Here is a 60,948-nt window from a genome sequence, read left to right as displayed (position 1 = left end):
TGTGAGTGCCTAGTTCACTAGTGTCACCGACATGTTCTTTCCTTGGTAGAGTTATTAGAGCAAACAAACATTAAACATCGTACTAAGAAAGTGGTGTCTAGGCTCTAAGGCCTCCACAAGATTAGTCTAGAGGGTTCCTTACCAATGACAATGAGCTGAGCCAAGCGGGTTCACAGCGGCTACAAAGTGTCAGGGTGCCTGATGGCCGGAGACGTGGAGTTATGCATCGATGCCTAGATGGATTCATGCATCAGGGTGCCGGATAGCCGAAGACATGGAGTTGTCCGTGGATGCCTAGATGGAGTCATGCATGGCGACGACTGTGAATGGAAGGACCAAAGTCACCTACAGTGATCTCAGATTAGGGAATGGTCGATTGGAGATTGTTGCACTGCATGCCTGCGTGAAGGCAACGGAGGCAAATGGAAGGACTGAAGGGTGAAGGAGATTACTCAGATTAGGGATTGGAAGTTTAGAACATAGATGGAGATTGGGGAATTGGGATTGGAAGTTGAGCTAGACGGATTGGCCAATGAGATGGCCAAATGGGCTAAGCGCATTGGAGATTGATCAAAGGCTTCTCGGGCACCCAACCCGACCCGCGAGTGAATTCAAAAACCCACACCCTTTTTATGTACCCAACCCGGCAGACTCGTGGGCATGATTTCATACCTGAACCCACGCCCGTCGGGAGCAAAACATGTGGGTACCCAAACCCACGAGCTCAAAATATGTAGTTCTAATAATTGGTCTTAAAATTAGGATAAATTTATTACCAATGTTGATTAGGGGATAGCCAACTTCTAGTTAGAATGATTATGCATGGCATTGCATAAAAAGTCCAGTACACTGCATTGGTATACCCTACGTGTAGTGTGTGGTATATTTCTCACTAAAACTACCACCACAGTGTAACATGATGGGGATTTTGATACATTGTATGATTGAAGATCTAATCTCAGCATTAGGGGGACGATTGGCCCGTAATTGGAATGTCGTGATACTTCAAAAATGAAAGTTTCTTCAATCACTTAACTATCATGAGCAAAGGCTATGAGAAGATACTAACGCAATAGATAAGTTGAACCCATTTCAACTAATACTCACACACGTAGTGTGTTGGGAGTTCATCGGATATCAAATGAGTTATTGTGCATAAAGTGGATATCGTAGGGTACATGCACACCCACTGATGCAAAGGGACTTATAATGTTTGAAGAATCTTTGGGGACACCTGCAGATTTGAGATCTATGATATATGGGGACGCATGTGGAACTATGATCTACTAAGACAAAATCATGTGATTAAGAGATCACTAGACAAAACTTCGAATGATAGGATTGACCTACCAGGTGAAAGAATCCATCAATTCATCCTATGGATGAATATCTAAGCTCAAAAGCACACACACTATATAAGACTTGGATTGTAGAATAACTAAGTATCTCTTATCTTGGGAAATGATGAAAGATCAGGTTAACAACCAAACATATATATGGATGTGGAAGATTATGTCAACAATCAACCTTTATAATTGCTTATGATTGTAGTGACGTCTATATAGTACGAGTACTCAATAGCAAAAGGTCAACTGAATAAAAGCAATAGATGATAAACCAATATCGCTTATTCGAAAATAAAATGCGATGGTTTATAGGTCTTACAAAGACTAAATGATTCTCTCAAATAAGATGAGATGAAATTTTGCTACACTATATCTCTGGCAAATGGAACAAAATATTGAATGTCATGAATGGAGCATTGACAGAGCTCTAAATCCTTGTTGAGATAAGGATATTAAAAAATCAACATGTAGATGTCCTTGAAAGATATGTGTAAAGTTGTTTCTTGTGGGTCAGTTTGTGGAATCATTGATTGATATCCACATGAACCTGACACTTATGTAAGTTAGACCCATGGATAATGCAAAGGTATATGATTACCTACATAATATAATACCATATTGAGTGGGTACTAGGGAATCACTCTACATCTAGTCATTACATCTGAAAGAGATTGCGAAAGGGGCTTAATGAAATTAAGCTTATGTGCTTGATACACCGATGGCCCGATAATCCTTAAGTGGATTATGATCCATCCAAACCCAAAAAGTATTGGACTAAAGTCCTATACTTATATCTTGCAAGCTGGCATAAGAAAATGTAAGATATGATGCAAACCATAGTATGGTTTTTAGCATGTCCCCAAAGAAGGGATAAAGATCGTATGTGCATTGCGGCATAAAGAGAACTAGTATGTCTCATGACTTGATTTAAGATGCATTCTTATGTTTGTGAAATCCGGTGACATATATTATACCAACATATCTATAAGTATGATGGTCATTGTATCCTACAAAATTCTTTGAAGGAATTGGACATTGGTGGTCATACAGGAATTTAGTAAAATAGTATAATCTCCACTATTCAAAATCTTAGACTGGTTATGCTCTACGATTGTACATCCGTTATATAGATGAGTCCATGGAAGAACCATCTATAGATATATTACAAAGACTATACCTACCATCTAGTAATATTGTGTATTACAACCAATATCTCCTATAACCGTTGTGGAGGATTATATGAGCTTGTATTGCACAAAATCAATAAGTGGTAAAAGAATAGGGTAAAAATAAGAAATGATATCTCTCATGGATTCTGCAATCTCACATATCCTATAAAGAAAGTGAGTTGTGAAAGCAGAATATCACTTGTAGTAGGCTACATGATCGTCATGATCCACAAGCTCAAGGTTGAAAGATTGTGAGAGTCACAATAAAATCTAAAAGGGTTAAATGTTATACTCTTTTCCCCCTTGGTTGAGTTTTGTTCTGCTTGGTTTTTTCAACGTGAGATTTTTAATGAGCCAACATGTGTAATGACAAGATACACAAGCTATACACTCTTTTCTCCTTATTGTTCTTTTCCACTAGATTTTCGGAAGAAGTTTTTGACGAAGCATGAGTGTAATGTTGGTAAAGTGTCTAAGGAAAATGTTATAATATAGACCCATCTAATGAGCTACATGTATGGATAATTAACTAAACTAGGCCCATAGTGGCATGGGCTTTCAATTCCATTAGTATTAGGAAATAGTGTCGTGCCCGTACGTTGCAGCGGGGTTCAATATTTTAACACTGCAACATGTGTTGCCATCAGCTTAATTAGGACAACAACGATTAGAAATTTAGATGTAGAATATTCATAAACAATTATGAATCAACCTTAAATAAAAATAAATGAAGAGGATTAATTGACGGTGCATATTTGTATTTTTCATAGAAGATAGATTGAAAGGGTTTCTAAAGACTATAAAAGGTCAATGAAAATTATAACTTCCTTGTTTTTGAGTACACAAAACGGAATGATTAATATATGCATATTGTGACCAAGTGCTAAATAGAAACATTTCCTTATAACTCAAAAAAGCATTATGTCAGTGTAGTTTGATCCTATTTAGCAATCATCTGTTATCCGCTGATGACGTTTGGATGATACTGAAGGAGAAGAAGAACCTCAAGCTAGGGAGGAACGACAAAGATGAGTGGATAACCCAAACAGGCCAACCAAGTCAAGAATTTTTCAGCTGCTGGAATCCCTATGTGCTATACCGTGCTACCAACAATGATCAAGGGGAGGCATCATGGTGTTTTCCAAAAGGTCTCTAAGAACCGGTTTAAAATCCTCCTAAATCCATGAATAATTATGAAACATTGATTAGAAAAGGACAACAAAATGCTTGGCTGCAATAATCCATTTCTGAAGTCTTTCACTGTATAATTTTCTGGTAAACAAGAGATACCTTTGTGAGGTAATTCCGATTCTGTTGCTTCAGAATTGTGAATACTTGGGTTGCACTATCCATGCTCATCAAATTGCTATTCACCTAGAAATCAATGAAGGCTCTCCTAAAATAGTTAACATAATGCAAAGTCTATCATACAATAATTTGGCACTCTGAGGACACTAAATTTTCCCAACTACCTTGTGATGAATCCCATGCTCTCCTTATCAATCTTTTCAAACATAACAGTGGTAAAGAATGTCAGTAGTTTGCAGAGTTCCCTGGTAACCATTCGAAATTCTATTGTAGAACCAAAAGAGACAAAAAAAGAAAGGTATTAGGCGACAGCCTCACAAACTAACTAATATGATTATTGTCAGTTTCATGCTAATTTCTAACTGTGCTTGCGTGCCATTACATGTAACAAAATTGAGCACAACAAATTTGTGGGGAAGTATTGAACTGTCTTAGCATGAACCCCTTTATCTGGTTAACAGTTGCTTCAACAAGTTCAGTTCATTTTAATTCAAAAACAAATCAAAGGCACGTCCAATTTGACGCACCTTGAGCCCAAAAACCAGTCGATTGGCCAGCGAAGAGCTGATCGACTATAGATATACATGGCTCCTTCATATAAGGAGATGAGAGGCTTCCATATTGTATATATAATTATCAATAAAATGGAGCGATGCCAAATGACATCTTATGTCTTTTGTGTGCTGTTACTTTACCTCTGTGTGTGAGGTTGACCACAGTTTTTTTTTTCTTTTGGGGGAAGTCTGAAACCGCTGGCCCTCTGTGAAGGAATCTCGTAGGAAATGAAGCTTCCAATTCTCCGACGGTCCGACGGGAATCCGAAGTTTTCGTTTCCAATTTACACAGGCCGTTCCTTCGGTTTCTTCTGAATCGGATTGTTGTTTCTGGACCGTGCCAAGTTCCGGGCCGCTGTCAAATGGACACCGAGACGAGAGGCCCTTCGCGGCGCAAGGCGGAGGCGGCTCGCGACGGCCGCTTTGCTTCTTTCCTCGTGGGCCACCAGCCAGCGAAGCGACACATCCCGCACGCCGCGCTCTCCAGAATGCTCCGCGGCGGCCGCCGGGCGGCGCTCCTCCTCGCCGCCGCCGTCGCCACAGGATCCGGAGTCCTCGCCGATCGCGGCAGCGGCTCCGCCACGGCCGTCTACGCCTCGGCCTCCCCGCCGCTCCGCCAGGTCCTCTCCGCCGCCGCCGCCGAGGGGCTCCGCTCCAGCGCACGCCTCTTCTCGCCGTGGCAGCTTCCTGCCTATCAAGGTCCCGTTTTTTTCTTCTTCTCTAGCCTGGTGTGCGAGAGAACCCCCCCCCCCCCTCTTGCTGCGTACCCATTGCTCGTCATTGCTCAGGGAAAGGGTTCAGGGTTCTTGGAATGGAGCACGATTTGGACTGCGGTTGTGTATCGGTGCTCGATCTAATTGCCTGGAATAGTTTGGATTTGCAACTGTTGCCAGATGCGTAGAGACATGATGATGCTGAGTTACAATTTTCTTATAGTCATGTGCATCCGGTGTCCAGGGTATTGTAGGACTGCATGATATGATGATCTTAGTTGCATTGTCGTATAGAGTTACCGGATTGCAGTACACTATGCGAATGAACGGCATTTTTCCTAAACTTTTAATTCAATTCAATTGAAACATGTGCCTGGTCTCTGAATTCTTCTGTGCTATACTGATATACCAATGTATGCTAAGAAAAAACACAAAATGCAGAAATCCATACATCACAAAAACTTGCATGTGTTGGATAATGAAGATAGGTGGCATATTTCCATTATCATCTACCTTCTGCTTGCAGCAGCCTTAATCTGAGTCAGGGCCTCAAAGCTATTTTGAAAATCTGATGACCTCTTCATTCACGAAAGCCTTGTGATCATTGCTGTTGAAACTTAAGTGATGGTTAAGAAGATGCTGGGGAATGTTTACAGTTAATATCTTGAAGATGTCCTAAGTACCTATGAGAAGTGAAGTGGATTTTTTTTTTTTTACTTGAACCAGAAATTGCCACCTTAACTTCTCTTTACTGATATGGAGCTCTCTGTGCTGATGAGCTTTGTCAAATGTGTTTGTACTTTGTAGGGTTCCCAATACCGAATTCATTTGCTTCTGCATCGGTTTCACCTGCTAACTTGAGTGACCAAGGTTCTGGTGGAAGCCCAGATGATTCAAGATATTGCCCAGGGTGTCTAGGCAGGAATTCTATTGCCAATGCGGCATCTGCAGTCGGTCCTGCTGTTGTAAACATTTCTTCTATGCAAGGTGACAACATAATTATCTAATAAAATTGCCAAACCTGTCACCAATTTACTAGCTATGAGTACTGAACTTTTGGGGTTACTTTTGTAGGTACTCATGGATGGGTGCTAGCGAAGAGCATTGGATCAGGAACTATAATAGATCCAGATGGGACAATATTGACATGTGCGCATGTTGTTGCAGATTTTCAAAGCACAAAAGCGGTTGTGAGAAGAAAGGTTATCAACTTGGCACTATCTTATCTGTTCATTTTGAGTTATCCATTAACAGGCTGACTGTGTAAATACTGTCAAAAACTTATCATTGACACATGGGGACAATATGAAGCATGAATTTGGATTGCTGAATATCTTGAACAGCCATTTCTCTAAATTTTTGTAGCTCGTACACTTCAATGGTGCTTGCTAAAGTTCGAATGCTAGTACTGAAGGGTTCCTTAATCTCGCAGAGGCGAAAGTTAATAGATAAATTATAGTATTTTTAATTTATCCTTGGGGAGAAAACTTTGGCAATAGTGAGTTCTTTTAGGCCTCACTTTTACTATTTCGTTTATTACCTAATTAGGACAGTTGTGGTCAGGATTATAAAATTGCATCTTGACTTTATACTTGCACTAACTTGGTGTCCTTAGTCTTTTACCTTTCATTTAAGCAGAGAATGGACTACAGTAGTCTATCTACTAAGGGATAAATGCAAAACCCCCCCCCCAAAAGTCACTTGGATTTTGACTTTCCCCCCCAAAAGTTGTTTTGTTGCAAAAAAACCCCCCAAAGGTTTGATTTTGTTGCAAAAACATCCCCAACAATTCAAAAAAAATTTAAAAAAATCACAAAAAATTCTAAAAACAACTATAAGACCTTTTGTGAAAATTGTTTTCAAAAATAATATCCTTTGCATCATATTTCATGGAGAGTAAGTTTGAAAAAAAAGAAAAACATGCAACTCATTTATTAATTCGAGTTAAATGCATAGTTAATTATTTACTAATCCAAAAATCACGAAACAAAATTTTTTAGTCTTATTACATGATCCTCTATCTTGTAAAAATACATGAAATCTTGAAATAGTTATTGTAACGTGCAGGATTGAGTAAATGTGTTGCAGATAGATTAATTCATAACTAATCCATAACACCCCCAAAATTAGTGAAACCACTTTTATTAGTTTACTTAAACAATTATTTGTGTAGGACAAATGTCACGGCCTTGCGGCAGCGATCTGATCGGATAGGAGTGGGAGGTAGCCGGCCTGTCTTTGGCCGGTTTTCTACCCGTGATGTTGATGGAGGAAACGCCTAGGGCGTCAACTGGATGGAGATGATAACAGCAATGGAGATGAGAGTACAGAGAATTGGAGATGAGATAATAGAACTGTTTATTGCTTGCCTTTGGATACATGCGTGCTGCTCTTTATTTATAGAGCTGCAGCCAAAACTCTCCTCAACCGAATACAACTCAATATCTAAACCGAATTGGACTCTATCCTTTATTGTTAACCGAGCAAGCCTACTTTAAATTACCTAATTTATATAACTCTTCTAATGGAAACTCAGCTGCCAACTTGATTGCCTTCCTTGGTTGCCTTCCTCCTTCTATATGTAGTGCCGATCATAACATCTCTCCCCTCCTCCGGAAACAGCTCGTCCTCGAGCTGAAAATCAGGATATTGCTGTTTGAATGTTGGCACATCCTCCCAAGTTGCATCTTCTGCAGGCAATCCTTCCCACCGAACTAAAATCTGCCAAACACCTCTAGCAATTCTGCTGCGAATCACTTCAGATGGCTTCGGTATGGCACGGCCATTAAATACTGGAGGCAAGCGAGGTTGCTCTGTAGGTGGTTGCCCATAAAATTTCTTCAGAACACCGACATGGAATACATCATGTATCTTTGTTCCGGCTGGAAGGCGCAAACGGTACGCAACATCTCCAATTCTTTCCAACACCTGAAAAGGACCATAAAATTTTGGGGACAACTTCCCTTTGGTATGCGAAGGCAAGGAAGCTGCTGGCCTATTAAGCAATTTAAGCCAAACCCAATCTCCGACGCCAAATGCTACATCTGTGTGCTTAGCATCATAATAAAGCTTAGCATACTCCTGAGCTTGAAGCAATCGTTCACGCATGTCTTGAATAAATTCATCCCTGTCAGATAAAGACTGATCTACTGCCGCCACTTTAGCTTCACCTGGTTCATATGTCCGCAATGACGGAGGTTCCCGACCATAAACTACCTTGAAAGGTGTATCTTTTAAGGCAGAGTGATGCCGTATTGTAACAATATTCAGCCCATGGAAGCCAACGCAACCATTGCTTAGGCCGATCACCAGTTAGGCAACGAAGGTACATAATGATTACCTTATTAGCAGCTTCGGATTGGCCATCACTTTGTGGATGAAAAGCAGAGCTCATGTGTAGTCTTGTTCCTGACAATCGAAACAAGTCTTTCCACAAATTGCTAGTAAAAACGACATCACGATCACTGACAATAGAAGCTGGTAAGCCATGAAGCCGAACTATTTCATCAAAGAATGCTTGTGCCACGGAGGTTGCTGTGTAAGGATGTCCCAAGGGAATAAAATGAGCAAATTTGGAGAGACGATCGACCACGGTAAGAATTACTGACTTGTTGTGTACTCGAGGAAGGCCTTCAATAAAATCCATTGATATATCACTCCAAATTTGGGTCGGAATTGGCAAAGACTGTAGCAGTCCAGCCGGCTGCAAATGAGTAACCTTATTTTGTTGACATACTGAACACTCCCGCACATAAGTTTGTACTAAAGATTTGTCACCAGGGATTCGAAAATCCGCTCGCAATCGCTGCAGTGTACGTTGAACACCTTCGTGACCCATATCATGTGCTTGCGCAAGGAGCCGTGGTACTGATGGGGATGAAGATGGCACATAGACTCGGCGATCCCTCATAATTAAGCCATCCAGAACTGTCCAAGCCGGTCCCTTTCGGCCGTCAGAAATTTCCTTGATCAATTGTTGGAGTTTAGGATCTGAAGCTATCTCTTTGCGCAAGTTGTTGAACACATCAAACACCGGAGAAGACAAAGCACAGGCTGTGGCCTCCTCAGCATTGCGTCTAGAAAGGGCATCGGCCACCACATTCGTATGACCGGGCTTGTACTGGACCTCGAAATCAAATCCCATAAGTTTGCTAATCCAGCGATGCTGAGGGATGGTAGAAAGCCGTTGATCCAGAAGAAATTTGAGACTAAAGTGATCGGTCCTGACGATAAAATGTCGTCCCCATAGATATGGACGCCAGTGCTTGATGGCCTGAGCTAACCCAATAAGCTCTCGTTCATAGGTTGCCAAACCCGCGTGACGAGGTGCCATGGTACGACTGAAAAATGCCAAAGGGCCGTGGCCCTGGTGCAGCACGGCGCCCATGCCAGAGCCCGAAGCATCACACTCCACGATAAACATTTGCCTGAAATCTGGTAGTTGTAGAACCGGGGCTGAAGATAATGCTTGTTTGAGGGCGTGGAATGCTTGAGTCGCCTCTGTAGTCCAGGAAAACGCCTCTTTCTTGAGGAGGCGAGTTAAAGGAGCTGCAAGAGCGCCATATCCGGCAATAAATCTGCGATAATACCCTGCGAGGCCGAGGAAACCACGTACTGCACGAACTGAACGGGGCTCGGGCCAATCGGAAACAGCTTGCACTTTCTGTTGGTCCATTGCGACGCCCATGGCTGACACAACATGGCCGAGATAGGACACTGATGATGTGCCGAATGTGCATTTTGAGCGTTTGACGAAAAGCTTATGTTGACGAAGCAGCTCGAACACCATACGTACATGTCGCAAGTGATCGGCCCATGACGCACTGTAGATTAAGATATCATCAAAAAAAAAACGAGCACAAAGCGGCGTAGATACCTGTGGAGTACATCGTTCATGAGTGCTTGAAAAGTGGCCGGGGCGTTTGTCAAGCCAAACGGCATGACCAAAAATTCATAGTGGCCGTGATGAGTTCGGAACGCCGTCTTCTCAATGTCGGCCATATTCATGCGAACCTAATGATAGCCCGATCGAAGATCAAGTTTTGTAAAATATCGTGCACCATACAGCTCATCAAGCAACTCCTCGACCACGGGAATTGGAAATTTATCTTTGATAGTTTGAGCGTTGAGAGCCCGGTAATCAACGCAAAATCTCCAGGAGCCATCTCGCTTTTTGACCAACAATACCGGCGAAGAGAATGCCGATGTACTTAGTCGGATGATGCCTTGCGCTAACATATCTGCACATTGCTTTTCCAATTCATCTTTCTGCAATTGGGGGTATCGATATGGTCGCACTGCTACTGGCTGAGCGTCCTGCAGCAAGTGAATACGATGGTCTTGAGCTCGGGATGGAGGAAGACCTCGCGGATCAGCAAATACATCCTTGAATTCGTGCAGCAAACGTTGCATCAGATCATCTTGTTCATCCAGTGAGTTAAGCTGATTGGTGCTCAAGCCCGGCACTCCGTGCCAGGTAACCTTCCGTCCATTGCGATGGCAGGTCATCGTCAAGCGATCAAAGTCCCACAGAATTGGTCCCAACGTTCGGAGCCATTGGGTACCCAGAATCACATCATAGCCACACAGTGGAACGGCGTAGCAATCAACCGCGAATTCCTCACGATCAACAAGGATGCACAGGTCCTTGCAGAGGCCTAGTGCAGTCAAGTGATCACCATTGGCCACCATAACTCGCAGGCTGATCTGACCAGGCTGACAACAAATGCCTAGGTGGTGTGTGAGGTCTTCCCTGATAAAATTGTGCGATGAGCCAGAATCAACCAAAGCGAGCACAGTTGTGCCACTAATTTGGATCTTCAGTCGCACGGTGTTGACCTGGTGCACGCCGGCAACTGCGTATAAAGAGATATGCGGCGCAGTCTGATCTTCGTCACGCGCACACCAGTCATCCGTGTCCGGCGCCGAATCGTCATACTCGATGAAGAAAAGATGAGCACACCTATGGCCGCGGACAAATCTTTCGTCACAATTGAAGCAAAGACCCTGCCGGCGACGCTCCGCCATCTCAGATGGAGTGAGGCGCCGAATTTGGCGCGGTCCCGTGGTGTCGGTTGACGCAGCAGCAGAGGCACCAGCAGTTGTAGCATGTGTTGGAGCAGCCGTGCCGGAAGAGGCGGCGTGCATGGACGCTGGGCGCTGCCCTGACAGTGACCGCAAGCCGCCATAACGCGGTAAACGAGCGGCCTTCTTCTCATAAGCACGGGCCAAGCTCATGGCCTTCTCGAGGTCACTCGGATCTTGCAATTCGACATCAATCTGCAGCTCATCCGCGAGGCCCGAAGTGAATAGCTGACGCTCTTGTGTTCCCGTCAAAGGATCTGCACGGCTAAGGAGCGCCAAAAATCGGCTCTGGTAATCTTCCACTGTTCCATTCTGGCGAAGATGACGAAGTTCACCCAAGGGGTTGCTACGGATTGGAGGCCCGAAGCGTGTGTTGCATAAGGTCTTGAACTCGTGCCAGGGCGGCTCGCCATGGCTGCGTTCTAGGTGGAAGTACCAATGGTGTGCATTGTCGTCCATGTGATATGACGCAAGCCATACCTTGTGTTGTTCTTCAGTCTTTTGTCCGCGGAAAAACTGCTCACATCGAGTAAGCCAGGGAAGAGGGTCGGTTTTGCCATCGTACCGTGGAAACTCGAGCTTGAAGAAGCGAGGCACTGCACCAGTACCGATGCTGCTTGCATCAGCCTTGAAGTCCTTTACGCTGGTGTCATGGACTTGCTGGTTACCGCCGAGCGACGGTCCTGTCATGAAGCTCTGCGGCGGACGCATGTTGCCGTCCGGTTGCAGAATTTCAGCGCCGCCCAACACCGGAAAAGAAGCTGGTGGTGGCGTCCGATTTGCAGCCGACAACGCGAAATCCCCTGTGATCGGAGCATCTTCCAGATTCTTGCCTTTCTCCAATACCGTCATCCGATCCATAAGACTGGACAAGAGGGTTTTGATTTCACCGAAAGAGTTGTTGATGTCCATGAAACGCGCTTGAAAGCGTTCTTCCTGCGCCGCGATCAGAGCTTGAACATTGTCGTTCTCCGATCCGGAAGACATGGTCTCTGATACCAAGTTGTCACGGCCTTGCGGCAGCGATCTGATCGGATAGGAGTGGGAGGTAGCCGGCCTGTCTTTGGCCGGTTTTCTACCCGTGATGTTGATGGAGGAAACGCCTAGGGCGTCAACTGGATGGAGATGATAACAGCAATGGAGATGAGAGTACAGAGAATTGGAGATGAGATAATAGAACTGTTTATTGCTTGCCTTTGGATACATGCGTGCTGCTCTTTATTTATAGAGCTGCAGCCAAAACTCTCCTCAACCGAATACAACTCAATATCTAAACCGAATTGGACTCTATCCTTTATTGTTAACCGAGCAAGCCTACTTTAAATTACCTAATTTATATAACTCTTCTAATGGAAACTCAGCTGCCAACTTGATTGCCTTCCTTGGTTGCCTTCCTCCTTCTATATGTAGTGCCGATCATAACAACAAATAATGGTAGACATGACAAAGTTAAAATAACATGAGTTAATAAATGAGCTGCACATTTTTCTTTTTTTTCCAAACTTCCTCTCCATGAAATATGATGCAAAGGATATTATTTTTGAAAACAAATTTCACAGAAGGTCTTAGAATTGTCTCTAGTTTTTTTTAGAATTTTTTTTAATGATTTTTTTTATTTTTTTGAATTTTTAGGGGGTTTTTTGCAACAAAACAACTTTTGGGGGGGAAGTCAAAATCCAAGTGACTTTTGGGTGGGGGGGGGGGGGGGGTTGCAGTTTTCCCATCTACTAAATACTTGGGTTAAAGTTCTAAACTTTAGTGTAGGACCAAATATGACCCAAAGTCCCCAACCTACAGCAGAATGGATAATTACAGTACTTGCTATTCTTACAGATTATGATATTTAGCTGTGCTTGATATCATTTATTACTTTCATATATTTTCAGGCTTTTTAATCAATTTTCATTTGGGATAGTTCTTTTTTAAAATGTTCAACCAGCATTTTGGGTGATTTGATCCAGGTTTTTGTTTTCGACATGCGTTTGTTTCCTTATTTTTCTCTCAAAAGGTTGAATATCGTAACAGGTTAGTGTGACTTTACAAGATGGTCGTGAATTTGAAGGTGTTGTTCTGAATGCTGACCGCCACTCTGACATCGCTGTTGTGAAGATTAAATCTAAGACCCCTTTACCAGCTGCAAGACTTGGATCGTCGTCTAGACTTAGACCAGGCGATTGGATTATCGCTTTGGGCTGTCCACTTTCTCTTCAAAACACAGTTACAGCTGGTATTGTAAGGTTAAGATCCCTAAATGCAGACCTAAATTATTATTTTTATTTACTCTACTCAGTTATCATTAAGACTACCAGTTGTCTTGTAATTTACAAGCATACTATTTATTTTTATTAACTTCAATCTTCTACTTCCACTTTGGTTTCTTTTCTGTAGTTGTGTGGACCGGAAAAGCAGTGATCTGGGTCTTGGAGGAGTAAGAAGAGAGTATCTGCAAACAGATTGCGCTATTAATCAGGTAAGACCATTTCTTTATGTTCCTAAGACATGAACTTAGTTATTTTACTATGCCTCGTCAGTTATCACCTCATCATGTTCCGAGAAAGTGGAAAAGATTATATAGATTTGAATCCAAATAAATAATATTTTTATCTTGGTAGGCTTCCATTTTACAGGCATATATGCTTTGTTTTTTATTTCTCAATGTTGTCACCTCTTCTGTTTGGTTTCCCAGTTTCCGCAGAACAAACAGTTGACACATTTGTATGCCGCAGGGTAATTCGGGAGGCCCTCTTGTGAACCTTGATGGCGAGATTGTTGGAGTTAATGTGATGAAAGTTGCCGATGCTGATGGTTTGAGCTTTGCCGTACCAATTGACTCTGTTGTGAAAATAGTGGAAAACTTCAAGAAAAATGGGTATGCCTTAGCCTTACTTTTCATAGCATAATGCTGGTTACAGTTTATTATTGTCATGGTCAGATGATTGCTTTGTTTTTTTTCTTCTCTTTGAAATTTATTTGTATAGTTTGAGCCATGATGTGTACTCTGACTGATCTGAAGTTCAAAACATGTAATTCATTAGATAAGGTACTGATGTGAATGAGGCAATCAAAAAGCAATATTGTTAGTGATTCCAAAATGTGTTTTATCGGATAAAAAGTATAATTAGTATGTTAACTGTTGGGAGTAAGCCTGTGTGTGCTGACTGCCGACCCTTTTCAAATAGATTTATTTTTTATGATTTAAAGTTACCAAACATGTTCACTTACCAGCATGTCTGGCAGCTACTAATGTTTGTCCAATATGCAATGCAGGAGAGTCGTAAGGCCATGGCTTGGTTTAAAGATGCTTGACCTTAATCCCATGATCATTGCACAACTGAAAGAAAAATCAAGTTCTTTTCCAGATGTAAGAAAAGGGGTGCTTGTTCCTATGGTAAGCTACTCTTGAATCATCTCATGAATTAATGAGACATTTGGTATTAAGGAAGAGGCTGTTGATGTATTGTAACCTATTGTGCTCTCTGAGTGAATCATGAATATATGTTTTGGCATGCTTCTCTTTGCTAAGAATTAAAATGATTCTGATAAGACCTGAACAGTGCTGACTCTACTGACACTATATGGATTGTCAATCAGGTTACACCAGGATCTCCAGCTGAACATGCAGGATTTCGTCCTGGGGATGTAGTCTTTGAGTTCAATGGTAAACCAGTTGAAAGCATCAAAGAGGTAACAAAGATAACTACTGGTGATGTGTGCTATAAGATTTTCTATACTTGCAGCATGCCCCCCCCCCCCCCCAAAAATAGTAATCATATAATTGGATTGTAACATCTGATTTGAATTTTAATTAAAAAGACATCTGGTTAAGTTGATTGCTAGTACAGTGGACTCTGGTGCCTTCTAACATATGTTTTACCTACACTTAGTTTTTTTTTCTCAATATTCTTTCTCTTTCAAATCCTCAATTCAGGAGGAAGATTATATTCTTTTTCTTTATTTGTACAAATATGTTAATAAAGTGTTTTTTTGTAGATCATTGATATCATGGGGGACAAGGTCGGAGTGCCATTTAAAGTTCTTGCTAAAAGGGCAAACAATGTGACAGTGACCTTAACTGTGATACCAGAGGAGGCAGATGCCAGCAGATGACCCAAAATTAATCTGATGAGCGGCTGATCTAAAGCCTAAGAGAGGAATTTTCTATTGGAACTCCATTTTCTTTAACTCCTGTAGACATACTTTCTGTTGAGTTTTCTATGTAACTAAGCATGGGTGATAACTGATAAGACCCCCCAGAAAAAGAAAAATACATGGGCAATACATATTAGTGCAATGTTCAGTCATGGATATTGGCTTTTCTTTTCTGTAGCATGTGCTTATAATTTTAGGTTTTCTTGAACACGTAGGAACATTGCGCGTCATTGTACGTATAATTTTAGGTTTTCATTTTATTTCTTTGGATAATGATTTAGATTCAAGAACATCAGTTCCTTAATTTGCCATGTGTTCAATGGTGGCAGCGTGGTTTTGCTGTCAAAATATTAAAGTAAATTTTGTTTGCATGCTAAACTTTTAGCATTAGGTATTCTTCATTTTGTGTCTGAATGAAGTCATTCTAATCTGCAACAATATTAATTGCAGGAATTCTATGTTTCCATTCTGTATAGTATGTTGATATCTAGACTTCAGTTAATTTCCTTCTGTTATAGCCTTACAGATGCAAACTGCAAGCAAAGGTGAACAATAAACTAGAATAGCACATGATGATGTTGCTAAAAATGTAAATTGGCTAGGACTATTGTCTGGTGATGTCGAAATTTTGTGGAATCTATCAATTCATCAAGTTGCTTTCGGCACTACAAAATCTTCAATGGCCAAATGATCAGTAATTCTGTTTGGAAGCAATTTTCTACGTCTCTATGATTTGCTAGCATTTCCAGGTTGGCCATTGTTGTGGGCACACACCTGCCTTGTGCAACACCCAAATTCCTAGGTCCATTTCTATTGGTTGTTAGATGACCACATCATAGCTTTTTGTTGTGATGTCCCTCTCATGCTTCATCATTGGGAGAGATTGTTTTCTGGTAGATGTACACTTTGTCTACCTGTATGGTGTACCAACAGTTGAACAGTTGTTTCTTGCTTGGAATCTTTCTACTTAAATACTACGAAAAATCTCCCTAAAAAAATACTATGAAAATTTCTGTTGTTTTATGCTAATCATGCAGTGCTATTGGTGGATTATTGCATAGTTTATGTGGTCCTGTAATGTGTGCTATACACGTAATTGTGAGGTTTGTAGTACTGAATCAGGAAGTTTTGTTGATTTTTGAATAGTGTAGATTATGTTCACAAGCTAAAGTGTCTAAATGAAGCAATTGAAAAGAACTGGTGGTTGAGCTTTGTGACATGCAGGTGCATGATTGGCAGCAACCATATAGAGGAATACTCATTTTATAACTGAGATAAAGTGGCATAAGCCATTTTTAATTCTCATTTGGAAAACTTGTTTCGAGAGCTAGAAACAATAGATTCAGACTTCCCCATTTGTTTTCTAACCAAAATAAAACGTATTTGCACTGACTCATTGTAACCGCAATAATTGTGCCATAAGTAATTGTATGCTACTAGCTTGAATTCTAGTAAAGCATAAAAGATAAAAGCCCTAATGTATATATGATTGAGTGAAAACATTTTCTTTGCTGCCCCTAGCTCCTTAGATAATGCCTTGAAAGATGTAAATTTTAATTCATCTGACTTGAATAGACAAGAAAAGTGAAATCAGACTTCTGAAGAAAATGGACAGATATTACGAAATGGGGGGCGGAAAACACTTAGGTCATTGCGGTGGCTACAATGATTAGACTGTAGGAGAGAGAATCAAATTCTTCAAAGAATACTCCACAACTTTATTTTGTTCCTATGAAAAGATTTTTCCACAGTTCGAGTTGGGGTATGGCCTACCTAGGTTGCCTTGAGCTACTACGATGTAGAGACTTTTAGGAATTTTTTTGCTATTGACCTACTGTACACCGATTGGTCACCTAAAAGTCTGAATAATGAGAAAAGACAAGCAGTTACTTATTTACCTATACTTCAATAATCTTCTTAAATGGATGCTCCCTCATATCTCAGACGTGAAATATGAGCAAGCGATAATTTGTTTTTATTAAATTGCGTTGGCCAAAACTTGAACTCAAGTACATGACTCTAATATCATATTAAGCTATTATGTACCGAGCAGTTTATTCAAAAACCTAAGTTAATGAAAAAAAACGAACAATTCATTTATACTATAACAATGGAGACTAATGCTAACATGAGCTGACCCTATTACTCAGATTATTTGAAAACTAAACCTAAGTTAAATCCAACTAAGCCACTGCAGAGGGACCCACGTATCGGTGTTTAGAAAATGTACTGTTCCTTCCATTCTTAAATAAATCAAGCTTTAAAAACTTTTACCACTAAAAATATTAAGATCTATCATATAAAAATAATACTAGTAGATTTGTAATGAAAATACTTTCAAATGATTATGTTTTCAATAACTTTAGATAATAAATACTTAGAACACCTCCCTTTCATGTACAGCAGCTGTTGCATTCCAACATCAATTATTCTTATCTCCTTATGGTTGTTGTTAATTACACAATATATCAATATATAATCCCGTCGTCCTGCACTACAAGTCATTCACCATGGGACGCGTGAGTTCATAGGGCTTTTCTTCGGTTGCCGCTGGAACGGCGGCCAAGTGTGCGGTCTGTTCGACGAGCATCTCTTCCTTTACAAACCCAAAGGAACAGCAGCAGCAATGGAGGTCAGGAGGTGGGCAGCACCAGCAGCAGCAGCAGGAATGGAGGTGGGGCGTGACATCGGTGACGCGGACGGGTGCTGAAACGCAACGGAAACAGAATCTAGCACCACACATCATGCCACCTACGCACCACCTGCACACCTCTCTCTCTCTCTCTCCTTTTTGTTCGTTTCTCCTCTTTCTCTACTGCTCTCTTTTCTCTTCTGCATTTGTCTTGTGGGAGAATAATATGAGCGGAATAAAATTTGCAAATGAACACCTCTCATCGAAAGGACGGTACAAGGGAGTTCTTGCGAACCGGCAGTATAAGCATAAGAACTCATGAAAGGACGGCAGAGAGTTCTTGCGAATCGGGGACTTATTGAGCGGAAGTGAATCCACCGAAATACCTCGTCAAGGAACTGATGCGTGCGATTTTGATTGTCCAATTGACAAGGGATAGTTTCTTCGATGTATGGCCGCAGATTTTTTTAGTCAAATTTCTGTGTGCTTACAAATATGCAGAATTGGATTCATTTTTACCCTGCCCGTTAAAAAGATCTTACGAGTATTGAGTATCCTGCCGCATTTGTCAGAGACGCTTTAAAATATGCCTTGGCATCAAGTGGCACAGGGTAGGCCCAGCAAGCACACTATGAATCAGAGATGTGAGTCTGTGTGTTGCAGTGTAAGCCATCAGTAAAATAAAATAAAATGTTTTTGGACGTTGCAATTGCATAAATTTGCATCTGCAGATCCGTGGCCCAGACCAAAAGGTTGAATTCTCTGTGGCGGCCGTGTGATGCTGCCCCCCCCCCCTCCCCCGGTCTCTCTCTCCTCTCCGCCAACTTCTTTCCCGCGTTGCCAACTTGCTGCATGCAACAACTTTTTGTACCAAAGCGGAGCGTGGACATCATTTATGAGTAAGAGAAAAACTTTAAAAAATATCGGTATAACTTGTGGACACACGTACAAACTCACACCACTATACATACGCACTCACATAATATCTACTAAATACTGGATATACGTAGCTTGGAGATTGACGAAGTCATCACATGCGTATCGCTGTTGATGAGTATATTGCTTACTACTGAAAAAAATTATGCCGTAGTAAAACACATAAGGAGGAAAGCATTATTGCAGAAGCAAACTCCTGTATAGAGACAGGGATGTTTTTAGGGTACTTCAAAGACGATTTCATTGGTTAAAAAAGCATCTTGTTTAATTTCTTGATGTTGTAGCAACATCATGGAATATCACACTATAAAAAGGGTTAAAAGGGAAATATTATGTAGAAGTTTATTTTTGGGATACTAGGTTATCGATGAAACTATCTCTAGTTAAAGTATGATACTTTCAGATGCTGCAATTGAACTTTTTTAATATGAGTGAATTGCAAAAAATACAAGTATTGTGCTATTTGTAATACAAAACTACATATATTGTATCTAGTAACACAAAACTATAAGTATTGTGCACTAATTTCACACAAAATCAATTTTAATTAAATTTACCTAAAAAGTGGTCTTATATTTCTCCAAAAATTCTAGAACTTTTGTACGTGTTCCATAATTCATATGCAACCTATTTTAATTGAATTTACCTAAAAGTACTGTGTAGAAATTAAACTAAAATTTTTCAAAAGGTTACTTTTATAACTCTAACAATTGTTAGGGCCTCAAATAAAATCTAAAAAATCTGGAACAAATTATTAATATTCTTCTTATATGATTAACTAATTTTTAAAATTATTTTTAATCATAGGTTATATTATGAAAAAGTGAGTACCTTTGTAAGTATATATATGAAACATATAAATAGATCATTACAAAGAAACTCACTTTTTCACCATATAACCTAGAGCTGAAAATAATTTTAGAAATTAATCCATCATATAAGAAGAATATTAGTAAATTTTTCTATATTTTTGGGATTTTATTTAAGATCCTGACAATTGTTAGGAGTTATAAAAGTAGCTTTTTTGAGAATTTTAATTTAAATTATACACAACCTTTTTGACTGAGTCCAATTAAAAAATGGGTTGCACATAGATTATAAAACAAGTATGTAGCAAAAATTGCTCTATTAGATCAAGATTATGATTTTGGTGATTAATGATAATATAGTCAATAAAAGTAATATGCTTGTCAAGAATATATGTTAGTAGGTCTCATGGATATAATAAATAAAAAAGTCATTGTAGACAGGACAAAATTTGATCGAATTGAAGAAGTTACAAAAAGATTTGCCTCACCGGATGGGCCGGTGCTATGGATGTTGAGCTCACCGGAGCATATTTGACAAAGAGGGAGAGAGGCCTGAAGACATCACCGGAAGGTCCGGTGATTAGTAAATGTTCTCACCAGAGCAATTGTTCCAGAGAAGGGTATCAAGCTGAAGAATAAAGGTTAAGCCTCACCGGATAGTCTGGTGATCAAAGCATGGCAATATTGAAGTGTTTATGTCCAGAAAGCAAAATGGAACAACTCACCGGATAGTTCGATGATTAGAGAAAGATACACACCTGAGCATTTCTAACAGAGAAGGTTACAGTCGTGGAAGATAGAAGATCAACACACCGAAAGGTCTAATGATGAAGCAATGCTACACCGGAAAATATACTAGACAATGAACAGTGCAAAGAGGTCAAACGAAATTCAAGGCATCGGATAGTCCGGTGATGAAGTGATGTGCATCAGATGCTTACACCGGAGTAATTTACACAGAGAGGATGCAGTTAGCTCGGATGCTAAGTACATATTCACCGGATAGACCATTGGGATGAAGTATATACTAAAATTTTTGGTGTTCATAGAGGCTTAAGTGGAGGTTTCAACGGATAGTTTGTGAGAGTGTATTCACCAAATGATCTAGTGTTAGTACTATTGTTCTCACCAGATCATCCGGTGTTAACAACTTTTACGAGTTGTTGGTTAACGGCTAGTGCGTGGGTTTAAGGCTATAAATACCTTTCCACTCAGTCATTTGAAGACGTGGTATGCAGCTAGAGTCCCGAGAAGTTCATGCACACATGAGAGGATATCCAAGCCACCAAAGTGCTTAAATTGATTATTTAAGGTGATTAAGCACACAATTAGAGAGTGATTAGTGCTTATAGGCCTAGGGAGTGTGTTGCTAGGTGATTGTTACCTAAAGAGTGAATTATGGAGTGATCCAAGCTTATAACCCTTGGTATGCTGGCATCTTAGAGTCTTTGTGACTCGTCGGCAAACTTGTTGACCCTCTGACTTGGTGTGGAGCGGCAAAGAGAAGCGTGTACGGAAACACGGAGACCCTTGCCTTGGTAGCTCAAGCTCTGAAGTGATCATGACGGCAAGGGACAGAAAGAGAGACTTGTGGTGAGGCATTGACTTAGTCGCTTGGTGACTCACCTGGGTTGAGACCTTGTCTTTGTGACTTGGTGGCTCAATAGTCGTGATCGGGTGCAAACCGAGAGCATATCTTAATGGAGCTCCAACGTAAACTAGGGATGATATTTATGCCATCGATACTATGGGATAAAAATCCCTTATGCCGAGTTTACTCTCTCTACCTTATTTACGCTTCCGCATTTACTTGATTGCAATTTACCTTCCTACATAAGTTGCAAGCTCTTTTGATTGGTAGAGTAGACTACATAACTTAGAGCATATTTAGATAGAAATTAATATAGGTTTATCTTATGTAGTTTTTGGAGCCGAATAGATTCTAGGTATCATAATTCACTTTCTCTTAGAATGTCACCGATCCCTTCAATGTACAAAAAATTCCATAATTTTTAGAGAAATATAATATCATTTTTTAGTGAACCTAATTAAAATTAGGTTTTTTAAAAAATTGGTACACTATACTTGTAGTTTCATGTTACTAGATACAATACTTGTAGTTTTATGTTACAAATGGTATAATGCTTATAGTTTTATAAATTTACTCAATTTATTAAGGATGTAAATAGTAGTGGCAACAACACCAAGAGTATTCAACTTTAACTAAAAAACATCGTATATAGAATATACACAAATATAATCTTGCACTTACTATAATTACTAAAAGTTGCACACATTTTAGATTTGTAGTTGAATTGAGGATTGTTTATATATTTGTAACCAATAATTAACTCAATGTTGTATTCAAAAATAAAAAATTTATGTTCCATATCTATATTTAATGCATTTCTCTCCTTTTCTCTATAAATTTTATCATAAACATTTTTCTTATAACTGTAAAATAAATTAAATAGCTTCATGGTTTTATATTAATATGAGGAAAATAGGACATCTAATCAACAAATCTATTGTTCATTGCTTTACTATTGTGGTTAAATATACGAATCTCATAAAGCACAGGGTAGTGATCGATCATCTGATATGATGTTTGCACCAATTTATGTTTGGTTTTCTTTGGCAATTTGGGGGGCATTGAGGACTTGTAGGCCTGGAATATATGGAGAGAAAGAAGTAAATTGTATGTGCAAGTGGGAAGAGGCGTTTTCATGCTTTATTTAACTCTTAGTGGCCTCAAGAAAGTGAGAGTCGCATCCCATCACAGGCAGGCACCAAACACACGTCCCTCTCCCATGTGGGCCCCTTCTTTTTTTAGGTTCCATCGGGGCCCACTCCAATAATTACACTGCACTTCTTTCAGAGCTGTCATCTTCTACGACCAAGCTGGGATGGCGCATGCTATGGCTGAAAGGAAAGGGTGCAAAACCAGAATTTAAAGTTGGAAATTTGGGACTAATTTCCATTGAACAACTAGCTTTATGCAAATATATTACAAATTGGATACATGACCACCTCGTTGTTAATTGATGAATACTGGCAAGTTCTAGTTCCTCAATTTGTAAGAGCCATCTAGTGGACTATATTTCAGTTTATAATAGTTGTCAAATTGGATCAAATTCCTCTTGTACAAGTGAACACCGTGTAAATGAATAGTCAAGCGGGCTACATATATAAGGTATGTTTGGCAAAACTTTCAGAGCAGCTCATCGACTGAATCAGATGAGCTCTGTTAAATAATAATTTTCAGTTTTTAGCTCTCAGAGTGAAATCCGTGGAAACGATTCCTTAATATAAACTATATGCTAGAAGCTGAAAAAATAGCTTCTCATGATTCACTTCTTACACAAAAGCACTTACTTCATAGATTTTTTTACCCTAGAGAATCACTAGATAATCATATTCAACCACAAAATCATTTTCATCAAACTTCCTTCAAAAAATTTAAATCAAAAGAAGCTCTATTAAACAGACCCATATAAGTAGTTACTAACTTTGGTCACCAAAAGTTGATATTTCGAGCAATTACATGGTCACCTAAACATATTTTTGCCACTGTTTTATATTGTATAATATCCATAAACCTACCAAAATTCTAATATCATGAACATACTTATAAGGACGAATCTTTATATATCATTTTCATATGTCAAATATAGATGTTCCTAAATATGTCGACAACAAATACTAAAAGAGTGCATTGCATAAATCTACAGGTATTATGCCATTTATAACACAAAACTACAAGTATAATGCACTACTTTCACACAAAACTTGAATTTAATTAGATTTATAAAAAAATTGTCTTATGTTTCTTCAAAAATTCTAGAACTTTTTGTAGATATTACATAATCTATGTGCAACTCATTTTAATTGGATTCGCTCAGAAAGTGCTCCATTTATATACTTAAAGGGTTCACTTTTTCACCATATAACCTAGATCTATAAATAACTTTAGAAATTAGAGCATCATATAAGAAGAATATTAATGACTTATTCCAGATTTTTGGGATTTTATTTAAGGCCCTAACAATTGTTAGGAGTTATAAAAGTAGTCTTTTTGAGAATTTTAGTTTAAATTATACATAGTATTTTTGGGTAAATCTAATTAAAATGGGTTACACATGAATTATGAAACACATAAAAAAGTTCTAGGATTTTTGGAGAAATGTAAGACCATTTTTTAGATGAATTCAATTAAAATCAGGTTTTATGTAAAATTAGTGTACAATACTTGTAGTTTTATGTTACTAGTATAATACTTGTAGTTTTATATAATACATTATAATAAATTTATGAAGCACTGTCCATGTATTTTTGTATGTTTAATATATAGAAATTGAATTGAAGGTATATATTGTGACCCCAATGAACATATACAGTCATAACCTTTTAATTTTAGGGGAAGACACAACAACGAAAAACATACAATGAAATGCTTAAAACAATATAATTCATAGATCACAAATATATATGAACCAAATTGGGAGACATGAGACGCTGGCCAATTGCTTTGTATATGCAGCCACTACTTAAAAAAGTGTTTTTATTGTCAGGTCTAAAGTAGTTTTCACTGTCGGTTTTAGAGCTAGCAATAGGCAACATATAGTGATAGTTTCTGACTATCATTGTCGGTTTAGGGATTAACAATGAAGGGGTTATTACTACAAGTTGAAGGATTTAGCTAAGAGTGATAGTCTCTCCAGAATCGGTGTTTTGTTGATAAAAAAGTGATTTTTTCACCTGAGGAACCTCGTGGCCCGTGTCGTTACAAGTCAAGATTTTCATGCAAAATACGGTTCATAGGACTTGAACTTAGAACCTCTCAGCTCGCACGATACGTCCTTACCATCCCACCATAGACGAGATAGCATATGTAATCCTGTTAATATCTTCTCGTTGAAACTTCAAATGATTATTTGGACATCTAACTGACCTCAAATGCAAAAGTTTTCAACAAGAAAGTTGTAGATCTATTCAACAGCTATAATTTTTATATAAAGTTTGTCCCTATCCAACTTTGTATAAAAAGTTATGAATTTTTTAAGATAAGTTGTTATCTATTATAAACCGACAATAATACTATAACTGTTGGTTCGTAGCTAAAATCAGCAGTGATAGTCAAGTTTTATTACCGGTTCGTAACACGGACTGGTAATGATACTTGATGAACTATTACTATCAGTTAGTGGCTAGAACCGATAGTGATAGATGGATTATCACTGCGCGGCAGTGAAGCTATAGCAGGGCATCACTGCCGGCTCAAGTCATTGGCCGATAGTGATGTCCTTCATCACTGCCGGTTCATAAGCCACATTAGTTGATTCTTTCCGTCGACTTATAAACCGGCAGTGATACTTCATCACTGTTAGTCCATTAGATACCGATAGTGATGTGCCGATATATATAATGAATTTTGTAGTAGTGACCCTAGGTTGCAACAGAGCCCATTCATTAAGTACAACAAATAATAAACAATTGCACTAAGAAAACCTAATATGTTACCAACATAAACAACTCGAATCATGAAAAAGATAATTATTTCGACTTCCAGCAAAACAAAACAAAAAGGAAGTACAGATGCTCCTCTAACAGAAGTGTGACCAAAGTAGTCCTCCATATTTTAATAAAAGAATTTGTGGTAACAACAAATGAACGCAAGTGCTTTCGGTAACAACCATTAAGAATACTCGACCATAGACAAGAGCATTCATAGGACCTCATTCCTAGTTAGAAATAAATTATTAACTTATCAGAAAGTTAGAAAGTAATGTAAATTAAATTTGTAAGTATATACATAAAGGATTGATTTTGGCCTTAAATAAAGGCCTCGTATAATTTTTTTTTCACTTTTAGATTTTGTAGCGGTTAGCTAGCAGCGGCATTTTTCTATGGCCTAAGTGAACTAAGAATATAAAAACAAAAATAGTGCGAGAGGAACCTTCTATCCATAGACCATTCATACTTAAACCACTTAATTGCTCTTGATGAGGAACTAAAAATGAAAATTGACGACCTAAGTGCATCTGCATTATATTTCATAATTAATCAAAGGGAGAAGTCCATTTTTCACCCTCAAACTATACCAAAAGTTCAATCTCCCCCCTCCAACTCAACTACTCCATCCGGTCATAAATATATGTCATTTTGGATAATACATAATCTCCAATGTATAACTTTGATCACTATTTTCTATAAAAATATATTTTATAAAATCCATTGAATTTTAGATATTATGAAATCATTTTTCAAGACAAATTTACACATATGATTTTAATATTTCTAATTTAAATAGTTTGAAAACTATTATTAGTCAAAGTTTTAAAAGTTTAATCAAACCTTTTCCAAAACAACGTGTATTATGACCGGAGAGAGTACTAGACAAGGGACACATCTCAAGTGTTGGAACCGGACGTAATACCCGCTGAGGCAAATCCACCCTAGTTTTCGTCTAAGGGCTATTTTTGTCTGGTTCCAACACTTTAGGAATGTCCTATGTCGGTTGTTGGAGTTTGAGGAAGAAAATCAAAGTTTTGCGATAGTTGCAGGGTGAAAATCAAACTTCTCCCTTAATCAAAATATGTTGATTTAAGATTTGTTCGTTTGCAATTCATCTATCAACAAGTGATAAACAAACTTAAATTATGATGCCTCAATATTCGAATTGCCACCACTATCCATAAGAACTAAAAATCAGGTTGATATACATTGGTGTTAAAGTTTCTGTTGGTACTCAATCCTAGTTTTTCATAGTGTAACATGATATTTAGGATATATAATACTATCAAATAGAGATACTTTCATTTACATATTTGTTGCTAAAGAGTGTATAAAGTCTAGCGATATGATCAAGAACAATGAACAAGTCCATTCACTCAACATATAAAGTGGTGCTCTATAATAGACCAGAACGAATGAAGATCAATCTAGGATCGAGATGGAGGGTAGAGAGGGAGGCACTATCACACCATTAGGCCTCGTTTGGATTGGAGGTTCTACAGAGGAGTTTCAAAGGAAAACAGTTACTATATTTTGCTGATGTCACACAATGTTTGAATGGAGAATCGAGGCTCCCCGTTCCTTTGGAAAGTCTTGATTTCTTGTATGAAACGGAGGAAAGGAAACATCCACTCTAAGCCAAGGGAAAGAATCTTCGCTTGCTCTCTCCCTTTTAGTGCTGCTCTTTCTCTTGTTCCTATGATCCAAACAATCCAAAATTTTCATTCATGTATTTTGGATTCTTATAGTTTTCCACTTTTTACTCTATCCTATTCATATGTTTTCACCCTTCCTTTGTTTTGCATTCTTTCGCTCCAAACAAGGCCTTAGTATTTTCACTATTAACCCCATTTACAATGGTATATTACTATTTAAGTGTCTTTGGAATGTCAAATCTTAAAATATATGCATTCTTAAGTGAGCAAAGATCACCACTGTATTTCAGAGCTCATATGGATGTAAGTCTTGTGAGGCTAACAACATTCCAGATTAAACTCGCCCAATAAAATTAATGTGAACTACCTTTAAAATGGATGCAACAAAGTATGCTCTGCTCACTGTTTGGTTCATTAACACACATGAATTAATATACCACAAAAGGTTCAAATGGTCAAATAAGTAGCTACTAGGAACTCAAAATCCATAGAGGCTGTTTTGTTGGAGGTAATTGGTGGAAGGGAATATAAGTTTTTAGAGCAGCAGCTTAAAAATCTCTTGTTTGTTTTTCGTGAGAGTGAGTTTTGGTGGGATAGAAAATAAGAGTTTATGGAGGGACTCCACCATTCTCTTCTCAATGGAAGGGGAGTTAATCGGGTGAGAGTTATGTAGCTAGTGGAAAATGATTACATCTTCATTGTTTATTGTAACTTATGTTTTAAGTTCCCACTCTAAACCTAGCAACCAAGAATAAACAATATTCACTCTTAAACTCTTAACTTACATCACAAGCCAAACAAGAAACTGGAACTTAGGTAATGTTTAATTCGTGGGATGGGGTGGGACGGAGTAGATCTATTTCGTTTTTGAGTTATTTGGTTGGAATTCAGTGGGATGGAATGTTTCTGAATCAGAAAATATTTTTCAAAGATTAGGGACGGAGTTGTTAAAAAAAAGCCGAACGCAGCCATCCCACTTCGATTGTGACGCTAACGATGGGCCCGAGTACTAAAATAGACTCTTTTCATCCCACCTACCAAACAAGCATTTGATTCTGAACCATCTCATCCCACCCTAAATATATAAATAGAATTATCCCATCCCATCTCGCTCTCCAACCAAACACTACCTTACAAAATTCAACTCCCACTCAACTCACCCCTCTAACCTCCGTTATCGTTCCCATCGCTTGCCAAATGCGCCCATAGAGTATGTGTTTATTCAGTTCTTATTTAATAAAGGGTAATTACCACAAATTACTCTAAGCATAATAATATTTGGTAGGTTTTGTACCTGCTGATTAAACCAGCTTTCAACAATCTAGAAAGTACTCCACTTTCCAGTGGGTTTAAAAAAAAGCTAAAACCGGGCCTGCAATACCACACAGAAAATGCAGAGCAGGCGAATCCAGCACCCCTAAAAAAAGCTGAAAGAAAAGGAGAGAGAGCGAGGCTCCGGAGTGGTGTGTGCGACAGAGAGAGGCAGAGAGGGGAGAGAGAGAGCGTATTTCTTCTTCTTCCTCCTCCCCTCGTCGAAGGAGAGGAGAGAGGGAAGCTCCGGAGTCGCAGGGCCGCGAGCGAGGCAGGCAGTGGCTCCTCCTCCCCCTCCTTTCGATATCAGCTCATCAATTCGTCTCATCACACTATTATCGTTCCCCACCACTCTTCTTTCTTTCCTATGCTTCTCCTCTAATTAATTGGGAAAAAGACCAAAAAATAAATAAATTCTGCCTTTATCGATTTCTGGTACGGTTACAAATCCGCGCACCTTCTTTTTGATTGGTTCTTTCCCTCTTGTTGCCCGTCGAGAATCCAATTAATTCATTTGATTTCGATCCGTTCTTGCAGCTGGTTGCGGCGGCGGCGGCGCTGTTGCTTGGATTTTCTTGGTCGGTTCTTGATTCGTGCCAGGAGGGATTCGTCCGTTCGGATTCTGCCACTCAGTGCTAAATCCTATCTGTTGTTCCCTGAGGTGGGTTCGATCTGTTTCGCGCTCATTTCAGCTATTTTTATTCTCGATCCGTTTGTCTGATTTCTTTAGAGGAATTTCGCAGGTTGGATCAGAGGTAGGAGATGGAAGTGGAGACGAAGAAAAATTCGGAGGTGAGTATTAATTTGATTCGTAGGTAGAGATTTGCAGGAGTTATTCCCTTTTCTTTAATTTTTCTAAAATTCGTTTGGAAGCCTAATGTGTGGCTCCTTCGTTGCAAGAAGATTGGATCCAAGGGCAAGGAGGTTGAGAGCAAGAACCTGAAGCGGGAGGAGCCACTGGGGTCCTCGGAGATGGACATGGATGAACCAGGCGTCGCCGAGAGCGGCGGCATGGTGGAAGCCAATAATGGCTGCTCCAAGGAGCGCCCCTTGCCACCCAAGGATTCCAAGAACTCAAAGGGTTGTGTGGCCAGGAAGCCGAGATCGTTGAGCTCGGACTTCGGGGAGGACCTGGATTTGGAGCTTGGTAATCAGGACAAGGAGAGTGTCAGGCAGCAGGAGAGGAAGCTCTCAAGGCAAGACCGGGTGGAGCTTAGCCGGTCGTTCCAGCATGCGGTGAGCTCGCACGATTGGGAGAGCGCCGAGGGGCTGGTTGGGATGGCTGATGCGCAAGGGCTCAACGATGTGCTCTGTGTGGCAGTGGATGCTATTTGGTTCTTGAGCGACAGGGAGGAGCTGCATGCGGTTGTGGGGTTGATCAGAAGGATTGTGTCCGAGGGAGCCAAGGATTTCACACGTGCTGCGCTCCGGACATCGTTCCTTGCGTCATGTGTGTCGGCATGCAGGGGACGCTCGACTAGCCTAGCCGATGCTGTGAGCTTCATGGGTCAAAAGTAAGTTTGTCGAAGACGGCTTCAACCGTTACATGTTCACAAGAATTGCATGCTTTGGAATTGCAGGAGTCTTTTCGAATTCGATATTTTCATTTGACTTCACACCTTACATAATTATTGAAATTGACGTGGTACTCTTTGGCAGCAACTTTGAATAATTGTTCTGCATGTTTCAGATTGCATGAGCGGCTTCAAGAATCGCAAGGTGATGAAGTATTGAAGGCAGAAGCAAGTGCAAAGGTGCATAAGTTTACAGAATGGGCTCTAAAGTGCATTGGGCTACATTCGCGTGTGCGTGAGAATAAGGGCAGAGGAAACCAGGACACTATCATTGAGGTTCAGCTTCAGTTGTCTGCTTTCAAGACATTTCTGGATCTTGCTGATAATGAGCTTACCGGGAAGGATTTCACGGAGGCATTTGATGCTGCATGCTTTCCTCTTACACTCTTCTCAACCACCTTCGACCAAGGATGGACATCGGGAATCTCGGCAGCTGCAATACAAGGTCTTTTAGAGTTGTTGGTAGAGGGTGGCGCAGACAATGTGAACCAATGCTTTCTTGAAGCTGCACGCTATGGGAGCACTGAACTCGTGCGGATCTTACTTCAGGTAATAATATGGATACTCATACAATTTAGTTTAACAACCCCTTTGAGCTGATAGTATAGATGCAGCACTAATAAATGGTTCTTAATTGCTTGCACCACACAATGGTCCTTTTAATAACCCATTTGAGCTGATAGTATAGATGCAGCACTAATAAATGGTTCTTAATTGCTTGCACCACACAATGGTCCCCGATAGTCACCAGATCACAGTTAGATGAATAGAAAACCTTTTGCAGCATACCCTATTTCCTCTATGCTAGTGATCCAGACCTTTTCGTTTCTTTCCTTTTGGATTGGCTGGAAATAGGACCTTTTCTTTTTGGACCATTACAGTCATGCTGAATAATATATGGTGCGCAACCTGCTTCGGTGTTCATGTGTGATCTATTCTGAATTATGAACCTTCCAAAACTGTGGAGAGATCCATGCCTTCATGGATTAGTTGGTTGGATGCTCATTAACGACTGACTTAATCCATATTGATGGTAATCGCGTTGGCAATTCAGGAGCAAGGTCACATACTTACCTCAAAGAACCTCTGAATTTAAGGTTTAACAAGTCAATTTCGTGAGTTTATTGAGATTAAATTCCATCACCTGTAATAGTAGTTCAAGATATTGTCATTTCGATTAGTAATCTTTTTATAGGATAGCCGCAATAACCAATTTTTCTGTTGTACAAACTGTATTAATAGTCAAGATGGAGGTGTTCCTGAATTGAGCTGACCAGCACTGCCTGGTGATATGGTATCAAACACATTACAGTCGTGGTACAAGATGAAGATAGCTAACGTAGAAGCGTAGTATCCTTGTAATTCATATAAACTTGTTTTTTTCACTCATTGTGGGCCAAATTCAGATTGCGATGCATGCGCGTCGTGTGAAAAATCAAATGAAGCTTGCGATGCAGTTTATTATGGTGGGGCCATTGCTCAAATATGAAAAACTTTGTACACTAGATGATTGCTTCTTTTCCTTTCTTGTGCAAGCGCTAACATTTTTTGTGCCCTAATTTAGAAGCTATTTCTGCTTATTACGAGGTTGTTCATTTTTATCGTGTGCTTAGTGATATTTGACAATATTCTATCTGTTGTTGAAGCAATGGCAACTGGAAGCATTTGAATGCATTTAATTGTTTGCACTTCTGTTTTCAGATTGCTCAAAGGAACAGCTTGGACATTGATGTGGATCTAGCCCTTGGCTTTGCCGCTCACTATGGGAAGATCGAAACAATGGGATGCTTGGTTGAAGAAGGTAATGCTGTTGGCTTTCTTGGCCCTTTAATGAGGGCTGCTGAACGTGGATGCCTCCAAGTTGTTGAATGGTTTGTTAACCATGGGTGTCAAGAAATGGAGCTTTGCCTAGCTCTCACCGCTGCCACCTCCAGTAGCCAGGTTGCAATTGCTGCTTATCTTCTGCCTCTTGTTCCGCAACATGTTCTTGCCCCCCTCAGCATTGAAATTATCAAGGCAGCTGGTGAGAGGAGCACAGGTTCCCTGCATGGTGTGGATTTTCTTCTCCGCTCGAACTTCCTCAATGACCCAGCTGCCACATATGCTGTGGCAGACAGTATCGCAAGATCTGCTGATGAGGCTGTGGATGCAAAGCTTAGGTCTTTCATGAATGAGCATTGGTCCGAGGCAGCCTTTTCTGCAGGATTTGCATCTGCGCAACAGCACTTTGTCAACTTCATGAGGATAATGGAAAGGGGTGAGTCACCAATCTGCCTAAGGGACCTCCCGCTTGAACTGGTGATTGGCATGGCCTACCTGCCACTCTATAAAGAATGCATCAATTCCAGTGGGCGGCTTTTGCCGCAAAGGCTGAGAGGGCAGCTTGTGGAGGCTGCAAGTAGGCTCGAAGGCCGGCAACTGGATAGGAGTAGCCAAAGCAGAGAGCTCTTGGCCATCTTGGAGCATCACATCCCGTGTTTCATGATACAAACCTGAAGGCAGGCCAGGTTCCTCTCAAACTGCATCCGTCGCTGCAAGCAAAGCAAGTAACAAAGGGAATACACCATCTTCAATGTATTCCAGTGCCGATGCTGTGTTCCTGCTTGGGGTCATCTTGAGTTGGCTCTCCTGGGGGTGCTCTTCGGAGAGTATATAATTTTGGGAAATGGTGTGAGTGTCTTGTCAAGGCATGTGTTGAGTATTTTATTGGGATCATAATCTCTTGTGAAAATGATATAAGCCTTGAGCAAGTATTCCCAAGTTTCCGATGTTGTGCATGGCTTGTCTTGTGGCGTCATGTCGCCAGTTTTGACTTAATGACTTTTTGATCATAGACTGGCCATCTGACCTGGCTTCACAAACATAAACGCAGAGACAATTAGTATATTTCTTATGTAACAGGGGTTTGATGGCTTTGAATGATCATTCTGCTGTCTTCTACATTGTTTTCAAATTGTGTTTGCTTGATTGCGTTTAAACAGGAGAATTAAACATCAAGCAACATAGAAAATGCAGGTCATATCTGTTGAGGAAATCTGTAGTGAAGATACCTACAGCAGTTTCTGAATCGTTCTGCATCTGCCATTGTCCATCCCCTGTACCTGTTTCTGAATCGTTCTGCATGGCTGCAAGCTGTTGCAAGCATCGTCGGTTTGGATGTTGCAGGCGTCCACACAGGCCATTCAGGTGTGGACCCTGCATTGCCCAGGCATACAATAGTAACGGTAAGTTCCTAGTTCACGCAATGCAGGCAGTTGCCATCGCTACAAGGCTGCTCATGGCTCATCTACTACAAATACTAAATCAGGCATGCCCTATGATTCTGTACCATATGTTTAACCATTTGATCAGCGTCTCCAAATTGGATGGGAAATATGCTAGTATAACTGTCAATTTGTAACTATAACTAGTAGTGATAGTATAACTGCCTCATACCTCATTGCCTCATTTTTCGCACGTTCCTTTGTCTTTTGCACCATTAAAACTATGTGGTCCTTCATTTTTCATCACTTCGTCTTCCTCGAACAGCAATTAAAACTACTTGCCCTTCCCGATCTCCTCATTCCATCCTGTAACCGTCGCTCCTCCTCCACCGCGCAAAGTTCCTAGGTACACCATCATGGCCTCTCCTCCACTGCCGCCACCTGCCACTCCTCCTCCACCGCTGCCACCTTTGGCCTCTCCTCTGTCACCATCGTCATCATCATCATCGGAGGAGGCAATGGTGGCCTCCTCCGATGACCTCTCCTTTTCCTTTGATGACCTCTCATGCCCACGCGATTACGACTTAGATAACTTCATGAAGGGCACTCTGCAGCCACACGAGCCAACAAGCTCGAAGGACACCGATGTTGAGGATGACACATCTTCCAAGGAGAAGGAGGACGCTGGTGCCGAGGGCTCCGACCTTGACGACGAGGAGGAGGAAGAGGCTGATGTCGCCCTCGATCGAATCAAGGTATCGATACATTCCCTGGTAAGAAAGGTTATAGACTTGAGCAACAAAGGACAAGAAGGCACAGGTCGTGAACCACTCTTCCTTACAAACGCTAGCTAGAAGAGCCCACTGAGTGGCACCAGAAATGCCACTCTGTGATAGTGATTGACACGATGCTATATCGGAGGGACCCCTGCGGGGGAACAAGGGTATAGATAGGATGTTAGGATTGCTCGTTCAACTGTCCCTCAAAAAAGACATGGTCGCCCCCCCCCCCCCCCCGTCCTTTCTTTCTCTTGATCCCACCAGGGTGGGCCCCTCTGGGGTAATAAAGAAATGGAGAAAAAAAGGGGACTTCTACTATGGGCTATGCCACTCATTACTTATGAGGGAGCTTGGAGGATGACAATGACAATGACATCATTGATTGGGATGGGCTCGAGAAGTCGTCATTGTTGTCGGACGATGATGATGACAATAGTGGCATGTCGTCGAAGAAGCATAAGCTAGCATAGGCTTAGTGCCAATCTTTTGTAATGCAGATGTTGGTTTTTGTGTAATCTGGAACTTTTGTAATCGGGACCTTATATATTGTGTACACTACCACAGAAAACGTCATCACTACCGGTTAAAAAACTGCATTATTGCCGGTTTTTGAACCGATAGTGATAATTTATGATTATTACTATCGGTTACGGAACTGGTATTGTACATATCACTGTTAGTTCATATAATGGACCGGCAATGATATGTACAATCACTGCTGGTTATTGAGCTTATTTTGTCAATTTGCATACTTATCACTGCTTGTTCCAGTTACGAATTGGCAGTGATGCCCAATCCAGAATAAAAAAATAAAAATTTAAACATTCAGACAATAATTCAATTGAGCTTTACATTACTAATCTCTATAACATTAGGGTTTATATCACACTAATATATAATTAACTTACTATCTCGATTAATCTATACCAAAAGCTAACGTCATGCACGTCCATGTGTAAAAAACCCTAAACCCGCGCGCACAAAAATTGTAAACGCGACTATCGGTTGTCGACCACGATGACGAAGAAGAAGCTGTCGCCATCGTCATCATCCTAGCCATCGCCGGCCTCCTCCTCCTCCTCCTCCTTCGAGCTTGACTGGGGCTTCTTCGCCTTCGGCTTGTTGACGAAGAAGTCACACACCTTGTCCTCGGAGGGGGACCCTACCGAGTTGTTGGAGTCCGAGGTCGTCAGCACCTTGTCCAATGACCATGTTGGTGGGGACTCCTCCCAGAGATAGCGTGGGTGTGGGAGGTGTGACCGGAGAAGGCAGTGGTGGAAGGGGAGAAGGCGAGAGCGAGCGAGAGAACACGTTGCAATCGAGTGTGAGAGCACATTTAAAGGCGCTAGGAGAAGCCAAAAATGCATGCGCGTGAAGACATACACATTTTTTATATCACTGCCGGTTCTTAAATACAACTAGCAGTGGTAGTTATTATCACTGCTGATTATTAAAGGCACGTCTTTTGATGACTTAATATCACTCGCGGTTTTAGTTATGAACTGGCAATGATAATTTAAATATCACTGTCAGTTCGTAACATTAATCGGCAGTGTTAATCATTATCACTGCCAGTTTTTGCTGGCATGGCTTTTTATGTGTGCTTGGAGCTTTCGAACCGACACCGATGACCCTTCTGTAGTAGTGATAGTCGATCGGGTTATTTAGTGTAATCAATAACTTATTCATTAGTGTAATAATGATCTTCCTTAGTGCAATCAAGAAATTATTTCATAATTACCTTCTTAGTCTAAATTTTGCACTTCCAAGTTTAGTGTCTTATTTTGCACTTCCAAGCTTTGGGCAAAAACATCCTCTCTGAAAGCATGTCCCATATCACTGCTGGCTTGTGGCATTAATCGACAGTAATAAAGTGAATATCACTGCCGATTTTAGCCACAAGCTGGTAATGAATATCACTGCGGGTTTTAGCTATGAGCTAGTAATGATGTATCACTAACGGATTGTTGTAGGAACCGACAATGCCTTGTCAATGCCAGTTAGTGGTAAGAACTGATAGTGCTAAAGGGTATCACTACTGGTTGCAACGATTTTATTAGATTTTGTTGGCCAGTTTCTCTAAAAGAAACAAGAAAAACCTGATAGATTGTGTATAATGCATGTTCGAATATTAGCCCGCGGAGCAGGATTCTGCACACCGATTTCCACATGTTGCGCAACTGCATGGATCTACCAAGACGAACATGCAAGATCATATACGACATTGGAAATATGATAATGAGGTTCAGCCGAACCATACGTCCCGAGAGCCTAGCTACGAGCGCTCCCCCCATAGTTGCAACACCGGCCACCCAAGGGCCTAACAGAACTGTTGGCACTCCTCTGCGAGCTTGTCGTTATGTCATCATATCATGAACGCATATGCATGTATTGCGCGGTGCATGTGTTTCTTTCTTCAGACGAAGACGACTGGAGGTGTCCAAGTGCTGTAGCCGAGTAGAGTCGACTCTAACCATGCGCTCAGAGACCGGTGGGGCTATGCAACAGGGGCAGTTGGGAGGCAACTCACGAGCGGAATCAGACTTGGGCAAGGAATCAACATGGTGCGAGCAGTGCACAGCGACGCGCAAGCAGCTTGGCAGGGCGGTGCGGCACGCGTAGGAGACTCACAGGCGATGACGTGAACTGACGGGTTCGCGTAAGGATCGACGATGACAATCAGGTTCAGTGACGAACCGGGGCATAAAGTCCATGGCGAGGCAGATAATACGGCGACCGGTGATATTGATCAGCGTGCATGCAAAGAGGTGCGCCGTGCGGGCACGCGCGCAGGCGTTGGAGCTGTGGCAGGGCTGCATGCCCAACATGGATATAGGGTGTGGTAGGGCATTGCAGATGCTGATGAAAATTGCAGTAGGCGGGGTGGAGGCAACGATCGGCTGGCTAGACATTAATTGGGTAGGTGTTGCATTGCTCGACGTGATCAGATGCTGTCGATGGTATTCTGTCAGCAGGTTGGCGTGGTCGAGGAGTAGAGCATCCTACTGTCGGTTCGTCTGAGGTATATAGAGTAGCAATCTAGAAAAGGGCTGGATAGTTTGTGGGCATAGGACAAACAATCTAGAAAAGGCTAGTGGATAGTTCAATTAGATGGTGAATATACTATGGTGCAGAGAGGACAGACTTTCAATAACAGGCTAGTAAATATGATGACACGACTGGCGACAATGATATAAGGAGTATGAGGGCTGGTTGTATTCATGCTCTATGGCATGCAACGACATCTCTGGTCGCACGTTTGGATTTGAGTGCGCACATGTTTCTAAAGTGTTGATCAAATGATGTGAAGAAGCTTCAAGAGATGACACTACTATATAATATTATATATGTAGCACCTCATCAGTATTAGTTCAATAGTAATCGGCACTGAAGATGTATCAGTACCGGTTCTTAAACTCCCGCGCGCAAACAACAGCTGAGAAGATAAGAATCGGTACTGATACATAAGTGTCTATTCTAGCCACGAACCGGCACTGATAATCAGTATCAATGCTGGTTCTAGTTACGAACCGTCACTGATAATTGCTACTGTCACAATTCATCTTAAAAAATTCATAATTTTTTCACACGAAGTTGGATGAGGAAAAACTTTATATGATAATTATAGCTCTCGATGAAATCTACAACTTTGTAGTTAAAAACTTTTTAATTTGTGGTCATTTAAATACCCAAATAATTATAATAAAATTATAGTAGTGGTCGATGATAACTCACATTAAAAAATTTATAACTTTTTCACACAAAGTCGAATGGGGAAAATTTATATAAAAATTGTAGCTCTCGACGAGATCTACAACTTTTTAGTTGATCACTTTTTTATTTGAGATTATTTAGATATTCAAATAACTATTTAAATGTTCGGTCAGAAAATATCAAAAGGATTCATTTTGCTACTATACTCACGAACGGACGATAGTTGAGATGTTAGAGGGGTCATGCGTGCGCACAAGCTGTGAGATCTTGAGTTTGAGTCTTGGTTGCAGCATGCGAGTGAATATCATGTGACTTTACAAATATTGGGCGCGGTCGGGTGGGCAGCCTCTGGTCACAAAAAAAAGAATTTTGAAACTTTTTTCAGCTCGAAAAAAACGTTGAATCGAGACCGACTATTAGTGTCGGTTGGTAGCTCCAACCGGCACTGATAGTTCAACCAGCAGTTATAGTGATTTTCAGTGTCGGTTCCATACCGGCATTAATAGTCAGTGACTATCAGTACCGAGTAATTAGTGTCGGTTCAAAACCCGCCACTGATGATGATTTTGAACCGACACTGATGAGGTGTTTTGGTGTAGTGTGAATTTGGAAAGATAAGATAGAGGTTACATAAGTCTCTACATGTAATTAGAGTAATCCAGTTAGTCTGAGGCTGCAGGAGGCTACAATATAAGATATCGGAGAATAGTAACCTAACAGCCAAGCGAAAGAGCATGTGCTAATATGGCAATTCCATTGAGTGAATCAGACATTGACAATGAAGTTTCCAGTATCAAGCATGCAATCACCTAGATCGTGGATACTGGATTCAATTAGCACTTATTATGTGATATTCCCGTATGGGTCTGGTGATTTTTTGGTTTACTCTACTTGGGTGATGACACAAACTACAGTGTTGTTAGAGTAGGTGACATAAAAATCAAGATATATGATGTAGTTGAGTGCTTCAGAGAGTCAGACTTATGTCAAGATGAAAGGAATTTGATTTCGCTTGCGAGAAACTATGATGATAGAAGTGAAGGGTGTACAATTGCAGTGAAGTCATGAAGTTTGGAATTGCAAGGATTTGAAGGCAAACCCTCTGAGTAAAATTAGACTTGTCGTGTGGCTCTAGTTGAGCGGCAAAGTCAACTACTCGAGTCTGGTGTACATAAAGGTTCACACTTGGCAGCCTCAAGGTGGTAGATATATTTGTCAAGGTGGAGTTTGTTGTATTTACGTTGAATATATATGGTGTACTAGATTGTTACATTTGGACTAGGAGTTGGATTAGCAGCATAAGGTAGAGTTAGAGTCAGACTTTTATAACATGGTCTCCTTATAAATATGAGAGGACGGTTGTTGCAACCGGCATGGCGGCACATCGATAGGGTCGTAGGGGTCCCAGTGGTTCTGCCGGGACTTCAGGTGGCTGGTGTTGCAATTGCAGGGAGGAGCAACCATAGTGATACCTCAGGATATACACTTTGGCTGAACCTTATCAACAAACATTATACCTATGATGTCATTTGTGATCTTTCATGATTCGCCTCGGTAGATTTAAGTCCCTGCGTGGACTGATTTCCTAACAATGCACAACATTAAAAAACGATGCCTTGTGATACTTGTATAGAAAGTATTGGCATAAGAATTATATGTCTGACTTAGTTATGACCCGTACGTTAAAAATTATAGATGCCACATATCACTACCATATAAATAGTGAAAACAGATGGAATGTCACAGACGTTTCCTTATGATCCGTTACTGACAAAATACCTATATACAGTTGCTAAGACAGATGTGTCTATAACATGACCGTTGTCTGGATATACCAGAACCATAGAAGATTTTTACAAATCCATCTGTGTCTATCATATAGACACATACGATTTTTAGAAGGGAAAACTGCAAACCCCCCTAAAAGTCACTTGGATTTTGAATTTTCCCCCCAAAAGTTGTTTTGTTGCAAAAAAAACCCCCCAAAAATTTGACTTTGTTGCAAAAAACCCCCTAAAAATTCAAAAATAAAATAACAAAAATCATTAAAAAAAATTCTAAACAAACTAGAGACAATTCTAAGACCTTCTGTGAAATTTGTTTTCAAAAATAATATCCTTTGCATCATATTTTATGGAGAGGAAGTTTGGAAAAAAAAAAAGAAAAAATGTGCAGCTCATTTATTAACTCATGTTATTTTAACTTTGTCATGTCTACCATTATTTTTCCTACACAAATAATTTTTTAAGTAAACTAATAAAAGTGGTTTCACTAATTTTAGGGGTGTTATGGATTAGTTATGAATTAATCTATCTGCAACACATTTACTCAATCCTGCACGTTACAATAACTATTTCAAGATTTCATGTATTTTTATAAGATAGAGGATCATGTAAGAAGACTAAATTTTTTTTTCATGATTTTTGGATTAGTAAATAATTAACTATGCATTTAACTCGAATTAATAAATGAGTTGCACGTTTTTCTTTTTTTTCAAACTTACTCTCCATGAAATATGATGCAAAGGATATTATTTTAAAAAAAAATTCACAAAAGGTCTTATAATTGTTTCTAGTTTTTTTAGAATTTTTTGTGATTTTTTTAATTTTTTTTAATTTTTTGGGGTGTTTTTGCAACAAAATCAAACCTTTGGGGTTTTTTTTTTTTTGCAACAAAACAACTTTTGGGAGGGAAAGTCAAAATCCAAATGACTTTTGGGGGGGGGGGGGGGTTTGCATTTATCCCTTTTTAGAAATCCTCCGTGTGGTATGTATGTTATGTAGGCCGTGAACTTATTCTCATATTTCATAATCATACGCTTGTGGGGTTGTATGGTATATAACATTATGTTGGATAAATTGTGAGTTGTACAGTGAGAATACAAAATCATTTTATATATAGTCATGCTTAGTCAAATGTTTGAAGTCATGGTTCTACGATTTAAGTATCTCCGATCTGTTTCCGACCAATATTGGTATATTTATGTTCCGATGCTCCACTTATGATATTTTTGATTTCGTATTTGTTTATGGCATTATCGTTCTTGATTCCAATTTGACGAAAAAAATGAAAATTTAATTGGTTTTAGGCATTTTCTGATTGATTCCAATTGTTTTCATCCTAAGAATTATGAGAACTTTCTCCGAAGCATGACAATGTTATGTAGTTTACGTAGCTTAATGTAAAATTTTGTTCGTGTGAAAAAGGATATTCCCACAAAATAGTGGCGCCATAACGAGATACCCTCATGGGAAAACTAATTGTTACAATAGTTTGTCGTCACAAAGAAAATGACGTTGCAATATTCTATTACAACAAAAAAGAATGTTCCCTCTAAGATGAAAGGGTGTCTCCACAAAGATGGAAAAACTAATTATTACAATAGTTTGTCACCACAAAGAAAATGACGTTGCAATATTCTATTACAACAATAAAGAATGTTACTGATTCATTGCATTGTGTCTATTACATACATATATATATATACATATATATATATATACACATACATATATATATACATACATATATATGTATGTGTGTATATATATACACACATATATATATATATACATATATATATGTATGTATACATATATATGTATGTGTATATATGTATATATACATATATATATATACATACATATGTATATATGTATATATAGACATATGTATATAAGATAAAAGGGTGTTGTTGGGGAGGCACCTCTCCCCAACAGATATGAAGGAAGGGATGACTGCTGAGGAGACATCTCTTCCCAACAGGTATGAATGGATCATTTCTCAACACTTCTCCTTGGCTATCTGTGTATAGCACAATGAAAAACTCCTCTAAAAACTCTATAGGAAAAATATGAGAAAAAATAATAGTAATAAAATGGTGATATGCGTTGAAGCTTCTTTAAACCCAAGTGAAAAAATAAGGAGAAAATGATACATTATATATTAATTATTATCTCATTGTAAATTTATATGGGAAAACCTTGGAAAAAAAACCCATAAGCGAGTTTAGAGAATAATAGGTATGATATGTGGATCAATATATCTTTCATATCTCCCTTAAAAACCCTGGTAGGGAAAATAGAAAATATGATATATATTCTTGTGTAGATATTACCTTATTAAATCTTTTATGAGAAACCTCATGAGTAAAACTCATATAGAAAAAAGAGTACAATATGATATATGAGCAGGTTAAAATTCAAGAGAAGACCCCCCCTGAACCTTGCAAATCTCGAAGTCATCGCATACCAATTCCATAAACATAGTTTTGGAATGTAGAAATGGGTAAAGACTTTATGAACAAATCTACGAGGTTATCACAAGATTTAGTTTGCAATATTTTTATCTCTCCATAGTGTTGTAGCTCATGAGGATAAAACAATTTAGGGGCAATATGCTTAGTGATATTGCTCTTTATGTAACCTGTTTGTATCTGAGCAATACAAGCAGCATTATCTTCGTAGATAATAGTGGGTGATTCAATGGAACCAATACCATATGACTGTTGTATGTGGTTGATCATTCTGCGAAGCCACAATTATTTCAGAATGATTGGTGGATGTAGCCACTATAGTCTATTTGGAAATAGTTATCCCAACATGTAGGAACATGAAGCTTGTTTGTGATATAGTATTGTGGGAATCTGATAAGTAGTCAGTGTCACTGTATCTAATCATGTTTGAATCGTAGTTTCATAGAAATTGAAAGAATAGACCAAGATCTTTGGTGCCTTGGAGATATCTTAGGATATTTTTTATTCTCACCCAATGGCGTTTTGTTGGAGCAATGCTGTGTCTAGCTAGTAAGTTCATTGCAAATGAGTTATCAGAGCTGATGCAATTTACAAGATACATAAACGCTCCAATAGCACTGAGATATGGAACCTCAGGTCCCCGTATCTCTTTTCCATCATCCCGTGGTCTCAATGGATATTTCTCCATACCTAGAGATCGAAAAACCATATGTGTTTTACATGTATATGATTTGTCCATATTGAATTTCTTCAATATTTTCTAGATATAAGCAGCTTGGTGTACTAGAATTCTTGAGAGAAGGTGATCGAGTTGTAAACCCAAACAAAATTAGGTTTTTACCCAAATATTTCATCTCAAATTCCGTCTTTAGATGATCATGTGCTCTATTGATATCTTGTACATTGCCAATGATATTTATGTCATCAACATATACTGAGATAATACTTTCTGTTAAGGATTTCTTGATGAACACACATGGACAATCATCATTATTGGAGTAACACTTCCACAGAAGAAACTCACTAAGTCGGTTGTACCACATTCGTCCCGACGGCTTTAAGCCATATAGTGACTTATTGAGCTTTACACAATATATGTTGCGGTTTACGTTTAGATTCGGAATTTGGATTCCATCAAGAACCTTCATGTATATATCTGAATCAAGTGATCATATAGATATGTGGTTACTACATCCATCAATTTCATAGATAGATGATTTCGAACTGCCAATGAGAGAAGATATCGGAATATGATTACTTTCATGACTGGAGAATAGAAATCAATGCTGGACCTCTGCATGAGCCCTTGTGCTACTAGCTTTGCTTTGTATCTCACCACCTTGTTGTTCTCATTTCGTTTTCAGACGAAAACCCATTTGTATCCCACATGAAAGATATTTGGAGGTGTTGGTATTACAGATGTGAATACATCTCTTTTTGTGAGCGAGGCTATCTCTGCTGGGATTGCATCCTTCCATTGAACCCAATCCGAGCGCTTTCGATACTCTACCATGGTCTTGGGATCTGGATCATTTTGGAGGTTATTTGCAATCCTTGTGGAGAAGTATGTGTCGATAATTGTAGTCTTTCAATCAAATGATTCTCCAGAATCTAGATAGTTGGTAGAAATCTCTTGTACCCTTGGTGACTGTTTGTGATTTCCTAATACAATTGAGTCAGGGTATTTCGATGTCCCAGCATCATGAATTGAGTGCACTATTGAGTTGAGTTGTGGATGTTGCCCATCCACTAGGTGTATACTACCCATTGGGTGTCCGTCAACTTAAGGTTGACTTGCACTTACTGTTTTAGAGGGTATCTTCCTCGGTTTCCTTTGGCACTTGCAAGAAGTTGTATCCTCCTTTGTGGTCGTACTTCTCCCTTTCTTATTTTGAATAGGGAGTTGAGTGGTTTTATTTGGTACCTCCACTCTTTTGGACATATTTTTGATAGGATTATAGGATTTGGTGACATCTTTGTAGTCAGTAAATACGTGTGATAGGTTATTTGCAATGTGTTACAAATTGATAATTTTCTGAACTTGGAGTTCAGATTCTTGAGTACGTGGATCTGAGGCAGAAATGCCTTGGATATTCCAATTGATTTTCTAGCATTCTTTTTGGTACTTAAAATCTCCCCTTAATACTGAAAAATGGTCCTCATTTAATATACAGTCAGCATACTGGCCCATGAATAGGTCTCTTGTGAGGGGCTCGAGGTATTTAATGATCAACGGAGATTGATACCCCACGTAGATCCTTAATTTCCTGTATGGGCGCATGAATGTACGATGTGGTGGTGAGATCGGTACGTATGTAGTGCAATTGAATTTACGCAGATGGGAAATGCATGGTGGATTCCCACATACTAATTGTAGAGGGGAAGTACTATGATATGCAGTAGGCCACAACTGAATTAAGTCAGCAGCGTATAAAACTACACGAGCCCAACACGAGGTTGGTAAATTGCAATTCTGTAATAAGGGTCATGCAGTGAGCTTAATGCTCTTTATAAGAGACTTTGACAAACAATTTTGAGTATGAACATATGGGACATAATGCTGAACTTGAATTTCTAGGGACATACAATAGTCATTGAAGGCATGTGAGGTGACTTCTGCAACATTGTACATTCGAATTGATTGAATTCAATGTTTATGATAATGTGCTCATAATTTAATAATTTGAACTATTATTTTGGCAAATGTATGGTTTCGTATGGACAAAATACAAAAAAGAGACCATCGTGTAGATGCATCTATTAGAACCACGAAATACGTGAATGATCCAGACAATGATTGGATAGGACCGCATATATCACCTTGAATACGTTCAAGAAATTTGAGTGATTATTCTTGAATTCTAAGGTAAGAGGGCCATAAAATTAGCTTTCCTGTTGCACATAAAGTGCACATAAAATCCAAAGATTGTTAGAATTTAGCTTCACTTAAACCATGACCAACGAAATTGCTGATAATTTTCTGCATCATCCCTATACAAGGATGATAAAGACGATCATGCTAAGTTTGTAATGCATTAACATTCAAAAAATTACCTTGTACGCAACATTTGCTAAGTGTGGTACAATTATGTTAATAAAGATGGAATTTTTTCAATTACTTGTTTGACATTTCTATTGTTTTTCGTTAAGAGGAGATATTCCTCTTTGTTGTCATCACGAGTTTCAATATGGAAACTATTCTGACGGATATCTCTATAACTTAGTAAGGTACAAGTTCAATTGAGATACAATAGAGCATCATTGATTATGACATGAGTACCCATAGGGACGGTATTTATAACACGACCGAAGCCAACAATTACTGCATCGCGTCCAAAGATTGTCAAAATATTTTCTTATCTCTTAGTAAGAGTTTGGAAATATTTTGTTTCCCTAAATATAGAATTTATGGTGCAACTGTCTACAAGTCACATTTCCTCCTCCATTGGGTTGACTCCCGTAGAAATCTAAATATAGAAATAAAAAATTTAATATGGAATTCTTATCAGATATATAGAACACATACAAACTTTATTGAATATCAAATGTACCTATACATTATTGTGATATACAATATAGTAAAGTGATGACAACATATTATATTACAACACTTAATGGGACATAGATAACATGGTATCTAAGGAATTGAGAGACTAGTTAAGGTCTCCAAACATGTCGTGCAATGCAAATTCGATAATCATGTTTTCTGTTCTCATATGATCTTCTAGCTGCAGAAGAGTCTGGTTGTTACTTAGTTCTTGTGGAACTTATTATGAACAACTAACCTCCTTGGTGGTGTTAGTTTGAAGATTGAAGTGTGCTTCATATTTTGGTCCTTGAGCCTACGTCTAGCGGATTTTATGTACAAATCAATTAGATGTCTCAGGGTGCGATATTTCTTAGTTGTGTGTTTGTAACATCCACACTTACGACAAATATTAGATTTGTCAAAATTAGGTTTAGAAATGCCTTTCTCCTGCTCCGGTGCATGTGGCTTCTACTTCATGTTGCGTTTGTGTTTGCCTTTAAAGTTCGTTGGTTGGTGTCTAAAAAAGCCATCAAAATTGTTGTTATTCTGGACATTAGCATGTATTTCAGGTAAAGGAGAAGCGTCTATTGGACTCTAATGATGATTTCTTAGAAGGAGTTCATCATGCTTTTCGGCCTAAAATAATACACATATTAAGTTAGAATAAATTTGGTATTCTCTTGCACGATATTGTTGTTGTAAGATCCTATTAGTGGGAAGCATAGTAGATAAAATTTTCTCCATCATCCCGTGGGGGCACACATATATAGAGGCGTGGGTGACGGTTAGGGTTTTCACCCCCTCCCCATGTTCTTTGGTCGCCGCCTCTCTTGGTGGGCCGACCGTCACCGCCACCCTGTTAGGTCGCCGGTGGCTTGGCGGATGGCGCCGCCGTGGTGGTCGGTCGCTGCCGTGGTGGGCACCCCCACCCCTTTCACCACACACAAGGCCTAGATGCTAGTTGGCTGCCGCAGCAGCCGTGCGACGTGGTCGACGTGCCGGAGTTGCTGGCGCAGCCTGGGAGGAGGCCTAGGAGGTGAAGACCACTGGTGTGAAAACGGATCCCGTCATTGAGGTGGGTCCAACCCTGCTGGATTCGACTCTAGCCGCAGTGAAGGAGGCTAACACGGAGGCGTCGACGATGGGGCGGGGACCGGCGTGGACGCTGATCATTGGGGTCCCCTCAGGAGCGTTAGATCCGTCGCCATCGTGAGGATGAGTTGCAACCAAAGGGTTGCAACACCGTGCGTGTCTGTTCTATCAATGTGGTCACTATGCTGATGGCACAATGTTGTGGGTGCATATGGGGCTTGCCATGAGCGCTGATACACCGGCCATGGAGAAGACCATGAAGACGATGATGACCAACGTGTTGAGGAAGATGATGTCATTGGTGATAGTGTCACAGTGCATGTCGGGGATGAGAAAGGAGGCCAAGGACCTCGTCCCCAAGTGCCATCAGAGAGGTTAGTGTGTGATGGATCTATGGGGAAACCATTGGTGCTTACCCTCTGTGCAGAGGCCTTCGTGCCTCTGGTGTTCTCTTCGCTGTGGTTGACCGATTAGAACTAGAACAAAGTGCCGATAACATGTTTAGAGTAAAGAGAGATCGATAGATTAAACACGGTAGATAGTGTAGAATAGAATTCATTGATTCATTGCATTGTGTCTATTACATATATATATACAAGATAAAAGGGTGTTGTTGGGGAGACACCTCTCCTCAATAGACATGAACGAAGAGATGCTTGTTAGGGATTAGGGAGACACCTCTTCCTAACATTCATGAATTGATCATTTCTCAACATTATCCATACAAGCCCTAGTACATGGAATTCACTCCTGACTCAATGCGCAACAAAATGTAGTGACCCAAATTAATTTCAATGCATATCTGCATCTCCCATCACAGAATTCGTGCTTGCTAATTTATAGTGAGAGTATATCTAGTTAATTAATCAAAATCATTTAGAACTGACCAAAAAGTAATAAATGTGAACTTATTTTGATTCCACCCACATAGACTGAATGAGGAGCGAAGATTCAATAAAATAAAAATGGATATCTTTGATATAAATAGCAGTTAAAGCCTATACAATTTTGTTGTTAATAAATGATAGCGTATGTTGCTCCATACATAGGAGTATATCTAATCGAAGATGTTGAATATCGCAAGCATTAAACTATCATATGTTTGTGGGTGTTTCCTTCTTATATAGGAGTATATGTGTTGGAGTTCTTGATAGATCATCAGGCTTGGGTCCTTGTTACTTCAACCAGTCTATCACCACTTCCTAGATTAGAACTAAGATGCATCTTGGGAAAGTAGCAGTTCCTCTCCTTCTTGTATGTGCAATAATACCTCCGCACACTACTATAGAATATGGCTTCACTGTTGGTTCCAAACTGGTTTTTACTACCAGTTTTGGAACCGACAGTAGGCAAGAGGTAGTGATAGCTGGGTCATTATCACCGTCGGGCCTTTTCAACCGATAGTGATGATAGTTTAAAAAAGAGAGAGAAAAAGGTGACCTCCCAGGCACCGTCATGTCCAGGTGCCACTGTGGCTCATCCATTGCGCGCACGTTGCACAGAAAAATGCAGCGGCACGAAGGCCGCCGCCACAACACACCCTACTGATGGAAGCCTCGCCGGATCCATCGTGCCCCACGCCGCCGCTCCACCGCGACAGTGAGCATAGGAGTCGCTGCGCCCGCTCCTCACCGCGGCTCGTATGCCACGTGCCCTGCCCAGAAAAATACAGCGGCACAAAGGCTGCGGCCACAACACACCCTACTGATGGAAGCCTTGCCGGATCCTCGAGCTCCACATTGCGCTACGCTCCTCGATCTCCACATGCCACTGCCATAGAGAGATATAAGGCGGTGAGGGCAGCGACCGTGAAGATTGTGACAGTCGTGAGCTCAGGAGGAGGGATTGGATCTCAGCGGCGGTGGCTATGAGCGAGAGAGAGAGTGAGTGTGAGAGAGAGAGAGAGAGAGAGAGAGAGAGAGAGAGAGAGAGAGACAGAGAGGATGGATGGGAGGTGGGTGCAGTAGCGGTCGTGAGCGAGTGAGAGGAGAGATGGTGGGAGGTGGGTGGCGACGGTGCTTGGGAGGAAGGGGATCGATAGGTTCGAAGTGGGTGGCGGCAGCCGTGAGTGAGAGAGAGGAGGGGCGGGAGGTAGATGGCGGCGGCAGAGATAGAGAGAGGAGGGATGGGAGGTGGGTGGTGATGATGCTTGAGAGGAAGGGGATCGATGGGATCGAGGTGGATGGCAATAAAGCTTGCGAGGATGGGGATCGACAAGATCAAGGTGGGCGGCGATAGAGACAAGATAGAGAGAGAGAGAGAGAGTGAGGAGTACTGCCAGGTTAGGACTTAGAGATTTGTTAGGCCGGGGATGGAACCCAGACATGAACACAAGACGACTAAAATGGGTTCAATTCAATATTCGGGTCTGGCTCCCAGGTTCATTGTCGGTTCATAATAAAGACCGGCAATAATAATATCATTGCTGGTTTTTGTTATCAACCGGCAATGATAACAACCTATCATTGCCGGTTCTTTTCTAAAACCGCTAGTTATACTGTTTTTTAACCGGCAATAAAAATAGTATCACTATCGGTTTTAATTGATCTGACAGTGATGAGTCGACGAATAAAACTATTTTTTAAGTAGTGGTACCTAGTGTATTGTTGACAATGGTGCAAGATGTACCGTTGAGGATAAAATTAACATCCTTCACCACTGTCAACAAAACACTGGGCATGGAAGTCACATTAGACCCCTACGCAAACATAGTTCCTGTTGTGCGGGGGTGTCATAGGTGCCGGGCTATGTCATGCAATGCATTGTCATCTACTTACTGATGCAGAAAAGAGTGAACATGATGAAGGTAAGACCCTGCTGTTTCAACAGATCTGCATGGTCCTTCTGAGGCTCCTCCTCAGGTTCGGAATGGTTGTGCCCATAAAAATCATTAATTGCTGACCCATTTCATACTACCGAAAAAAATATGAGTGCTGATAATCGAAGAAATAGAATGATCCTTCTAACACTCGTCCTTTAACTATTTTTCCTACTAGGTTGTGGTGTAAAAGGGATGGCTGTCATCGCTAGTGGAGTGTATGGCCGATGGAGTTTGAATGAGAGAAACCTGCTAGTTAATAAAATCGATAAAATGAGATCATTATGATGTGTATCTTCTATTAAGAAAAAAAAACTGTTTGATGATGATTTCCGGTGCCTTCGTTTCCTGTTGAGCACATGCATACCTCTTCATTTGGGACGCAACACTTGGGTCTTTTTTTCTGAGGTTTTCGAGGGGAAGCAGAGCTTTCAATTAACTACAACCAATGAGGTAACAATTATGGCGGATGTATGACGAGAGGATCGGAGCACGGTTTGAGGCAGAAATCCTGTTTACCGTGTGACCGTTGGTGCTTAAGTTGCGGACGACTGTAGCGTGAGGTTCACGTAATTTTTTTTTAAATCTTTTCCAAGAAAACTTTTCTTGTTAATTTGAAATTTTTTAGCAGAACTTTTCTCGTGCAAACTTTTTAAGACTTTTCACTACACTAAAACACCTTATCAGTACCAGTTCTAAAATCTCATCAGTACCGGTTTTAGAACCGACACTACATAAGTGGCAATGATAGTCTTAGAACCGACACTGATAAGGTTTTCTAGAAACAAAATAAAGAAAAATGGCTAGGCAAACGAGCCGGCTCGATGCATTGAGCCGAGCCCGCTGCTGGCCCCATGTGTCGGAGCTCATCGTCGCTGAGGACACCATCATCGTGGATTCTAGCTCCGTCCTGCACAAATAAAACACAGGGCGTGAAGGCTGCCGCCACAATTTTGTTGCATTGGATAAGTTGGCTGCCCACTAGAATCCCCATCGGACGCTGTGGTGGGGGCTCTAGTCGCGCTCGGTGCGACGGACGCCGAGGTGGAACCTCAGCATGGCCGCGACGATCGTGCCTGCCTGCTCCGGCGCGAGCGGTTCGATGACGCCGCACAATGTGCACTCCTGCAATGCGTCTACCACACCGAGTAGCACACGCAGCAATCGCCCTACCGCCACCGTGTCCTCGTTGGCCTTGCCATTCCTTAGGGGGCCTCCAGCACATGGTCGACGATCGCCTCCACGCCGGATCCCGCCACTCACGAGCTAGATCCCGCCGCCCCCGAGCTGGATCCCGCCGTCCCACGCGATGACCGTCGATGAGAGCCCTAGGTCGCCTCTAGAGTCGACGGTGAACCGCGCGAGCTCCGTGACTGGCGTCAATGGCCACATCACCATCTCATCTGCCTCCGTCGCGTTGCATCCTTCCAGAATATCCTTCCGCGAGCCACGCCAAGGAGTCGCCTTTGGAGAGGCGGGGCTAACCGGGGAGAGGGCCTAGAGGCAGGAGCAGAGGCGCGTGGGGCTGATCGAGAGAGAGATGGGGGAGAGGAGGAAGAGATAAGATAGAGGGAGGGAGGGGATGGAAGAGAGCTGTGTGTGTGCCTGTGCTCCTGTGAAGAGATAAGGTAGAGAGAGAGGTGGACTCGAGCCAAACGAGCCAAAACTCTCATGAAGAAATATTTCGAGTCTGATTTTTATTAGTGCATATTACAGATGGAACTGACACGAAATAGAACTATCAGTGTCAGTTGGTAGCTAGAATCGGCACTGGACCAACCGGTGCTAAAAGTTTTAGTGCCAGTTTTAACCACCAACCGACATTGATAATCCTTTTCAGTGCCGGTTCTTAGCGGCTCACTCATTTTTCACGCGTGGGAGATTGAGAATCGGCACTGATTCATTTTCAGTCACAGTTTTAGTATAGTCGGCACTGATAAGACGTTACTTATGACCGGTTCTGTAGTAGTATTTCAAGCCAAACTTTTTCTCAAAACTTTTCGAGCCAAAATTTTCTCATGCAAACTTTTTAAAAAAGGAAATACAGGGAGGGAAAAATATTCTGCAAATGGAAAGATGGGAGCTGTCGAGGTTGTTCACGCGTTGTGCTGGGAGCGCGCGTGGGAATTAGGTGTGTCCGGTTTGAGGTCTGTTAATTTGGAGAGAAAAATCAAGTATATTTTTTCTGCCCTATGGAATGTAAGGATGCGAGCGTGCCAGCCGTACCCAAGTACATAAAATAAGAAGCAAGGAAAACATAGGGATACATGTTTTATTCATACAGATATAGGGGCGCCCGTGTCATATGGCCTTGTCGGTCTCGAATGGCGTGTTGTTGTAGTACATCGAAGAACATGCATGATTACTCTTGGCGTGATCGAATCGACTAAGGGTGGTAACGGTTCTAGAGATCAGTGGAGTAAGAACGCATCTAACTCAAAATCTGAAATATAAAATCTGATCTGAACCTGAAAAACAAACTGGGTTCAAAACAACCCTAGGCCCTGGTCCCGGCGGGAAACCAAGACCTGATGGGATTTGAGACCTGATCTATCTGCACTCTACAACTTGACTGTTGATCCCATCAATAAAACAAACCAACAGTTCTGTGTTGCGCACCAACAAGAAAACAATAAAACAAACAAGTATCAGAATAAAGTAACACAAGCACATACACATCATCTGCTACTAGCATCACAACTCACAAGCATCACATAGAGTAATAGTCTTAGAATGATAGTAGTTGTTGGTGACACAGGAACCAGAGGTCCTCGAGTTTCGAGACCAGGACAGCAGAGTGCCACGTGACGCCCTCCCTCAGGGGGCTTACCTCCCCGAGGTTCGAGAAGATCAAGTCCCGGGAAAGGGTACTCGGGACCATGAACAGTGGTTCCCGAGTGCTAAGTTCCCCGATGACCCGAGAGGATCAAGTATCGGGAAGAGAGTGCTCGAGACCATAAACAGTGACCCCCGAGCACTTAAGTCCTCCGACGACAAGAGAAGCCAAGTACCGGGGAGAGGGTGCTCGGGGCTGCGAACAGTGGCCCCCGGGCACCCGAGTCCCTCGAGGACCCAAGGAAAGTCAGTTCCGGGAGAGAGTACTCTGGGCTATGAACGGTGGCCCCTGAGCACTCGGTTCCTCGAGGACCCGAACAACCAGTTCTGGAGAGAGTGCTCGGGGCCGTGAATAGTGCCCCCCCGAGCACTCGGTTCCCCGAGGACCAAGAAAGGGCGTATCCGGGAGAGAGTGTTCGGAGCTGTGAACAGTGGCCCCCGAGCACTCGGTTCCCCGAGGGCCTGAGAAGTCCTTCGCCGGTAGTCCCCACAGAGGCCCAGCGGTGAGGTGTCAGCTGGTGAAAGGCCCGATGCTGCATTTAAGAGGGCGCGTGGTTTGTCACCTCCAGCTGCTCCCCCACGCTTTCTGCCAGTTCCTGCCACAGCCTGGCAGAGAGGCGTGGGGACATTTAATGCACGGGTCTCATCGCGGGACATCCGACGCGTCTCGGGATAACATCGCGAAGCCCAAGGCGCCCCGCCTGCCGCCCTGTTGTGTCAGGCTCGCTCTGACCGGGCGGGCACGCCGGGCTGCTCAGTGACTGCCCGGTGGGACCTCCCTGCGGCGCCCGTTGAGAAACGGCATGATGACTTACAAGACCGGACGGGGCACGTTTTCAACTCTCCCTGTCACCTCGTGTAGCAGCCCATGATGGTTGCTTTCCATTTATGGCGTCTTGGAACTCGCGCTATCCCTTTCTGGGCACGCTACCTGGCGACTATAAAGGCGGGGCGGGCTCCCCAGAGAAGGGAGGATCCGAGGACAAGCTGAGGTTCAGGAAAACCAGAAGCACATAAGCTCAGATCACCGAAGAACAAGGAGCATGAAGCTCTAGACTAGACAAACATTCTTGTAACCCAGCAAACACTCAGAGAGACATTCCCAGAGCATTTATAGCATACACACAGGAGTAGGTGTTACGCTCAGTGCGGTCCGAACCTGTCTAAAAACACCCTAAGCATTTACTAATTTCTGCATCCGATCCTTCTACTCCACCTGCATCGCATTTACGTCCATTTATTTCACCCGCAAAACGGATTCAGAATCATCCCCGGCCGAATCTCAAAGGGGTCCCTCCGGATCCCCGCTTGAGGAGTTCACCTCCGACAGTAGTACATCACAAAATAACATCAAAACTTTCGAAAGCCGGTATGTTCCACCATAGATAGAGGGTACTTATGGACACAAATTATTAATACAAGTTCTTTCCTAGCAATATCTTGATTGAAGACATTTTTCCACAACAACTAACCCGTCTTGATTTTTTGATAATTTCCGATGTTCACAAATTTCAAGATGGTCATGCAAATGTTTGGTCCCATTTCTTGTCTCGCCTCCTAAGTTTCTTACACTACATACATTTAACTTTCCATACACCTCAAATTTTAATTTCCTCTTTCTACCAATAGCAACACTATCATCTATCTCTATCACATTCACATCAGCAGTACCAGTACTTGAGATTCTTGTTGAGTTGTTGTCTCATTTTGAGTTCCAGTAGGTGCTGCTGCACACTTCCCACTAGTTCCAAGAGTAGACATATCTAAATAATTCAATCAAGCTAAAAAAATGACACAATATTAAGTAGCTAGAACTAAAAAAACAAGTTACTGAAGAACAAGAACTGAAGAAACAAGTTACAAACTTAAAAAATTAGGCTCACTAATCTAAGTCAATTATCTAACATGACACTGTGAAATCTCACCTATTAGTGAGTCAGAACTCCAACTCACATTTTTTAACCACCAACAAAATTCAAAATCACCCAGATTACAATATATATACTTGGAACAGGTAATCTAGAATCTTCTGTTATGTCTTACCGCTCCACGAATCCAGGACGAAATAAGTAATACTTTTTACGCAGACCTAAACTAGCAAATGACTCAACCAACAAAGGCCAGATCTAGCTAAGAAGCAACAGCTAGTATAGGAAGATTCTTAGCTAACACACCTACCAGCATCAACCATTCAACCTAACTACATCAACCATTGATCATAGTTTACAAATGTGAGTTCCTATACTGCATCAACCATCCGCCAGCCACTCACAAAAGCCGGATCTTTACACTCTTCCGAGCCGTATGGCATGCGCCTAAACCAAGTGCTCAGACATCCAAGTGGGGATCAGGGAAATATTCATTCGATGCGGATCTGAGGGAGGCCATAAGGGGAAGCGACGCACCTGGGTGGAGAGGATCTGTAGGTCGATGCCGGCGAGGCGCTGCTCGTCTACGCTGCGCCGCTGCTCCTTCTGCGCTGCCGAGCACTAGCGCCGCTGAGCACTCACGCTGCAAACGCGCCGCCAAGCGCCCGCGATGCCACTTGGGAGTCGATAGACTATGCTGTCCTCTCCCTTCTCTACGTGTTCATCTTCGAGGAGATCTTCGCCATCACCCTCACTCCCATCACCTCTGCTCGTGCCGTCTAGACTATCCATCTGTACTGGCTTCACAAACATAAACGAAGAGACAGTAAGTATATATATTTCTAATGTATGGAGGTTACCTTGATGGCGATGTGAATCATTGCTCTGATCTTTCTGCTATTTCCAGTTTCTTGCAAATTGTTATGCTTGATTGCGTTTAAACAGGAGAAATATCAAGCATCTGTCGCCGCAATCAAAGCAACTACCAAGGGCAATGCGCCGTCTTTAATGTATTCCAGTGCCGTCGCCGTATTCCTGCTTGGGGACTTCCGAAACGACAGCACCATGAGAGCTCATCCCGAGTTGGCTCTCCTTGAGGCGCCCTTCGGAGAGTATATAATTTTGGAAAATGCTGCCAGTGCCTTTATTGTCGAGGCATGTGTCGAGTATTTACTGGGACCATAATCTCTGATTAAAAGAATCGATACAAGCCTTGAGCAAGTCTTCCCAAGTTTTCGATGTTGTACGCAGCTAGTCTTGTGGCGTCGTGCCGCTAGTTTTGACTAATGACTTTTTTATCATCGATTAGATATCCATCTGTCCTGGCTTCACAAACATAATGAAGAGACAGTAAGTATATATTTGTTGTGCTGATGTTGCTTTGATAGTGATGTGAGACTTGGTTCTGATGCCATTACACATTAGCAAGTCTGATAGCTTGATCTTTCTGCTATTAGGGCCGGTCCGGAGGGGTCGAGCGGTGCGACCGTCCTAGGCCTCCAAAATTCAAAGGCCCCATATATATATATGTATACTGTGTATATCGGTCCAAAAGCAAACTGAAAAAATTAGATCTGAACGATTTATATTTAATAATAAGGCCTCATTTTTAATTTCGTCCCGGGTCACCGAAATGTCAAGGCCGGACCTGTCTGCTATTTCTACAAATTTCTTGTCAAATTGATTTTGCTTGATTGCGTCTAAACACGAGAAATACCGAGTAACATATCCTGATAGAAGATGCAGACGCTGGTTGGTTTACTGCTCATGACATATTTGTTCAGGATTACTGTGTGAAGATACCTCCTGTCACTGGCATTATAAACGATATTTATAAGGTGTTATAAACGATAACATTAGAGTACATATCCAAAATATGTGGAATTGAAAATTCCTTTAAAAGTCAGAATATTTATGTGGTTCTTGTAAAAAATGTAGTTCTCAGAAAAGACAATTTAGTTAAACGAAATTGGGATGACAATGAAAATTGTTGCTTCCGTAATGGAAGCAAAAGCATACAACATCTCTTCATCGATTGTATCTTTGCTAAGTTCATTTGGAGATCTGTATTAGACATATGTTGGGTGGATGGCTTAGGAGAATAGGAGCAAAACTGAAAAAACAAATTCTGGTTGGGGCTAGTGCCATTTGTTGGGCAATTTGGCTTTGCTAGAATGTGATTTTTGACCAAACACAATTGCATTCTTCTATGCAAGTTATCTTCAAGGTTACATATTGAATAAGATTTTGAACACTTAAATAAAAGATGGACTATGCGTGCGGCATGTCAAGTGTTGGAGACAACGATAATGAAAATCTTCACGATGCGTGGGTGGAGGTTTAGCAACATAATAGAGCAATAATGGAGGGCTTTCATTGTTTGTTAAACCTCATTTGTTGGGAGTGTGCGGTGAACATTCTTTTTATGTTAATCCTCTTGTTGGAGGGTGGGTGATGGTTATATGGTAGATAGATATCTACATTATAGACAAAATGTTTATAATAATTATCGGTCACATATATCGAAAGATGTAGAAAAGCCGGGATGATTTCATTATCTTAATAAAATAAAACTCCCTTTACCTAAAAAAACCTGCTGTCACTGGCGCTGGTGTCCCCCAATGGCTGTTTCTGAATTGTTCTGCATGACTGCTGCGTGTCGCAAGCATCATCAGTTTGGATGCTGCAGGCAGCCAGCCAGGCTGTGAAGACAGGCCATTTAGATGTGGACCCTCCATTGGTCAGGCATAAATGTTATTTCCTTGATCCTCTCAACAAAAATATTAAAAAAAGAAACATGTTCTTTTCTTGAGATGTCACTACAATAGTAGCTGTAAGTGCGAAATGATAAACCACAAGGGTTGGTCTTTCTGTGAAGAAATGGGCTGCAAAGCCAGACCTGTATCGTGTTATGCATTAGGTTCAATGGAATTGAAATATTTAGGGGGGAAAAAGGACACAACAATCTTCCTTGCCATAAGGGAATATTGCATCAAGGAACATCCCATGGAATGAAGTGAGAGTAGCAAACAAAGGCCAGAACAGCAGGGAAGAATGGAAAAAAGGGCTTTGTCATGTTTCAGAGATTTCATCTTACTTGGGAAATTCAGGTCATTGAGTTCACATTCCACAAAAGAAAGAAGAGGACAATTTTGCAGCCTGTGTGCAGAAAGTGACGCCAGCTGTGGTTAATCGAGGTGCTTCACAAGCATTAGTTCATGGCATTTGCCACTGCTGCAAGCCTGCTCATGGCCTTCGTCTACTAAAACAATAATAAATCAGACATGTCCTATGATTCAGTAGTATACATGCCTCGAGATTGGGTGGGAAAGATGCTCTCGGTGGCCGGCGCTGCACGCGTGGCCGCTGCGCCCTGCGACGACGGTAGCCGTCGGCATGGGACAGTCGAAGACGGTAGTGAAATGCAGAGGGCAACCGGCTGCAAGTCTTGGGTCAAGGACATCTTTAGTTGGTGCGTAATTTTGCTATAATTAAGTTAGGTAAAGTTTGACATGTCTCCAAGTGTGGCGAGTAAAATTAGTACACAAAGTTTGACAAAGTTAGGCGAAAAAACTAAGTGTATGACATGTGAGCCACCGAGCTGAAAAACGGTGGCAAATCATAACCGTTGCAGATGACCAAACACTCGCCTAATAAACTGTAGTATGCCTAATGTTTGACGTTGCAATGTTAGGTTGCAAACCAAACAACCCTAACCCTGAACATGTAGGATCAAGATACATGGAATTACAGACAACATGATTTGATAAGGACATTTTTGTTAACAAATTTTGTGACTTAGTAAGGTAGCAGCCCTAGTTGTGAAAAGATAAATTAGGAGTAAAAAAATACTCTATTTGCATTTTCGTTCATTTCTTGGTCAAGCAGTTCAGTTGAAGGAACCTGTTAGCAGCCCAGCTACCGATCAAGGCCCGCAGGATTCACTCGCGCCTCAAGGAAGAGAGCATTCGGAACAAGATGCCCAAATTCGAATATAATAGGCACAAATTCAATATACTTTAAAAATTGGTGTTCAGGTGGATACTTTGGAGTAGTTAACTTAAGAAGCTCTGCTGTCCAACAACAGCATCGACTTATATTGCACTCGCTATTTTGCCTTGCATGACTCGATGTGTGATGTGGGCTAGGGTTTTTTTACCGGTTGTTGGAACAATTCCTGTCTACACACCGAACGGGTTCACTCCAGGTAAAAAGAGATGAGTGGAGATAGAAGTAATCAACCCTCTTTTACCTCTTGAGTTCTTTATATAGGTGAGAGAGAGATAAAACTTACTCTCTAACCTTTAGTGAGATACAAATATTATAAAGAAGCCCTTAAGACTTTACATGGACTGTTTTGTTATATGAGCTCATTTGTAAATTTGGATCTTTTTCCCAACGGTAGCCCCTCAGCTGTAAGCTCCGATAAGACAACGGAGCGAACAACTACAACTAGGAAAAGTCTTAGACTTATTGCCACTATGTACGTCTCACTAAAAACTCCATCTTAAAACCCCAATAGAAAAAACGACAGGAAGAAAAGAGCACATACAAGACACTGATTTTTCTTTACATAATTACCAGAGTTAGATGCATTCTTATGACTACGCTTTGATAAGGGCGGACACAAGGGGCACTATGCTTACGTGTTCCAGGGTACATATATACATATATATTATATATATATAATTATATAATCATTAGAATATAAAAACTAAATAACATAAGAGCTAATTGGTATACAAACTCATTTTATCTACTATATATATTTCAAGTATTATGTCTTTTTTGGAACACATTTCAGGTATTAGATATCATCGAGTATAATTTACTACACATGGTTATTGTGAATGCATCTAAACGAAATGTTTTTTTCTTGCCAAACTTTATCAATTTTAAAGCATTTATCCTTAATGGTCATGATTTATGTTACATTGTTCTACTATTTATTGATCTGAGCTCTAGTTATTTTCAATCATAGATATTTTTTTAGCAATTTCTATGGACCAACATCGAACTAGAAAAAGCAATATCGAGACATTGAATGAATAGCTATCATTATATATTATAGGAAAGATCGTACATTTTTGTATGGATAAGAAAAAAAATGTTTTAAACTGATCATGAAACATGAATTCATCGTAACATCTGTATTTTTTTTTTCTAAAAATAGAAAATATATTAACTAATATTAAGATAAGATTACACTTTTTTTACAATGATCAATTTAATAAGCTGAATATCATACGCCGTGCCGACACTTACCTTGCGGGCTAATGACGCGTAAGAGAAAAAGAAAAAGAGGAGCAAAGTGGCGGGGAGCCGGAAGTGTCCGGGACACGCTCGCGGTAACTTCGGTGCCATATGGTCATTTCAAGTGGGTGGTTCCGAGTACTTGACATGGGTACCCCTTGGGTGGGTCTATGTGGTCACTCAAGCCGTATGGTCCTCATATCGTGTGGATAAAGTTGTACCTCCTGTAGGGTGTAAAAATAATTCGAATTTACATGCTCTAGGTCATGAGCATGCTCCTATCCATTTTCATTGGTGGTAGTCACGAATGTAGGATGATTGGTATGGTTTTGTTGGGTATGGTTGTCGATGGTTGTTGTTTACATGAGATGTTTTCTTTTACATTTACGTTCATGTTGTTTACAGGTTTGGAAAGGTTTGTTTAGTTAATTATAGGTGCTCACACATATGTCTTTAGGTTGCTTATGCATATGAATCTACTTAACCATGTGATCTTTTCTTGTTAATAGCTCAATACATAATCCTTGAAGTTGAACTATTTATATGTGCCCTGTATAGGTTAAATCTTGTAAGTACCTTCATACTCACGCTATTTTTTAGATACTTTTGGTGAGAAAGAGCTCATTTTTAGCTACTTCATGTCCACCGATCTTGGTGGTGGGCCTAAGTAGGCAACTAGTCTCGAGTGGCAAAGGTTTTGGATGGAGTTTAAGGGCATGTGGCTCCACTCTTCTTTTGTTATCTATAGTTTGATTTTCGATGTGTAGTTGATCTAATCTTTTGTGTAAATTATTGTAAATAGTTAAATGTTTAAGAACTTATAATCTTTCTTAAGCTTTGTTATGATGTTATATATTGGAAAGGCATGTGTTCTGATCTTGGACACAAAACACGTATTAGGACTACCGAAATGATATTATAGTTAATAATTGAGGTTGTGATTAAGAAAATAATCCTCTGATAATTAATTAGAATACTATTTAGATGATTTCTCACAGGGGGCAGACACTCTTAGCCCCTATCTTTTGTAACCTGAAGGCACAATGCCTTCGGTGCGGGGCAGAGACTCTTAGTCCCATGTCTTTAAGTCGAGAAGTGTGCTACCTTTGTTTTAAGGTTAAGCAACACTTCATCTTTTTCTTTTCAAAAGTTTGTTTTGACTTTGGTACGGGGGTCGACAGTCTTAGCCCCTGTCTTTTTTATGATCTGAAAATTCAATCGAATCTTTAGAGCAAGAGCAGTCACTCTTAGTCCTCGTCTTTTGTACGTGCATTAAATAGATGCACGAAAAATACAATCAAAGATTAAATGCTTTAGCACAATGATAAATGCAGCAGCGAAGGATAAAACCTTCAGTATATGAGGTATCAATCCCATCCTGCAACGATTGAAAATTTCTGCATATGTGCAATAAGTGCTTTCTCATACCAAGGCTAAAACATGTGCATGATGTATAACTAGTCCTTCGTGTAGAGGGTGAGATACATGCATATATGTAGATCAGGTGCTTCGATGCACATAAGTAATGCAAACGTAAAGAAGATGAGTACTTCGGTAATTGTGTGAAGAATGAACGCTTTGATGCATATGTTATTCGAGCGTTTGGAAAAATAAACATGCACGAAGAATAAATATTTCGATGCACTTATGCAATGCAAAACGTGCGAAGCGCATGCATCACGAGTGATGATGCTTTGTACATTCATGGAGTACGCACTCCGTCGCAAATGAGTAATAATTATATTCATACATGCGAAGCATATATATGCACAAAATATGCATGCATGCAAGCGTGCGAAAATAAACACTTTGGCACGTAAATGCATACTTCGTCACACCGAAGAATGA

General features: G+C 40.7%; 3 protein-coding genes across 4 annotated transcripts; 2 read left to right on the top strand and 1 right to left on the bottom strand.

Annotated features, from left to right (window-relative positions):
* Positions 1-4,624: 4,624 nt before the first annotated feature.
* On the top strand, positions 4,625-15,707 carry LOC133887418 (putative protease Do-like 14). Its single transcript, XM_062327365.1, has 9 exons — positions 4,625-5,076; positions 5,898-6,077; positions 6,165-6,292; positions 13,200-13,411; positions 13,563-13,644; positions 13,901-14,043; positions 14,442-14,562; positions 14,766-14,858; positions 15,165-15,707. The coding sequence occupies exons 1-9, from the start codon at positions 4,740-4,742 to the stop codon at positions 15,279-15,281; spliced, it is 1,413 nt and encodes a 470-aa protein (XP_062183349.1). The 5' UTR covers positions 4,625-4,739; the 3' UTR covers positions 15,282-15,707.
* On the bottom strand, positions 11,365-12,599 carry LOC133887211 (uncharacterized). Its single transcript, XM_062327161.1, has 2 exons — positions 11,438-12,599; positions 11,365-11,369 (listed from the first exon to the last, which is right to left on the bottom strand). Exons 1-2 carry the CDS (start codon positions 12,378-12,380, stop codon positions 11,365-11,367), a joined length of 948 nt encoding a protein of 315 aa, XP_062183145.1. The 5' UTR covers positions 12,381-12,599.
* Positions 15,708-28,253: 12,546 nt separating the features above from the next.
* Positions 28,254-32,522, top strand: LOC133886582 (ankyrin repeat protein SKIP35-like). Of its 2 annotated transcripts, none has more exons than XM_062326263.1 (6): positions 28,254-28,615; positions 28,718-28,841; positions 28,924-28,972; positions 29,084-29,694; positions 29,871-30,303; positions 31,456-32,522. In XM_062326263.1, exons 3-6 carry the CDS (start codon positions 28,943-28,945, stop codon positions 32,248-32,250), a joined length of 1,869 nt encoding a protein of 622 aa, XP_062182247.1. In that variant the 5' UTR covers positions 28,254-28,615; positions 28,718-28,841; positions 28,924-28,942; the 3' UTR covers positions 32,251-32,522. The 2 variants fall into 2 exon arrangements, with proteins under 2 accessions (XP_062182247.1, XP_062182246.1); XM_062326262.1 differs by having other exon boundaries at positions 29,081-29,694.
* The last annotated feature ends 28,426 nt before the right edge of the window (positions 32,523-60,948 follow it).

The sequence above is a fragment of the Phragmites australis genome, chromosome 12, assembly GCF_958298935.1.
Source record: "Phragmites australis chromosome 12, lpPhrAust1.1, whole genome shotgun sequence".
Classification (NCBI taxonomy): Eukaryota; Viridiplantae; Streptophyta; class Magnoliopsida; order Poales; family Poaceae; genus Phragmites; species Phragmites australis.
The sequence above is the reverse complement of the archived record's forward strand: the minus strand, read 5'-3'. Positions and strand labels throughout refer to the sequence as shown.

Coding starts and splice junctions, on each gene's coding strand:
- LOC133887418 (XM_062327365.1), top strand. CDS start 4,740: ATGGACACCGAGACGAGAGGCCCTTCGCGGCGCAAGGCGGAGGCGGCT. Junction 5,077..5,897: donor GCAGCTTCCTGCCTATCAAG/GTCCCGTTTTTT, acceptor TGTACTTTGTAG/GGTTCCCAATACCGAATTCA. Junction 14,859..15,164: donor CAGTTGAAAGCATCAAAGAG/GTAACAAAGATA, acceptor GTTTTTTTGTAG/ATCATTGATATCATGGGGGA.
- LOC133887211 (XM_062327161.1), bottom strand. CDS start 12,380: ATGTATCCAAAGGCAAGCAATAAACAGTTCTATTATCTCATCTCCAAT.
- LOC133886582 (XM_062326262.1), top strand. CDS start 28,943: ATGGAAGTGGAGACGAAGAAAAATTCGGAG. Junction 28,973..29,080: donor AGACGAAGAAAAATTCGGAG/GTGAGTATTAAT, acceptor CTTCGTTGCAAG/AAGATTGGATCCAAGGGCAA. Junction 29,695..29,870: donor GTGAGCTTCATGGGTCAAAA/GTAAGTTTGTCG, acceptor TGCATGTTTCAG/ATTGCATGAGCGGCTTCAAG.